Source organism: Protomyctophum bolini (assembly GCF_963924005.1).
Source record: "Protomyctophum bolini genome assembly, chromosome: 16".
In the NCBI taxonomy this organism is placed as follows: domain Eukaryota; kingdom Metazoa; phylum Chordata; class Actinopteri; order Myctophiformes; family Myctophidae; genus Protomyctophum; species Protomyctophum bolini.
Genome location: NC_137877.1, coordinates 27,712,046 through 27,784,134, shown reverse-complemented (window position 1 = coordinate 27,784,134; position 72,089 = coordinate 27,712,046). Strand labels below are relative to the sequence as shown.

Sequence of the window (72,089 nt, the reverse complement as noted above, 5' to 3'; positions counted from 1 at the left end):
TGTTTAAATAAACATTAAATCAACATAAGTCTATGTTCATAATGGCTGTGGTTAAACAGTAGAGCATTCCAGGGAGCAAGAGTGTGGCTACGCTTCCCTCCAACTACTGTCTCAAACAGACCAGCAGACTATCAATCCTGTTGAAACACACACACACAGGCACGTCCCACGGTGGTAAAGTCATTGGAAATGCACAGATCTCTCTCTTTGGCTCAAGGTTGCTATGGTTACCATCAAGGTGGATGCATGTGAAATATTAAGTAACCGTGGATGGCTATACCTCCACTTGCCCTGACCCCAGGTCAGTGGCCAAGCTCCTGATTGATGCTGCTGGGTGATATGACTTCAAACAGTGCCATCCCTCCATCCGTCTTCAACCGCTTATCCGTAGTCGGATCGTGGGGGCAACAGCTCCACCAGAGAGCTACATTAGTAACTTCATTCTGGTGGATCCCGAGGCGTTCCTGGCAGATTTTGGAGATATAAACCCTCCAACTCATCCTTGGTCTTCCCGTTGGTCTCCTTCCAGTGGGACGTGCTTTGAGGACCTCCCTAGGGAGACACTCGAGAGGCATCTTAACTAACCAGTTGCCCGAACCACCTAAGGCAAAGAAGCAGCGTGTCTACTACGAGTCTCTCTCGTGTGACTGAACTTCTCACCCAGTCTCTAAAGGTGTGTCTCAGAGCGGCGTGATTACATACAAAATCAATGCAAAAACTGCGCAAACGGGCACGGCGCCACCTGCCGCGGTACAAACAAGACGAACTGAGGCGAATTTATACATTCAGGTCTGAACGCAGCCACCCGTCTGAGAAAACTTTTTTTTATGATATTTTCAAACTTTTGCCTCCATTATGATTAATTACTAAAGATTGTAAAAAGCAGATCTACAACACGTCACGATGCAATGCATCCCTCCCTGCATCTATGAGAAAGGTTGGATTGTGAGTTTTCATTGAATCTGTTGCTACTGTACTTGCACAGGCATCATCAAGCAATATTTGCGTTCAATGAAACTCTTATTGAACATCAAGACAGGAAGTAGAGGGATTTTTAAAGCGAGCCATGACGAGACTCTCCAAATAGACACTCCTGAACTGCAGTAGCTTAACATTCTGTCAAAGCAACACCGACTATTGAGACATGTTATTTTTGTTGGCTTCAATTTCTTACATAGAGAGAGGAAGAACAAAGACCCTGTGTTTTTGTGCCTCATATATTTGTGAGTCACAATGCATCACCACCAGGTCATTTCTTAGGGGTCATAGGCAAAACATTTTAATGAGATCATGTTTCAGGGCAAGACTAGATTAAACCTAACATGTTTTTTTCTGAAAACAATTATAGATGGTCCAGGTCTGGTCAAGGTCCTACAGACTTGTCTTTGTTTATGTGTTTGACGAATAGAGTCGAATGCCCTCACACGACGCTATCATTTGCCAAAAAGAACCAACCTTCAAGTTAACAAGTTGTTAGCTTGCAGATCAGTGCTTTTTGGCAAGCGACACTGTTGTACTATAGAGTATAAATTAGGCTTTACCCACCATATACAACAGGGAGAGGATGTGTGTGGTAAGCCAAGAGTATTTCCTGTGTGTGGCTTTTGCACCACGGTAATAGTTCATCGGTTGTCTGTGTTGTGAGCATAATTGTGTATGTTTATACTGTGTGTGTGTGTGTGTGTGTGTGTGTGTGTGTGTGTGTGTGTGTGTGTGTGCGTGTGTGCACGTGTGCCTGCAAACACATTCATGCATGTCTGTATACACGGGTAGGCGTGTTTAAGAGTTAATGTGGATGTGCATACATGTATGCGTGTGTGCGTCCGTCCTTGCGCACGTGACTGTGCTGCATGCGTGTGTTTCTTTTATGGCAGTTCCTGGGTTTCTCTGCCTTTCATTTAGAGTTTTGCTGTTTCTCTCCCATTGTAAAAATCTACACAGTAAATGGATACACATGTCACCATGACCTATGAGACACATAGAGAGAGAGACACAAAGAGAAGAGCGAGACAATATAGAAACATTAGAAAGAGAGATGCACAGCATGAAGATATGCAGCCTATAGGCTAGACATGACATTCTCTCTGTCTCTGTTCCTGTCTTGCTCCAGTATTTATACAGTATATATCCTTCCTTCTCTGTCTTCCCAGATGCAAGACATTATTGTAATTTTAATGTTATGAAAAGAAAGGATGTTCTATCCCACCTGGATGTAATCCAGGTGGGATAGAACACACACGTACAGTTGTACGCACACGCACACGCACACGCACACGCCCACACACACACACACACACACACACACACACACACACACACACACACACACACACACACACACACACACGATATGACTACTACTCATTGTACTCAATGACAATATTGTGAGTGTGCGTACTGGATGCAAGCATGTGTTTATACAGTATGCATGTTGTCAGTAAATGCATGCATGTGTGTGCACGTGCACACGATGAACACACACAGATTATGTCTTCATTCCTCTCCTCTTATCCCCTCTTTCCCATCTCTGAATTTTTAAGCCCCCAGCCTGTCTTTCTCTGGAATCTACTTTTCTCTTTCACTGGAGCCTGTCTTTCTCTGGAATCTACTTTTCTCTTTCACTGGAGCCTGTCTTTCTCTGGAATCTACTTTTCTCTTTCACTGGAGCCTGTCTTTCTCTGGAATCTACTTTTCTCTTTCACTGGAGCCTGCATGTCTTTCTCTGAATCTACCTTTCTCTTTCACTGGAGCCTGTCTTTCTCTAGAATCTACTTTTCTCTTTCACTGGAGCCTGTCTTGCTCTGGAATCTACTTTTCTCTTTCACTGGAGCCTGTCTTTCTCTGGAATCTACTTTTCTCTTTCACTGGAGCCTGTCTTTCTCTGGAATCTACTTTTCTCTTTCACTGGAGCCTGTCTTTCTCTGGAATCTACTTTTCTCTTTCACTGGAGCCTGTCTTTCTCTGGAATCTACCTTTCTCATTCACTGGAGCCTGTCTTTCACTGGAATATCTGTCTTTATCTGGAGATACTCTTGCCTTTGTCTTTCTCTGGAATATCTGCCTTTTTTCCCTCTGGACTCTCTGCCTCTCTCTGTTGCTCTCTCTCTGAGATGCTGGCCAAATGCTGGATTAATTCAAGCTACGGTAGTTGTGGGCTGCCACTGCGGAAATTCCTGTCAAGTTTAATGACACAAAACACCAAATCACTCACACCAGGATGCCACAAAATTACTCCCAAAGTCCTTACAGGCTACACACTGCGTCTAAGCTGTTTTACGCAGGATATGTATAGAAATGTATCCACACCACATTTCCACACTTGCCCCGATGAACCGATGCCAACTTCTCTCTCTCTCTCTCTCTCTCTCTCTCTCTCACTCATTTTCTCATGCTCTCTACTTGGACTTCTAATTGTTGCTCTCTCTCTCACACTCTCTCCGTTGATCTCCATCTCTTCCTCTCTCCTTTCATTGAAGGATTGGTTGCCTCTAAATCAAATGCTCCAGTGGGTATTAATGAGTATGAATTGAGTTGTAATGAGCCATGACGTATAGCATGTGTGTGTAATACTGTGTATGTGTACCAATAACTTGACATCTCACTCAAATTGCTGTTAAATAGAAATAGATTGTAAAGGACTAAATATTTCTTTCTGTTCAGTTTTAATTATTTCTCTGCCGCTAGCTGTTAGCATAAATGTAGTTAGCCTCTGCCATTATTAGCGTTCACTTTTATGGTTCACCCCCATACACTCACTCCATACACACACACATTGCTGTCATTAGCATTAGGGCGCACTGTTTTTTGGTCAGTCTGTCATCGGACATATTAATTATATTAATTAAGTCTATTCCAAAGTCTCAACATCTCACCTTTGTGTCTGATATTTACGGGCATCCATCCCATATCGCCGCTAATAGCCAAGATAGGCGTGAGCTTATGAACTCTATTTTGAATTGTGTTACAACTTTCATTGTTCGGAAAACCCCATACACCGGAGGCATAATCCGAAACAGGGCATACACAAGACAGATATAATTGTGTATATGTATAATATCCTAAATCCTTACAGGCTTTCACCTTATTCAGTACTGACCCCAGGGCTCTACCAGCTGAATCAGAAAGAACCTGAGTGCCTTCCTTGAAGTTCATATGCTCATCTAAAGTGAGGCCAAGATATTTATGTCTTCGTGTACACACACACACACACACACACAAAATGGCTCCGAATCCCGTGCGCTGAGAGCAGTCTTCCTGGGACAAAGAGTAAAATTGATGTAAATGTTGCATAGCTTAGAGGCTCATATGCAATGATATGCAATGTCAGTGGGATTGTGATGGTGGTTATACGGAATAATTAGAATATCGTTAACGAAGAACGATGCACAACATCTTGTAAAGATTGATGTCATGTCGTGCTTGACAACAGGTGTGGTGAGGTGTGGCACAACTATGCAATTAACATGTCTGCCTTGGAGAACTGAAATGACAAAAATGTCATTATGTCCCACCCTTAGTCCCGACTCTCATTGGTTGCTGTTGCTCGGCAATTCCTCTCTCTCCATACACTTCCATTTGAAAAATGAAAAAATACAATTCTTATTTTAGTTTTTTGTATAACCTCACTGCATTTTGCAGTTAGAATGTCATGAAAGTAGAGACAATGTAAATGTTGAAAATAGAAGAAATGGCAGAATATCAGTCTCTTGTGTAAATAGCAACCCAACCCAAACACCCAAACACAGTGAAATTTAAGGACTGGAATTTCCGTACACGCCTAGAAAAACCCCAAAATCTGCACAGTGAAATCCTCCCCATAAACTGTGACGGAGGGGCGCCGCCTCTACAGAACTTGAGCCACGAGAGACACCACTGATAGCACAGAATCGTAAATAATGTCAAACCCAAACTCATCAAAACACGGTGAAATAGCACAGATTGGCACTGTACATACAATACTAGTGAAAGCCACGACTCTGCCGCGGTCAAAACTGTAGTAGTGAAATATGTACAGATTTGGGGGTTTTCTAGGCGTGTACTATGTATGGAATTGACACCGTGTTTGCGTGAGATCGGGCTCTAAATAGAGACAACACTTAGCAGCAGGTATATATAGCAGAAGATAAAGAAACACAGTCTCTTGTGCATGTGATTGACATCACTTAGGAGCCGGCATCAAACGTGTAAGTGTATAAATAAGTGATAGTGCCAGTGCAGCAGAGTGTCTCTGTGCTTAATGAGGAATAGAAGTCTTTATGATCTCTGACCCTTCAATGTTTACACTGTCTGATTAACTGCTGCTCCGGATTGTACTGTGCAATAGCCTATTAACACTAAAGTGTTTGTTGTTTATATACAAGGAAGCAGTTTAAAAATAGTAGGCCTAATTATTAATGTCTGTAACAGACTGTGTTTGTAGTTGTGGGAAAGGGATTGAATGTCGGTCTCCACTGTATTTCTCTTCACTATGTTTACAGCATTCACATTTAATGAATATGTCTCTTGTCTTGTCGCTGTGCTGTTAGTGTTAGGTTCTGTGTTAATGAAGCAGTCTTCCTGTGTTGCTGCCCTGTTGATGAGCTGAGTTATAGGTTAAGAGCTTTTACTGTGCTTTTACTAGGGTGTTTGAATATGTGCACGTGCGTGCATGCACGTATGTGTGAGTGTGTGCGTGTGAGTGTATGCTGTGCATGCGTATGCGTGTGTTTATACTTGTTTTTGTCAGACTGGAGCCAGAGAAGGACATCCCAGGGTGACAGACTCCTCATTAACCTTCCCTACATCGTTGTACTTCTGTCTCCTCCTTCTCCTCCTCCTCCTCCTCCTCCTACTTCATACACACAGAGAAATAAAGGTGCCAACTTGAACTGAAACTGGTTCTTCAGAGCAATACCATAGAAGATTTTGTTTTGTTCCAGATAGAGCCTTTCAGACCAAGGTTCTTTAAAGAACCATCTATTTTAAACCCTGTGTACTATACTGTACATAGAACTGGTTTCTCCAAGGGCTCTATACTTGGTCCACTCCTCTTGTCCCTCTTCTACACCAAATGGCCTCATCAAAAGTAGGCGACTTACAAGCTCAGCACATTGTGAGCCTGTAGATCAGCTATTTGTGGATGTTGAGAGATGCCGTGAAAACTGGGCACTATTTCTGGTACCTCAAAGAACATAGACAAAAAATGGTTCTCTAGTTTAGATCCATAAGAAGAACACGAATAACCATTCACTAAATAAAAGCATTCTTTAGTGGTGAGGGTTCTTCGCCGAACCATGCAGCCTTTAAAAGAACCAATGAAGAGCCATTATTTTTCTGTGTGCAGTCCTGCATCCCGTCTCTCCTCCTCTCCTCCGTCTCTCGTCCCAGAGCCCCACATGGATAAATGGATGAGTTTTGAAGCAGTGTAGACAGGATGCCATGCCAATAGTTCTATGCCCAGGAGTATTTTTCATTATATTTTATTCATAAACCCCACTGTTATCCCCATACATTTCCTCCATTAGCCAGCCTCCTCCCCCGCTGAGAGAGATCTCTCATCCAAAGTACACAGGGAAATCTCCACTGTTACTTTAGCTCTGAGAATTGTGCAAATGTAACTAAATAGAACCGTAATGGTCCATTTGGTTACATTTGCACACTCCCAGAGCTACAAATGTGTGTGTGCAAAGGGGAGTGGCCTAAAATGTGATGTAATTTGCATCACTGTGAAATGTTGTGCAATAACATGGCATTTTGATATCGGGATCGCTACTGTATGGATGCAACATGGTTAATGGAACTGCACCTACAGACACCAGTGTTGTTTTCCAGGTGCTACACATTTCAGAGACGAGCGTCTCAAGCAGCTCAGCCACCACAACAACTCAGGAGTTATTTATTCCTGTCAGCCTGGAGTATGTTTGAAGTGTTTGAAGTGAACTGCTAGTCCAAATACTTCTTCTTTTTTTCACACATAGCACTCAGAAACGGCAAGGATGCACCTCTGAGAGACGGCAGGAATGTCTGTGAGAAGATGACAGTCTCTCTAATGCACACAGGAAGATAAATACAGTATATTCTTGTCGCTGCTATATGCCTTGTACAGTATTTCCATATTCCATCTTTCTATATTTTTTCATAAATGAATGTCCTATTTTATAGCACAAATGTACAGATGTAAAAAAAGTGCAATATGAAAAGTGAGCTTACCATAATTACAGTGATCCTTAATCATATTCAATGGCTTTTAGATAGAGCACTGCAGAGGAGAGGTGTGTGTGGCTGTGACCAGCTGATGCTCATCAACGCTCATTAATGCATCAAGGAAGGCAATTATGTTTCTGCACTGTCAAATAGGTCTACATCTATATTAAGATAGCATCTTAAATAACATTTGGGAAATTGTAGTAGTGCGTTGTGTCAAGTGTACATATGAGGTTAATATAGCTCGGGGGGCAGTCCGGCCCCCAGCCCCTTGGGTTCTGATAATGTGGCCCTCTGAACAATTTAATTGAATAGCCCTGTACTATACTGTATAGTATGTTTGGAAAAACTGTTTGATCAAAAACCGATGTATGTCGAAAAACTTCATACTAGTACATAGTTAAGTATGTCGTCGAAAATCTTTTTTCTCCCTCGAAAACCATGAAAAACAACATACATTCATCGAACTTCTGGTGCAATGTTTGCCACCCATGAGCATCATGGCGCATCCCTGGCGTCCAGCCACGTCCCTTCCTTTCATTTGTTGCTAGCAGAAAAGCATAATGTCTCTTTCAGGCTAGAGTAATAGTAGTCATGGCCGTGGTCCTGCCGGTATGGATTTGTTTATGGTTATGTCTGAGTCATATTGAAATGGCAGTGGTCCACCTAACCGATACAGTCTATACACACATACACACACGTGCACGCTTGCGCGCACATACACACACTACACACACTACACACACACACACACACACACACACACACACACACACACACACACACACACACACACACACACACACACACACACACACAATATATTGTATTGTATATAGCTGATCTTTTTAATTTTTCAGGATTGGGTCATAAAAGGTTTTAGGATCAGATTTTATGTTGCATTGATTCAATTCTTAGATGGCTTGTCATCTTTGCAGAGGAAAGCTTCATAGATTATCTTGTAAAAACTGCATATATCAAGCTTAGCATGGATTTGTATTTTGTATTCAGACTTTTCGGTTCACAGAAAGACTTGGTTTGAATAGATATGTCACTCAAGTTATGAATGATTTAAGAGGTTGCTGTGAAGCGAGGCAAATGTGCAGTGCAAGCGTGAATGTGCATTACATGTATTGAAAAACTGTAAAAAGTTATATTTCATTAAAGCCGGCTGAACCACTTCAATGACGTATCAACGTTTTAACCACATTGCGAATTCCGGGCATGTCATGTGTAGGCTAAAGTGGCGAAAATAGCCTAAAAGCTCACAACTTGAGCTTGTATACTGGCTCGCCGAGTCGTTCGGCAAAGAGATGTGGCTCAATAGCATTGAATAGGTAATGACGAGGTAATGTTATACTTAACTCTGCGAGTCTGCATCATGACTGAGTAAGATGCAGTAGTGTTGAAAGGTCAGTCATTATTTATACACCTTCATAAAAAGTCTTAAATTGACCCGTCTCCGAGCTGCTCCAGTGTGTTCTCTACGTTTATTCTGTGTTGTCCTGCTCCTACGATGCACAGAGCTGCCTCGTTTGGCTGAGGCACGGCAGCACTCTCTCTCTCTTCAGAAGCACAGCATCGTAAGAAGGGTTACAAGTGTAAAAGGCCTCAACCGGTTTCCAATGTGCTCTCGCTCCATCAGTTTCAAAGTACAAAACGTCCCCTACAGCAGTGAGTGTCAGCAATGTTGTCACAGCAGAGAGAAGAAAGTCAGTCTGTCTTTTATCTCTCTCTCTCTCTCTCTCTCTCTCTCTCTCTCTCTCTCTGTTTTTCTCTCGCTTCCTCTCTCTCCCCTTCTGTGTCTAACTCTAACATGTTCCTTTTTTCTTTCCTTATTTTTTATTTATTTTTTCATCCTTTCTTATAAATGTTGCTCTCTCTCTCTCTCTCTCTCTCTCTCTCTGTCTTCCTGTAGTTGTCAGAAGGGAATGACGACCATCTGCACACCCCCCACCCCTGACATCTGGAGACGGGCTGACTCACAACCAACGCACACGCACGCACGCACACACACACACACACACACACACACACACACACACACACACACACACACACACACACACACACACACACACACACACACACACACACACACACACTTCTTTTGACAATGACTGCTATTACCATAGTGAAAGCTACAGTATGGACCAAGTGAGAGAGGAAAAGAATGAACTAGAAAAAGTGCTCCTCTGAGCACAGGTCAGGAACGTTTGTTAGATGTCAAAGTTAGCCAATCAGGATAGAATATGAAAAAGGCATTTCTTCCTAATTTCGTGCGAGGTTCTGCCCTGGCATACAGAGGTTCTGCTCTGGCATACAGAGGTTCTGCTCTGGCATACAGAGGTTCTGCTCTGGCATACAGGGGTTTTGCTCTGGCATACAGGGGTTTTGCTCTGGCATACAGGGGTTTTGCTCTGGCATACAGAGGTTCTGCTCTGGCATACAGAGGTTCTGCTTTGGCATACAGAGGTTCTGCTCTGGCATACAGAGGTTCTGCTCTGGCATACAGAGGTTCTGCTCTGGCATACAGGGGTTCTGCTCTGGCATACAGGGGTTCTGCTCTGGCATACAGAGGTTTTGCTCTGGCATACAGGGGTTCTGCTCTGGCATACAGGGGTTCTGCTCTGGCATACAGGGGTTCTGCTCTGGCATACAGGGGTTTTGCTCTGGCATACAGGGGTTTTGCTCTGGCATACAGAGGTTCTGCTCTGGCATACAGAGGTTCTGCTCTGGCATACAGGGGTTTTGCTCTGGCATACAGGGGTTTTGCTCTGGCATACAGAGGTTCTGCTCTGGCATACAGGGGTTCTGCTCTGCCATACAGGGGTTTTGCTCTGGCATACAGGGGTTCTGCTCTGGCATACAGGGGTTCTGCTCTGGCATACAGGGGTTCTGCTCTGCCATACAGGGGTTCTGCTCTGGCATACAGAGGTTCTGCTCTGGCATACAGAGGTTCTGCTCTGGCATACAGAGGTTCTGCTCTGGCATACAGAGGTTCTGCTCTGGCATACAGAGGTTCTGCTCTGGCATACAGGGGTTCTGCTCTGGCATACAGGGGTTTTGCTCTGGCATACAGGGGTTCTGCTCTGGCATACAGAGGTTTTGCTCTGGCATACAGAGGTTCTGCTCTGGCATACAGAGGTTCTGCTCTGGCATACAGGGGTTTTGCTGCGATCAAGCCGCCGGTGCCGGAAATTATCTCATTACGGACGGCCACTGGGAAGGACGGACGTGAATGAGAGGATATAGTCAATGGACTAATGGCAGTAACACATCATGCTACTGTCATTGTGGTCAGAGGGTCTTCTTGGCACAAAGAATGATGGACAGTTTTTCTGCTGCTGTGAAGTAAGTGCGACTTGGCAGATACTGTGACTTACAGTATCTTAATCTGATCATGACATGAGAATTCTATGTTGACCAAAAACTAAACTAAAATTAAGCCATACTTGCCTGGTTTTAGCTTTCTGCCAGAAACTTCCCTTTAGGCAAAGGAAGTGCAGTAGCAGACCTTTGTTTGTGTCATTTATAAGAGGCTGGAAAGCAAGCCACGTAGGTTTACACAATGGTAGTAAGGTAAAGCAAGCCACGTAGGTTTACACAATGGTAGTAAGGTAAAGCAAGCCACGTAGGTTTACACAATGGTAGTAAGGTTTACTGTTGCTGCCACGAGTGCAACAGTTTCTTCACAGTCCAGTATAGGCTCAGAAGAACTACAATGCATGCAAAGTGGAGCCCGGATGTTCGGCTGACAAAGCATTAACTTTAGTTACAATTACGTAGGTGCCGTTTAGTATAGGAACTACAGTAGGTAGTTGCAGTTTATCAAGGAAATCACTATAAGGCAAGAAGGGCTTGCTGCCCTGAAGAAGGCCAGTGTTGGCCCGAAACAGGTTGCTTTTATTGCAATGAACAGGCAATACAATAAAGGCTTTATATATTGTTGCTACCAGAAGACCTGCCTTTTTCCTTTGGTCAGGTTTATCACTACATTGACGGATTATGTAGAAAATTGTTTTTCCGACTCTCTGTTCAGGCCAGGTTCAGACCATCAGCAAGAGTTAGCTTTGCAATCGACTTGTAAAGTGAAAATAATTAGGAGTTCCAACTATCTTTGCCAGCACATTAAAAGCCATCTGCTTTGAGGTCATTACTTCCTTTTTACATTTGAGAGCTGTCTGATTAGAAGTGATGTAATGGTTTAGAACCGTAGCTTTTAGTCCACTCATTTGCCTGCAAGCTGCAAGTGAATGAACTCAGGGTTCTACTTCTATTTCCACATTAAGCATAGCTCTCTTTTCACACAGTGTTCTACTTTATTCTACACAAGCACTTTTACACTGACATGGACTGGATTGTGCAGTGTATATAGATAGAAATGACTGCGGTAAAATAAAATAAAAACTCTGTTATCTCATTATTCACATTGTTGATATTCTATGCTTCAATCACAGACTCAACACTCCCGAGGCTTATCGAGGTATGTGGTGAAATATAATACTGTAGCTCATCAGAGCAGCACGAAGTTCAGAAATAATGGCAGAAGAAAAGGAGAATATATTGTGTAGGGAATATTGTCTGGCTTCTAAAACAACCCAGCCCCTGCACCACAATACGACATCTATTCCCAGACTGACTCAGGCTCTTGAAATCATGCATAGAGGGTCACTTTCACTTAGTTATCATGTGGAGCCACAGCAGAAGTTTAGTAGGCCTTTTGGGTCTTGGCTGATGGGTCAAGAAACATTGGAATAATACACCAAGGAGTGGTCCATTATTAAAATAAAGCATATTTTAGTCATTCGCTGCCTTAAAGCCAAGTTCAGCCAAAGATTCATTGACAGATTTAACTATTTTCAGCTTGATTCACATTTGTGTACGACAGTGTTGTGTGACGAAAATCTACTAGCTGGTAACAGGTACCGTCGCCCATACTTCGCCCATATTCTTTATTTTGTTTGACTGAGAATAAGGTTAGAAATTACTTCAGGGTTGGGCATAGTTTTACTGGGGTTACTTTTTGGAATAGGGTTAGGTTTTGGCACCGTTTCATTGAGGTTAAGATTAGGAATAAAGTTTAAGCATAATTTACTTGGGTTACTTTAGGAATACCGGACGGAGCAGTTTCGCCAGGCTGTACGCCCATGCAGCGTGAGTTGTTAAAAGGGCGACTTCGTTGGTATTCTACTAGCTCACATCAAGTGATGGATGCAACACGTTGCAAGATTTCTAAATGTCAGTGGGTCAGTGAGGGTCATACAAACGTAAAAAGTAATTTAATGTGTGATCCGATGCCCATTAAAGAGATGGAGTAGGCTATGGCGGAGCCTTTGATGCTAGGACACGTTTAAATGAATCTGGGAGAAATCGGCCCAACAACTTCTAGTAGTGTGAGCCTGTCTTGTCGTCTCTGTGTGACACACAGAGTCGGTAAAGCGATAGACTGTGCCGGACGTCCGGTAAAAACGTTCTAGATTTTTTTCCCCTTCACTGTCCACCAGCTCACTGATGATGCCTGGTATGCCAGATGGCCAGTATACACCACTGATTCTCCAGGATGTTTAGAAACAGTGCCATATTGTACAGTAGAAGAATGGTCATCTGGGACACACGTGTCACAGGTTTCAATCAAGCTGGCATGGACTATTACAGCTTCCTCCCAGTGTGACTCCCTTTCTAGTCTCAAACGCATGACTCGTGTTCTATGATAAATGGCCACACTAGTGGCTGCAGCTCATTTAGAATAACGACTCTTAAAATAGAGACCTCCACCCAAGTGAGTTTGAACAACTTCCTCAACTCCTGCTTGGAGCTAATTTAAAGGAGATGAAGAATAGTACTAAATGCAGTTACATGGATTGCGTTACTACTGTAAGTGACTCTTTCTTTATTATTATTTTAAAAAAAATTAAGCCAAATGCCAAAAGAGTTGGCATTTGGGGTAATCTGGCACTTTTAATCAGAACATCAGTCTCTGTCGTTGCCTCAAAGGAGCATGTCAATTAATAATGGATTTACTGTGGCAATCACTAAATAAAGATTAATTTTTGTTCTGGGTTTTAGTTGGTCAGGTGTTGCATACTGTATGTAAGTGTAGCCGGATTGGCGGATTCCTAAATCTAAATATTTGTTTCAGGGTAGTTCAAGTGTTCCACTTGAGATAATGACAGTGTCTATCCAATGACCTAAAGCACAGCGTTAGATCTGTGTCTATGTAGAGTGCCTGCTTGCAGGCAAACTGCTCACACTCCAACTCTGGCATGATCGGTTGTTTTCATAAAACCATCTTTGACGCAGACAAACGCGCCAACTGCTCATTTACTACCCAGACGAGGACCAATCTGGAATCTCTTTCATCTTCCAGAGGAAATTCTCTGTCAGTTGGAGGGACTAATTAGAACAAGATTATAGACACAGAGCTGTTCACAGCAATGCCACTGTACTCATTAGCAATTCTTTTACATCATCTCCCATAGGACGACAGTGTTTGAGTTCCTTTAATAATTAAAACATGTACAGTACATACGGTATGTACATATTGAGTGTATTTATTTTGGTTAAAATTACCCCTGTGTGTATATTTTGTGCTTTGTGCATATTTTGTGGTTTGTGTGTGTGTGTGTGTGTGTGTGTGTGTGTGTGTGTGTGCGCGTGTGATCAGTTCTTGTTGTAGCTTAGTGTAGCGCACACATGCATAGGCTTGATACTTATTCAGTAAATTAGTTGGAATGGAAATGCGTTAAAACTTTCTTGGGCAGATTAATCATTTGAGTACTTGAAAATACCTTAAGATTTGACTAATTAAATATCTGCTATGTAAAAACAACACATCTCAGCTTGAAACATTTTAGGGGTCCACGTCCACTGTAGGTTTCTGTATTATGTGGGTTCAGGCACATCTACTGTACATGGGTACGTACGTATAAGCTACTACATTGACTTTGACATTGATTGAACCTATAAGTGCTCCCGATGTGCAGGTTGCTCCCTTGCATGGCTTCCTGTGTTTGTTTACATGGTTGTCATGATGGATAAAGGATACAGCATAAAATTCAAGCAGCGCAGCCAGGTGCTCTTAGCCTGATTAGGCAGCGGTCTGTTATAGAGCAGAGCTAGCGGTCATTATTCAGAAACAACACAATGTAATTTAAATGAATGGGCACGATTCAACCCATTTCTTCTGTAATGTAATCCTGGGCACTACACTTCCTCTGCCAACCTCTGGAGAGCAACGGACTGAAAATGCTTGCTTCTATGCATGAGTCCAAGCCACTTCTTTTCACCTGACGGGGGAACGTAGCGGTTGGACGTAGCGTGTTGATTAAGGAACACGTTATTCCGACCAGTTCCTTTCCCCTCCATCAGGTTGGCCAGGGGGAGGCAGTTTAGAGACCAAGATTACTGCTGTGCTACCCTAGGGGACACGGGGAGGACATGCAAACTCCACACAGAAAGGCCCTTTTGCCAACCCCACCTAGGAAATGGGCTTTTGATGTCTTGACTTATCCAGGTTTCTTTATACATCCATGAGCCACATGGATATATCCAAAATAGTTATCTCCTCACCTCCTCTACGAGAGCATTTAATCGCCTCAATGCCAATGTATCATGATCTGAGAGTGGATATGTTGGGCTTTAATAAAGTGAAGTAGTGAACAGCTAGTGAGGAACCAGAAATGGAACCAATTTGTGAGCTTGTAGATCTGCAGATCTTGTATATGTGCTATTTTTGATGAGGGAAAAGAGGAGCGGATTAGGTGGACCCCTGGGGGATACTCATTGATGAAGGTGATTAGATTAGAGAAATATTAGGGTCATTTAGGTTCTTTCTGGAACCAAAATGGTGTGTAGGAGGATGGTAAGTTTTCCTATGCAGTAGCCTAATGAGTTCTTGTCTGTGCTCTTACAATACAAGTTCGTTTTTTGGGTATCACCCTCACTAATAAACAGACTGTCCAAATAGTACATTTTATGGGCGTCGATATAGCAATGAAGAAGTTTAGGTGTTGAATAGAATGCCTTTTTCACAAGCATTCAAACTCTCGAACATTGCTGGATAGAAAACCAATATAAACGGTTGGCATATGCAGTGGAGACTCACACTGTGTGTGCACAGCCTAGATGGTCCCAGGCCTAGCTAATCAATAATTAATTCCTGCATACACCACTGTGTGTGGAGCGTTGTCCCGGCATTTGTAGCGAAGGTACTTCCAGCCTCCCTGTGTTAGCTGATCTGAGTTTGTGCCGCAAAGGGAGGGTTTGTAGGGTTCAATCAGATAGACATCAAGATATGGGGGTGCCATACCTTTGGTTGCTTTGAAGGCTAGCATCAGAGTTTTGTACTCTGTGCAGGTGGCGACCGGGAGCAAATGAAGGGAGCAGAGAGGGGGGAGACCAGGGGTTGAAGACCAGGCGAGCTGCAACATTTTGTTTGAAAATAGAGGACCCATATGTAAACAATTCTTAGATTGTGTATTGACCTGTACTTTCCTTGAACTGTATCCATTCAACAAACTGTCAATCAATTCAATCATGTACTGTCACAACATTGTCGTGAACAGATTTAGCCGTTGTGTTTTTGGTGATGATGATGAAGATACATATTGGACATTTTGTTTTACAACAATTTGATATGAAACAACTACATTAGGTAAAATGTTTATATTTTAAGACAGATTTTGTCCCAATTATATTAGGCCATCTCCACACAAACAAGGGTACATTTTCTGTGCTATGTATTTTCTCTGGGAACCTTTCTCTGAATTCCCAGATATTTACATTTTTGCCTCTAAATATAAAAAAATAAATTATACGTAGTGTGCATTCAACTTAAGGTTACAAATGCTACGAGAAATGAGCCCCAGGGTAGTGAGCCCTATAGCTCGAGCAAAGCTAAAAAAAAATACCCTTTTTAATAGGCTTGTGTGTTTGTTTGAGCTAGTTACGTGTAGAACTGTGGCTAATTCTCACTTCAGTGTGAATGGACTTTATGGACCTGGACACTAAACTATGCCAATTGGAGTAATTGACTGTCTAAATAGCTGCAGCTGAGCTGGAGATGCTGCAAGATTTTTTTTAAAGAGATACCGGTACCAGAGGACGTTCTTTGGTAGCATGGGGGAGCTTTCCTAAACTTTTTTTTTCAAGCCAACTTGAGCTATTATAGTCTCATGTGGGGGCTCATTAAAACAGACTCATTTTGTGAAGACCCAAAAGACATTTATTATTTATTTATTAGACTGGTATAGATTTAGATCTACAACCACTTTAAACCTTAGCATCCCTAGTCCGGGGCGAACATTCGTAGAAAATGGCTGAGTACAAGCAAAAATGTACAAGCACAAATGACAAGCTCATAAATCAGCATTTTTTTTGCCAATTTAATTTAGTGTGGGCGGAAAAGGACGGGGCCCAGCTAGTACAGAATAGACCCCTGGATGACTCCCTGGATGATGTTTGTTGAAGGGAAGTTCTACATTCACGACATTCTTTGTCTTTATTCAACTTCACACACCATAATACACCTTCGTCCAACTCAGGCAAAAAGCCACATATGGGAAAGTAATTAAGCTCCCAATCGCACACGTTATCCAGGTAATTAATTCATGTACAGTACACTCTGTTGAAAAAGCAGGGATTCTAGAAACCGGTAATGTAGAGCTTGAGGCGGTTTGAGAGAGAGAGTGGGGGGGGGGGGGGGGGGAGTAAGGAAGAACGGAAGAAGACGTTCCAGCTGAGCATTTTGTCATTGCCATTTTGTGTGCGCTATACTGTGTGTGTGTGTGTGTGTGTGTGTGTGTGTGTGTGTGTGTGTGTGTGTGTGCGTGTGCGTGTGCGTACGTGTTCCATGCTGATTTAAAGCCCCTCTTAAGGAGCGCATGACTAAAGGACCGCAGGCCACCAGACGTCAGGCCTCCACCCACTCCCCCTATTCCCCTCTTGCTCGCACTCCTAAGAACCCTATCCTTGACTTTTTCATCCAAACTCCACCCCTGATGTTGAGCCGTACTGTCTCTGCTTCTCATCACCTCTCTTCCTCTTCTCTTCCTCCCAGACCGGGACTACATAGTGTTTGTCCTCAATTCTTCTCTCTCTCTAAGGCCCTTTGTCCTTAGCCTGGCTAATAAGCCAGACCGAATCAGCTGTCGGCGGATTACGGTCTGGAGAGGCTCAATTGTACGCCCATTTCCTACACCAGAGAACTGGTGTGGCCAATCGGGACACGGTATGCAATATGGGCTCTGACCAATTGCGTCAAAGAGAAAATGTTTAAACCCGCCCCCCGGGAAACAAGATCCATACACAGCATCTCCAGACTCAAATACCACACGACAGTGTGATTTGAGTCTGGCTTATTAGCCAGGCTACTTTGTCCTCCCCATGTAGGCCTACTGTATATAGTTATATTATACTGTATGAGGTTTAAGAAGTAATTTATTTAGTTTGATTGATTGATTGAAAATTTTGTTTCACCGTATGCAGAGTGGGTATACATTTCAAACGAAAGCACAAGTCAATACAAAACTAACTGTGGACGACACTATGATTAAGCATTACACTTGTTTACAACAGGGTCCACCTGTCCATATACTTTATTTTGAAACACTTGATCCTCCTATATACAGGTTTAATGTTTGTCTTTAGTCTTTTGCAAACGCCATTGACAATGAAGGGAAAATGTACATCATAATGTGCCTCATTACGTCATATTGTCTCTTTATTGTTAATGGCCAGGGGTGGACTGGCCACAGGACGTAACAGGCATATGCCTGGTGGGCCAACCCATGGTGGGCCGGTCTGGGCCAAATGTAAAATTAGTTGTCTGTTGGTTGTGTATCATTTATGTTGTACTGTAAATGTGGTGGTGTTAAGGGCTTGTATTGTAAGTATTTGTATGGGCCTCCACCCAAAAGGTCAGTAGAGTATCTCCAAGCTGGTTGTGGTCTGGGCCAAATTCTGTGAAAATGTCCGGGCTGAATTTTTGTCTCAATCCAGCCCTGTTAATGGCGTTTAATGTTTGTGTTGGCACCGTTTGTTTTACATCCCCATTACATCACCTAATCAACATGAGTTAGACTTTAATATATTAGCGACCCTCACTTCACACGGGTGTATTTTCACTTAAAATGCCTAAAATAGGGATTCCAGGACACATTTTTGGCATGTTATGTTATTTGACAAATATTGTGAAGAGAGCATGAAACTGAGGGCAGAGAGAGGAGACATATGATATGAGACAAGCTGGGAGTCGGAGGGGGAACGGTGGCACAGTTGGCAGCACTGTCGCCACACAGCTAGAAGTTCCCGGGCTCGATTCCCGCTGGGGGCGTGTTCTCTCCTCCGCATCATCAGTGCCAATACTCTAGGTGGGGTTGGCGAAAGGGCCTTTCTGGTCTGCAGTTTGCATGTTCTCCCCGACATGTAGGTACCCTCACAAAACATATGCAGTCAATCCTGGTCTCTATACTGCCTCCACTAGCAGTGGCGCCTGATGGCGAGGAAAGGAACTGGTTGGAATAACGTGTTCCTTCCACGTGCTACGTCCTACCGGGGAAAGTCAGGTGAGAAGAATTCAGCGGCCTGCTCACTCCTCATGCATTGAAGGAAACATGAGCTCGGGGCTCTCCCTAGGTTGGCAGAGGGAGTGTAGCGCCCAGGATTACAGTTTAGGCAATTGGCACTGGGTGAAAAAGATTTTTGGTAGTCGGTGCTCTAACTGGCTCAGACACCAGACAAATATACTGTATATACTGTACAAAAGCCTTATTATTCTCAGGTTCTCCATTCCAATTTCACCCCTTCTTTCTCCCCCCTCCAACACACGCACGCACGCACGCACACACACACACACACACACACACACACACACACACACACACACACACACACACACACACACACACACACACACACACAGCCTTCTCACAGAGACACACATCATTCATTTTGACCTCTCTGTTCCTCCAACCCACAGACCACAGCCTAGCCAGAGCTCTGGGGGTCATGACCACTACCATAAAGACTCTTTAGTCCCATATATAACGTTTTATCGACATTTTCTTTTCCTTATCTGCGGCACTACTGTGAGAGAATCCATCTTTCATGATGTGTGGCCCTTGTGGTAATCAAACCCTTAAAGGGCCACTTCACCCCTTTTGCAACCAGATCTTATTTTAATGATGTTTGGGAAACAAGAAACACTTTCCTGCGGTTTTTACGTGGGTAATAGGTGTTTTTAGATATTTTAGTATTTCAAAGTGTCCATGGGCTCCATGATGTCATGGAGCCTACTAAGATTGAATGTTTCTCAAACGGTAGCATCAAATAGACACATCGTCGCAACACAACATTCTCAAACGGATCATTTTGACAACACGTAAGGAGAGAGTTATTTTTCCTTTTGGGTGATTCCTCCTTTGGGTGGAGGCATTATTGTATCTGTAATTCACCGTTGCCTTGAGTTAAGCCCGACGGCTACATCTGTAGGTAATAGACGGTTCGCTGTGATTTACCTCTCTCTCCCCACCCACTCTCCTATGCCTCTCTTGCCCTCATCCTCCATTAAGCACCCAGTGACTTCTTGTCCTCGGGCCACAGGCTGCATGCGGGCCCCCAGGTTACGACCGCTGCTCCCTAGCCTAGCATGTGAGATTGGTTAGCGCTCTGACTAAACTCTGTATATCATTCCTGTGTACAAACGTTGGATTTGTATGCGACCCACATCTGCTATTTTCACCGCCTCTTTCTTTTACACTGATCCTTCTGTCTGTCAGGCCCTCAGGCCAGGTCTTGACCGCCCAGCGCTGCATGCACGGCCTGATGCACACTTATTACATCTGGACACCCTCCTCGGCCTCTGCACAGTTTTCCCTACCGGGTTCGTAGCAGATATAGGCCAAGCTCAGCAGCTGCTACACTTTGGTTGTTTCATTCTTTTTAATGGTCATATAATGAGTCATTGGGGCGTTTCTTTCTTTGAAGTTGTTTTTCTCGGGCTGTTTCTCTGCAACAATAGGTTATGCTTCATGATACATTGTCCAGTATACTACTTATCGGGACAATGTAATCCCATTCCCCCGAGTATGTAACTAATAGCAAAATGGCCACCGTTTGAACATGCTCTATGGATAGTCCCAGTGGGACTATTAGCTATATCGCTAGAGAGCTAGACAGATAGATAGACCTTTATTGATCCCATGAGGGAATTGCAGTTGTCATGACAGTAATGCCAGGGCCGGATCCAGAATCTATGGGCCCCTGGTTCTGAGACTGCCTCAGGGCCTCCCCGACACATTGTCCTATGTACAATATGTCCTACGTACTTCCAGTTCCAATATGGCTCCAGACAGAGGCTGTGTGTGCACATGGCTCAACAACACTGTAGTAAAATGTTAATACATATTTTGTATGGATCAGCCAGAGAGAGAGAGAGTGTGTATGTGTGCGTGCGTGCGTGCGTGCGTGCGTGCGTTGAAAAGCAGTAGGTCCTTATGCGTGCCTGGCTATATGTGTGTCATGCTAATCTTCTTTTCAGGCTTCCAGTCCAGTGGTCTGAGTTTACGGATGAAGTCAGACAGCCGTCACTCTAGCTGGCACGCATATGGGTGCATGTGTTTGGTCCGATACTACTAACAGTCCTACAGTCATTAATCTGACACCCTATCCAAAACCCAACCCTAAACCTAACCTCACAGGAAGCCACGGCTTAGTTTTAACCTGCCACAGGTTAGTTTAACAGGTGACACATTGTCGGACTAATGTCTGTCGGACTGTTCGTATGTATAACTAACCAACGTATGCACCCCCATGCATATATAGCCTACAGTCGCGACTCGCAACTGACTGATGTACGGCATGTCTGTCTGTCTGTCTGTCTGTCTGTCTGTTCAGAATATTAATGTATTGCAGTCACAGACACTACAGTAAGCTGTGCACATCTCTGATGAGACTGTAACCTCACCATGTCCATAATGAATTCCTTTGAGTAATGACCTCCTTATCTGTTCCTCGTCTGCCTGCCAGCACATCGTCCTACACCCATCTCTGTCTGTCTGTCTCTCTCTTTCTCTCTCTCTCTCTCTCTCTCTCTCTCTCTTTCTCTCTCTCTCTCTTTCTCTCTGTCCCACTAAAGCCTCATTAGCACTAGCATGCAGCGTTCCGGATGAAGGAGATCCATATGTGTCCATAACCACACAACTCTGTCCCTTGCACTTCCATGCTGTTGTTAGCAGGCTGCCAACACGTGCACGGCCTGGGTGCATGGGACGTATGTGTGTGCATTGTATTATAAACCAAACCAAGGCATAGCAGGCAATATTGTCATTCAGAATCATGTCATTCACCTCAATGAATACACGTTTGATATGTCCCGGCATGCTGGCATCATAATAATACGCACTCCCACAATTGTTATGGTCACAATGATTTCTCCCCAGTGTTCTCTGTCTGTCTGTCTCAAGCCACAGACCGTGACAGCAGATGTAACAGATCCTTGTATGGCTGCAGTACAGTATGAAAGCTGCATGCACACTGTGCCTGCCCACCACCTTCTCCACTACTCAACCCACACTGTGTCTGCTTCACAGGCCTCCAGCAATGACTTCACATCTCTGCAGACCTCGTTTTCTGAGGTTGACGCAGCATTGAGCGAAACTGTTGCTCATGCTATACCTTGAATTATAAAGGTCCTTGTTTGCAATATCTTGGGGCTGGAGCTGTTTCAACATGTTTAAAAATGTAGTTGGAATAAATAATGACAATGGAGATGGGGCAATCTCCACTAATGGCTAGAAGTCCAATTTAGACTGGCATGGTACTTTAAGAATTCTTTCAGACCCAATGGGATGTTATTGACCACATAGCGCCTCTCACTGCCAGCCTCCATCTGGGCAGAGTAAAAGGTTTAAGAAAATAATCGACTCAATATGCTTTTTAAAAGGTTTTTTGGGGAAACCTATTTTTCCTCCTCTCACTATTCAGCCCTCTGCGCATGTGTGCCCCTTAGGCCCAACCCCCTATAGGCTGCCAAACACCAGCCCAGCCTTGACCCCATGTGTGTCTTGGAAATGTTGGATCAATAATAGAGCAGGCACAGGCCATAGCACTGGTGCCCCCACTTAGCCACCCCCCCCCCCCCCCCAAAGCACAGAGCAGTGTACCCCAACCTCCCAGTCAGATCCCCCAAAAGGTTAGCTGTCATCAATGCCATAGTAAAAGACCTAATATTTTGGAACTTCTGCAAGCCTCTATACAGTAAAATACTTGGTGTAAATGTAACTCAGAAGAGTTAAATGAACCCTATACAGTTCCATTTGTACACTCGGTTTGTACATCACAGTACTACATTCTGTTGCTGACTGTACTAATACTAAAATGTTGTTTTTTGACTGGAATTATTGCCAGGCAATATTCGCTTACTGAACATTCTGTCAGGAGACATTGGTCACTATAAGGTGACTTGCTGATTAAATTTGCAGGTCTTTTCTTTTTCCTTCTGGATATATGACTCTGGCTTCCATTGCAGAGTCAGCTAATGGGGAAGCTATAAAAATCTAAATGTTGTTCACTGTAACTGCCTGGACCCAGCTTGTAGCCTGGCCCTCTAGAGCTGTAATGGATAGAAAGTTGACTTCCTGCTGGATTAGGGCAAATCGCTATACTATGATGGATTAGAGCAAATCGGTACTAAACACACAAGATGGTTGCCATAATGTTACTGTGCATTGTGTGTGCAGTGCATAAGCGACACTTATCACAATTTGCACTGGAAAGTACTTACTTACTGGATTATACAGCCAATCATTTATTTCACATCACTTACAGTGTAATGTGAAGGAATCCTTTCTTTCTTCGCTTCGACTCTTGTGCATTAAAGCAATGCTAATATCTTTTATGATATCCATTTTATGGCAGGCACGTTGAGTGGAGCAGCTAAATGGTCGACAAAGAATGCTGATCTGAACAGAAATATTGATTCTGTTCACTCTAGGTCTGTGCTGGTTGCCCTGCACTGGACAGCTTTAGGTAGGTCTGTGCTGTTTGCCCTGCACTGGACAGCTTTAGGCAGACGTTTACTAGCACTGAGCTGAGGTCACATGAAAAGCCAAGGGTCTTGGTTCTTCTAAGGATAGCATTTAATGCTTTGCCCTCTTCGATCCCTGTTTTCACTTTTAGGGGTGACTTTGAGAGAAAGAAAGGGAGAGAGAGAAAAAGGGATATGAGAGAGGCTCTTTGCTAGTAGTGGAGCTGTGTTATGGATTTTTTGGTTTGTTTTTCGGTGGGTTTTGTTTGTTTTCATGTTTGGAGGAGTTTTGTGCCCTCTGCAAACACTGCTTTAAATAGCCTGGGCTCACTGTAACAGATTTGTATTGTTGTGATGTTGTGATCTTGTCTTGTCTATAGGCTACCCTGCTTTTGAGTGTTACCTGTTTTGAGTGTTTAATTGTGTACAGACTGTGAAAACACATTTCCTCTGTGGAGGACAATAAAGAATGAATCTGAATCTGGATTTCATTTTTGTCTTTGAACTCACAAGGAGACATAAAGCCTAGCATTTCAACGACAAGCTATGAGTTCAAATTTAGCATACCAATGTATACCAATACCAGAGCACACTGCAGAGTTCTAGGAGGGGTTGAGAACAAAGATTTGAGCTCTTTGTACTTTGTAAAGTGAGACCCCCCCTCCCATCACTTTAACTATCAATGTGTGTTTTTTATTATCTCAAAAAGCTGCAAGGGTAACAACAAAAAGCCAGATTATTGTAAATTGATATCTAATATATTATGGTTGGCCGATTCATTGTTTCCTCATATGTTAATTGTAGCCGAAACTCAGCTAGTTTCAGCTAGTTAAACCAGCAAAAAGAGAGGAAAATGAATTGTCTTAAATACACTGAACACCTGGAATAACATCAAAGTCCATTTTATACTTAAAAAACATTTTTCACCTTTGGCTCCTATATGGAAGAACCCAGTAGTCAGGGTTTGGCATGATAAGGGACTGGACCAGCTTGCTAAACTATATAACGGAGGCACAATGGAGTCATTTGAGAATCTAAGGATTAAATATTCATTACAACAGTCACATTTCTTTAGATTTTTACAAATCCGTCATTATGTAACAAAGAACATGCAAGCCCCAAGGACATCCTTCCTAGAAAATATTCTTACACAATCTGTGCCAGAAAGATTTATTTCCTATCTGTATGAATGTTTTGATGTAAATTCAAACCACTCCACTGATCATATTCGAAGGCAGTGGCAGATTGACTTGGAATGACAGATAGAAGACATTACTTGGACAACAATTATAGGAAATACACTTACTATTTTAAGTTGCAATAATGATAGAGAAAGACAATTCAAAATTTTACACAGACTCCATTATACACCCCTACTGAGAAGCAAGCTTGGTCTCAGCTCTCCTAACTGTAATAAATGTGACACAGAAGTTGGTACATATGCACATATGCTTTGGAAATGTACAAAGATACAGGTGTTTTGGAATGAGGTGAAGAATGAGCTGGACACCTTGATTGGATATAATTTAAACTTGTCACCTCTCCAGTGTGTACTAGCAGCTAAGAAGGTATCCAGTGCAAGAACCAGACACAACGCCAAATTGGTTGGAATACTTTATACGTAGCGAGAAAGACTATACTCAAGCTTTGGATTCATAGAGACGTTCCTACACTGGATGATTGGTACAAGGAGGTAATGACTGTGGTTCATCTGGAGAAACGGACTTATCTCCTCCGCGATAACATGGAAGGGTTCACGAAGTTATGGGAACCAGTCTTAGATACAGTGGACCCTTCTAGACTGCGCTTCAATGTACGTTATTGAACGGTAGTGAATAACAAAGACTCTGGTGACCTGTAATGTACAATCATGTCAAGACTGTGGTGTACTCGTGTTGTCTTTTTTTTTTTTGTCTGTGCATTGTAATGTCCGTATTGTGGTTTCCCTATATGTTCCTTGTTTTTGGGTTTTACTTTTGTGTACTTTTACCTTTTATTTTGTAGTATCTAGTGTCTCTTGGTTTCCTGTGTTGCCCATGTGTACCTGCCTTGTTATATACTGTATAGGACGACCGTCGAGCCGATTCTACTCTATGGCTCAGAGACATGGACACTTTCAAAGAAATGAGAGAAACAGCTGGATGGCACTTACTTCTAATGAGAGCACAAAATCTCTCTTGGAAGAGCCACCCATCGACTTCTCTAATATACGGCAACCTTCCCCGTCTTTCTCCACTAGTCCGATCCAGAAGAACATAGTTTGCCTGCCACTGCTACAGAGCTGATCATGAGGTTATATCTTCCCTTCAGACCAGAGGTAGAAAACTGTCGTATCCCGGATATCATCGCTAGGGACAGTTAGTCAGTTGGTCAACCAGTCCGTTGCCCAGTCAGTCAGACAGTTATCCAGCCAATAGACTGCAGAACATTCCAATAGAATGAAGGGTGTGTCGTACTGTAACAGAGAAGGTTGGGATTGGGCCTAATGCTTTCTGCAGCCACCTCCGAGCTACAGAGGATGGATGTTAGCGTGAGAACACTGAGGCGATGTAGACCAGTCTCTCCTACAGAGATGGATAGAGACGGGGTCGGGGCCATTGACTGGAAATAGGAGGAACAGAAGCTGGGAGAAAGAAAGGCCCGCTAGACATAGAGATGTTAAAGGAAAGAGAAAATATGGCATCCTCGTACTATGCACGCACGTCGCACGCACTTACACACAAGCTATCTCTCTCTCTCAAACACCACACATACACCACACGCTGGTTTAGCAAATGTTTGTGGACTTTTGATTTACATTCATTACATCTCTTACACTAACATAACAGTAAGAGATACAAGCATAACCATTATTAAAATCCAGACAAATATATTTGGGGTGGGAGTCCCTAACTAGATAATACATCGTCAGTCAACAGGCCTACAATTTGCCCCAAAATGTGGTTTATCAGGAATAGACTCCATGCACACACAGCCCCCCTTTCTCTCTCTCTCTCTCTCTCTCTCTCTCTCTCTCTGTCATTCACAGAAATGCACAGCAGGTTTTCAGGGAGGGGCGGGTCTACTGTCTGTGATTACAGGAGACAACAGCTGAGGAACATCATTCTATTTCTGTTCTCTCCTCTTTTTAGTCTTTCACTCCTGCAGGAGGTGTCAGTCAAAGGGGTCAGTGAGACAACCCTAAAGTCCAAGACAAGAGAACACTCCCTGATTTAGATCCGCTGTAACCCAGATTACAGGGAGAACCAAGGTGGGAATGGAATTTCACTGCACCTACTTGTCCATGTTCACTTTTTACCCCTTGAGCAAAACTGTACTTGTTAGTGAGGAATGAGAAGGGATATGAGAGAGGGATATGAGAGAGTGATATGCAGCTATGGGGATCTCTATAGCCCCACTAACCTCTCTACCCTGCTCCCAATATACCAGACCCACCACAGGCAATGACATCAATGGCCTATTGCCTATTAATAAATAGGCATGCCATGGGATATAGGCTACACACATGCCCTTTAAACCATAACATAAATATCAAACAAGTCAGTAATATTTTTTATTGGAACACTGCAAATTGTAACAAGAAATTCTGACCACGGTATACTCTCACTTTCTGGCTAACCACACAAAGCATCTTTCTGGGGCACCTTTCGTTTTCTAAAATGCCCCTCCTTGGACAGACCCCTTGCTCGCTTGAGCGTCACTCTCAAAAGTTCACTTCAGTCCAGTCCCCTAAAGTCAAATACACACTCTCTCACACACACACACACACACACACACACACACACACACACACACACACACACACACACACACACACACATCACACACACACACACACACACACACACACACACACACACACACACACACACTTTGCTCTCACTCAAACAGTCACGCTGCGCCAGACGAGTCTCCAAATAGTCCGCCTGCCGCGACCAGTGCGCTACTTTTTTTGCACTTCAGGACTGGAGGGGAGCTGAGCAAACAACAGACCTGTTGGATTGTTTCTCTGGAATACTGCTGCATTTCGTTTGGATTTTCCGAAAATAGCTTCATTTTATTCGTGGTTAGGCTATAAAATTAAGTAGCGTGTGTGTTTTGTTTTTTTTTCCCCTTTCAAGTTTCTATCTTCTCTTATTTTGTGATTTGAAGTTGTAACTTTCTTGGAAACTTTTTTTCTCTGCAGCTGCGCATCTTATCTGTGGGAAATAACTGCTCAATTATGTAATTGCCAGTCTGTTGGATTTAAATTAGCATTTTGGGAGAATGAATAATCCGGAAAAGTAATTCACTTTTCCAGATCAAAGGATTTCAAGGTAGGCTATACGCTGTTATTTTCAACCGTGGTAATCTATTCATCTACAATGCTTCCTAGTTCCTACTGTGCATAATTCACTTTTTAACTTTTTCATATTTAAATTGTATGTCTCTATACAGTTTCAGTTTCACACTGCGCTATGGTTTGGATATTACAATTGGCTAATTGAGTCGCGCGTCAGGGCGTGCGTCTTTGCGCGCGTCCATTCAAAAACTATAATCGCGCGCGTGCCTGCGTGCGTGTGTGTGTGTGTGTGTGTGTGTGTGTGTGTGTGTGTGTGTGTGAGATAATGTGCTAGTCTTTGTTGTGTGTTGAATAATAAGGAAAGCTATAGGCATTAACGGTCGTAGGCTACAGTATGTTACTGTAGTCTACATATAGGCCTACTGTGATCGATGTAGCCTAGTTGGTTGTTAAATCTGTTATAGCTCCTCATGTGTCTTAAACAGACTGGCCAGTATGAATTTGCCTCTCATGAATGTTATCTGTTCTTCCCAGTTTTTATTGAATTAACGTGTTAACTTGGTTGAGCTTTTTTCTTCTTCTTCTTAAAACCACGTTGTTGTTTAATGTTGACCCGTTAAATTAAACTGATTTGGTTTCATGTGATTCAGATAATCTGCATGCTTCAGTTGTTCTATAAGCCCGAGGTATACGTTAGGGTTAGTGGATATCCTGTGTGTGTGTGTGTGTGTGTGTGTGTGTGTGTGTGTGTGTGTGCGTGTGTGCGCGCGCGCGCGCGCGAGTTTAAGTGTGCGCACGTGTGCATGTCAGTCCAGCTGAGACCCTCAACTCAGCTGTGAGCAGGATTGTATGAGTGTATTTGGTTTTACAGTGAGTTTACATGCACATGCACTATCTGTACAGATGTCTGATGACTTGTACATGTGTGTCTTCTCCTATATGTCAGGCCTTACTCCTTCATGGATTGTCGGTGTGCCCTATATGTTTGCATATGCCCTAGCATCCATGGATTAGAGCACTGAGATATCGAAAATCAAATCTCACAATATTTGTGACAAAATCATCAATATTGTGACTATAAAATAAATATAATTGCTTTGATTGAAATTCAAACCCTAAAACAGGGCTTAAATGTGATTAAAACCTGCAGGAAGAAACCATTCTTGTGCCATATCATGATAATGTGATCAAAATCCTAGACAATATATGTCTCATGTAGCGATATTGTGATAAACAATATTCCACCATATGCCTTTTCAAATATATTATATATCGTAATACAGTGAATGCACAATCTATGATTTGCAATTCTATCTTAATTTCTATAGAACTGACTGTTTCGTATGATGATATATTTTTCCATACCCCTACTCTCATATCACAATATCAATATAATGACTTCAGAAGTCATACAATTAATTTTGTTTACATTTCATTGGGTCAGGATAATGGACCGTTATCCTGACCCAATTTGCCATTTGCCTTTCAATGAAAACCAAACATGGAATCAGATTTTACTCCATCTCTTCTGTTTGGAAACCGAGAGAAAGAGAGAGAGAGAAAAAGAGAGGGAATTTAGATCATACTGTATCTATAAATAGATAGGAGTATTTGTGGTGGTTCCGTCAGTAGTAAACACGAGAGCTCATTAACCCTGCTAATTGAGTAAAGATTCCTGGGCTGGGCTGTGGTGCTGCTGGCAACCAAAATGATCTGTTAATTGGTTATGAACGTTTCTTCTCATTCACAGTGATTACCCCATTGACTCCACTAATCTTCTGAAGTGAAGATGTGTCAGAGAGTGAGTGTGCCAGTGACGGCGCTGACGGTGCTGATGCTGGCCCTCATGGTCCACGTGGGCCGGGCCTGTCCCAGATCCTGTAACTGCTACCAGGCCAGCGAGGTCCACTGCACCTTCCGTTCTCTGCTTTCCATACCACCTGGCCTGCCCACGCACACCCTACGCATTAATCTAGGGTAAGGACACATGCACACACTCACACATACTCGGATATACATGCAAAGATGCAAAAAGCCACGCACGCACGCAAAACGTTGTTTAATGCAATCAGATAGGGCTTTTCTGTTTGGATGCATGGGCTGTCAAGGCCAGAAAGTAGTTTTTTGACACTCAACAGGCGTTTCTGCATAACTTCCGGGCATCACACGCTCTATACACGTCTATACAGTATGGACCATATCACCTCAGAGCTTACATTGGTCATGGTTGTGCTGGTTGTTGTAATATTTTCATATTTCCATGCGTCATTGCTTGTTGTTGTTGTTGATGATGATGGTGGTATTTTCTCTGCTCTGGTAGGTTCAACAGCATCAGCAGGATCCCTGACAACTCATTGACTGGCCTGAAGAAGGCAGAACTTCTGATGCTCCATGGCAACGACATTCACCACATTCCAGATGGAGTATTTCGAGACATGAAATCACTACAGGTAAACAGGAACCAACAGTAGTAACCAGATTGACCAGATTTCTTCCAGATATGTAGTGGAATGTGTGGTGTGAGCAGAATCAGAATTTTATTTGTCACATCACATGTTTACATGCGACATTCGTGTGTGAACAGTGTCTCTGTGAGGAGGGCAGAGAAATTATTTGCAGCACAGGGTCATATAGGCGGGAATCAAACCCATGCCATTGGGGTTATGTAGGCAGCAGAGTGAACCAACATTGGTTAAGCCCGATTTTGCTGGTACAGTGATCATCCAGGGAGAGCTTTTATTAGGAAATAAATGTAGGAATTTGTAAGTGACTGCATGGTAGCCAAGCTGTACATCTTAGCAAAACGTCCAAAATGCATGATGAACGTTAATGGGGTCATGCATTTTTTATTTGGGCTGATCCGTTTCACCGCACTAATTACTACGAATTTGACACAGAGATACAGTTTTTTAGCAGGTCATAGAAGATGGAGACTGAAGAAGTCAAATTAGGGACAAGACTCCTCCGATATTACTTTCATCGCCCTCCATATCCTCAGGCAACAGAAGACGATTGGAACATTGTGAATATATAGCGTTATGGGTTTCTGCTCTCTTTCAAGTGTGCGCTTTACTGGAGCAAACTCAACTCCCTAAACATGAACATATGCATAGAGTATGCTTAGCTCTCTCACAGAATCATGTGTGAGTGTGATGTGAAGACATAGCATATTTATTCAGTGCTTGACAAAGAACAAATAGCAGTTCTAACAGCTTGAGTAATGTAGTGTTTACACTATATTGTACAGAACAAAATACTTCAAAATGTTGCTGAATGTTACCACATGTTGCCACTTTGATACATGCACCTGTATCAGGGGTATGTTATTATAGACTTATGTTCAGTGGGTGCACACATCTGGGATACGTTGAATTCACTAATCCATTTGACCTTAGATATCGATAAATAACTGAATATGATACAAAGTAATGTTTTATTTTTGTCTGTCTAATATTCCATCTTTCAGTGTACAGAACAAATGCATCATTTCAAGGTTTCAAGGAGTTTTATTGTCATTTAGAGTACAGAACAAAATGTATTTACCCAGGTCCTGGTCATTTATGTAGAGTGTATGCAATGTTTTTCTCCATGTTGCTGGCAGTGAAATAACTGTATAAAGCGGTAAGCCACTAACCTCAGGGCAGAGATATCAGACGTATGACTCCCGGCAGCTATTGTTCCCCTATCGCCTCCAAGGCAGACGCTGCTATATTTTGTCGTGATAATAGGACCCATATTTCCACGTGTTGACTTACCCCCACATCCAATATCTGTCAGCAGCCGCGGCAACTTATCCTGCTACTGTAAGTAGTCTCTCTGGGGAGTAAACGATCTCATAAATCACACAGAGAGAGAGAAGGTGTGTACACACTGTACAGTATGCATCTCCTTCAACTTCTGGTGGGTTCACCACACGTCACAATAGTAACTTATAATGGACTCACACACATCACAAGAGCAGCAGTAGTAGTAATAAGTAAGTCTGGTGGGCTCGCACCCGTCACAAGAATCGCAGAATTGAGTCTGAGGTTGCAGGATAAAGCCCCATTTAGATTTGGTTGTACAGTATGACTGCATCCTGCATCAAAAATAGCTAATCTACAAGTTCACAACGTGCCGCAGAGCGGTTTGTAAGCTTGTATAAGTAAAGGATAACGGAGACATTTGCATTTCCTACTTATATACCAGAGTGAAGAAAACATTTCTTTGGTACAGTATCTCCATAGGGTTCTCTCTCAGTCTTGCCCTGATTCATTCACAGTGATGGAGATACGTGCTGCGGGCCCATTTGGGCAATTTAAGCACAGGGTTCTGGTGGGTGCTTGTGGCTGTTTTCACTTCAATTGTGTATAAAATATGTAGGAGGTGTTTTTCAATCAGTTGCGGTTAAATGGAGGACATCATCTCTTCATGCAGACACTTACCTTTCCCATGGTCCACAGTGTGTGTGAGTGTGAGTGAGTGAGTGTGTGTGTGTGTGTGTGTGTGTGTGTGTGTGTGAGAGTGTGAGTGAGTGAGTGAGTGTGTGTGTGCGTGCGTGCGTGCGTACGGACATTTTTAGTGTGCGGATTGTTTAGTGTTTGAATTGATACTCACATATACTGTAACTATAACAAGCTGAAAGCAGTTCTCAATGGAATTCTCTCTCTCTCTCTCTCTCTCTCTCTCTCTCTCTCTCTCTCTCTCTCTCTCTCTCTCTCTCTCTCTCTCTCTCCATGCCCCAAAGCAGAGCTTCATACTGTACCAAACAAAACGCTTTTCCTTTGTGTTGTTCATTTTTATCTCCCCGTCCCACTATAGTCCAGACTGGAGAACATCTCCTTCTCATCACTGTTCTAACCTTTCAACCCCCCACCCTCCCATCCTCTCCTCAGATATTGAAGCTGAGCTACAACAAGCTGAGGGAGATCTCCTCCGCCCAGGCCTTCTCCGGCCTGACCTCCCTGCTCCGGCTGCACCTGGACCACAACCTCCTGCAGCACCTCCACCCGCAGGCCCTGCTGCAGATGCCCAGCCTGCGGCTACTCCGCCTGCAGGGGAACCGCCTCCATCAGCTGCACCCGCACGGCCTGTGCACCCTGTCGCTGCTCAACACGTACTTCTACTCCACACTCAGGTGAGCTTTAACACTTTTGATGCTGTGTTTCAGAATAAAGGCGCTAGAGTGCCAAGCAGATGGGGCAGATGTTACTCTGTAATGGAACCCCCATGTTCCATTACTACCATGCACTGTCAAGTCTGATCTCTCTTTAGAAGCGTTATTATTCCAAAACGAGATGCTTGTTTAAGTCAGAAATTAGGACAGAACATCTGTGTTCTGATCAAAACCATGGACAGCGATTCTGAGATAATTTGTCGGCCCGTAAAGAAGGAAGTGAAGGGCTGCACGCATGCACAAAAAATGCCTGGAGCTCTGACCAAGGCGTTGCCGTGCAAAGGGAGCTTCCAAAAAATGGATTACAACGATCCCATTTTATAGCATTATAAAGGACCAACAGACTGGTATATACAAGGCACACGCCTCAGTCCCGTGAGCATTTTGACATCTCCGTGGCAAGTGCTGTATATCATTCTATGGCCGTTGCATCATTCCATTCTAGCCTAATGGGGTGGCAAGCAGGTAAGGTTTCCATCAGTGGTTGGAGATAATGGTAAACATCCTTAACCTCTCGTGTCGGCTGCACCGTCAGCAGTCCCTGTGCCCTTCCCCTGCTCTAAATGTACAGTACTTCACTAATCTGTGTTGATGGAAATATACAGGATATATTATACATAAATGAATGAGAATGGAACCGGACAACGATGATGACGATTATAATGATTTTGATCCCAATGAAGATGATGTTCACTATACTGATGATGGTTGATGATGAATGTTTCTCCCTGCACTGCCTACATCCCCCATCCATCATGTCCCTTTTTACTCCAATTTCTCTTCACCTCCATACTCCTCTCTCCTTTTCTGTACTGTTTTCTCTCCAGGCACCTCGATCTGTCCAACAACAGTCTAACCACTCTGCCCAGAGAGACCTTGGAGTCGGCGCCCCTGCTGGAGACGCTGGTACTGCAGGCTAACCCGTGGAGCTGTGACTGCAGGATGAACTGGTTTTCAGGCTGGGCTCTCGCTCACCCGGGTTAGTCTACTTTGCCTTTGCGTTCAGCTACCTTCGGACTTTGACTTTAAATCTCATCTAATGTCTGTGGCCGTGTTATGTCCGTCCCACTGCAGTAAGTGTTTGCTTTAATACAACTGTGGACAAAAATATTGTGAGAATGTTAAAATTTAAAAATATATATAATTCAAAGGAAACTCGCAGATTGACAAAATGTTGTGAGCTTGCATCAGCTATTTTCAGGTGGTGGTTAATGATGACAGTAATGGTACAGTAGTGTTTGTATTGTGTGATCCTACATTGATGTAGAATCACATGTTACAATCAGGGTGTTGGGTATTTTATCTTCCTCTCAACAACACAGTCATTATAGATCTTTCATGTTATTCAGTGGATGGCCTCTGGGATGCATTTATCTAATTTGATGGCCCTGACTTAACAAGTTCACATGGCACATTATTATTTGCAACAGACCATGTCCAACTGTCCTCACAATACTACTGCACCCTAATATATTGGTGTTGGGATGCAAAGCATCTGTTTTTTTATATATCTATACCTTTGAGAAAACATGCTGACAAGGTTCAAGGTTCAAGGTTTCTTTATTTTGTCTCCCAAGGGAGAAATTTGTCTTGGACCCCAAGGACCCGCCCTGAAGCATACAGATACAATACAATACAATACAAAACAATACACAATACAAGACAACAAAGGCACACAGTGACCCGTACAACATTAAAAAACCACACACCAACATACCTAGTGCAGAAGAGGGTCGAAGGTTATGAGGTGAATTAACATCACCTCATAACCTTCGACCCCTACCCTGTCTGCCCTCTGCAAGGACTCTGTTAAGGAGTGTGATTGACAGAGGGACAAAGGAATGCTTGTACCTATTGTATTTGCACGCATGGACCTCATACGTACCTCCTACCTGATGGCATTAGCCGATACTCAGAGTATAGTACATGGGAGGGGTCAGACACAACTTTCTTACGTCCACTGTGTGCAGATAGATGCAATGTAGGCTAATATGTGTTGCGCAATGACGAGGTGCTTGATTTGTGAGCTGCTTTATTTTATGTGTTGCACTATGGCCCCGGAGGGTGGGATATTCCATTCTTGCTGTTTGCGTAACATGTGGAGAAGAGATAATGAAAGAATAATGACAATAAACTTCAACTTAGATATAAGCAAGCATTTGTGTAGGGAACAGTTAATCGGATTAATGAATTACATTTATTATCCAAAATAATTAATAATACAATGGGTTTTTTTCTTCAAAACATATTGTGGTGCGTTCTGAACTTGTAGATATTTTCACTATTCACCACTTTGTGCCACTGTATGACTGTATGTCGAAGTATAAGATAGGACGTAAGTGGTCAACCAGATTTAACTGACTATAAAATTCAACATTTATTTGATTATTTTGCAATGACAAATTATAAAGAAAATATGTAAAAATATTTCAATATTATTCAATAAATCAATGGAATAACTGCTAAGAAAAGAATCAACAGTTGCAGCCGTATAAAAACTGCTACTATGCGTCATTTACATGTGAAGTAGAGTCAGTTTAACTGCTTGAGCATGACAGCTGAAATATAGTTTAAATAATTGCTATGAAGTGACGTTTAGTGAACTCTCTCTCTCTCTCTGTCACTGTCTGGCTCTTTCTCACGTCTTAGGATTGATGAAATGTCCCAGAGGTCCTCAATGTCCAGTCTGTGAATTGCCCATTCCCCTCCGAGGTCGGGGCTTGCTCCAGCAGACTGACCTTCCCTGTGCCGCACCTGTCATCTCCTCCCCAGGAAGAGATCCCCCTGCTGAGGTGGACCATGGCAGCGTCCAACCCATTGAATCCTTCATAGAGCCCTTAGGCACCGCCTCTCTGGGCATGTCCGATCTACAGGGGAACAGCGTTGATCTGAGCTGCGACGTCACTCACTCTGCCAACACTCCGGACATCACACCTCTCCCCGATCTCTCCCTCTCATCCTCTTCTCCGCTGTCCCTCTCACTCTCCCTGTCCCTGGAGTGTCCCGTGGAGAGAGGGAGTTACGAGAGACTTTGGAGGATTTTGGCGTACTATAGCGAGACCGCGGTTCGCCTGGAGAGAGAGATAATGCTGAGTAAAGCCCCAGACTTGGCCTACCGTTACACACAGGCTGGGGAGAGAGAAGGCTACTACCATACTGGAGTCCGAGCTTCCATCAAAGCCAAGCCCCAGTGGTTGCTACAGCCGTTTATTAGCATTCAACTTAACAGAGCGCAGTCCAGTGGGCACAGGCTTCAGCTCATATTGACCACAAGAGCAACTGTTCGTCCCGACCCTGTTCCATCCTCGTGGTCTTCCCCAGCTCTGCGTCCTTGGGTGCTGATCCCTACTAATGGCACCGTCACAGCACTAGCAGCAGTAGTGGGCAGCAGGGTGGAACTGACCTGCCCTGTTCTTAGCTCTGGCAAACCTACCACCATGGAGTGGAATCTCCCAGACGGATCACAACTCTTCTCCCCCTCTAGCAGTGCGGATGGTAGGGCCCACGCCTCAGCTTCCGGTCTACTCATACAGAAAACGGAACGCTCCGATTCTGGGTTATACTATTGCGTGGCCCGGGCGGGGAGAGATGTGGACGTTCTGCCAGTGCGTCTCGCAGTGGAACACTCCTCTGTAGCGATTCCAGGGGAGCAAGTGGGGACTTCCTTAACAGGGATGGTTGGCGAGGCTATCATACTGCCCTGCGTGGCCTCTGGTTCCCCTATGCCTGATATTAGTTGGGTGTTACCAGATGGGAATATAGTAAGGCAGGACTCAGGCAGGTCTAACAGGCTCACTATCCAATCAAATGGGAGCTTGTCCATGCCACACTCTTCTATGAATGATGCCGGCCAATACCGCTGCACGGTGGTGAACCAGTATGGTGCTGACTCTCTTTCTACACAGCTGAACCTAAACCCCCGACCACCCCGGCCACTCATGACCTCGTTACCCCGGGGGCCCCAGTCGGCTGCCGGTCGGTCAACTCGGATACGAGCCCCGTTGCTACAGAGTAATATGGTAGAGGATGGCTCAGGAGACGAGGTGGAAGAGGAGGATAGAAATGCTTTAGTCGATAGGAGGCGTACAAGACCACACCAGCCGCCCCTAAACCGACGTTATCCAGCTGGACACCCTCGCAGACGGGTACCCGTGAGAGCGGGCGTCCCGAGGAGGGGAAGTGGAGGGGCATCATCCTCTGTTGAACCGAGAAGGAACCACTTAGATAACAGACGCAGAATTAGTTCTACTAAACAGAAGATAGACCCCCGGAAATGGGCTGACTTATTGGCCAAGATACGCGACAGGACCGTGCTTAACAGCACCAGCCAGTCAAACAGTGTGGAAGAGCCTACGGACAGAGGAAGGGATGGGGATGAGATTAGTCGTGATCGAGTAAGAGGGGAGGGAGAGACAGATGTGGAAAAGGAAGCTGAAGGGTCATCTATTGATGATGCCAGTCTACAAGAGGAAGGCCTGCACCCTGTTCACACAGAGATGCCGACACACAGACAGACAAAAATAAACACCCAAACAGAGACAGAGACAAATGTGGACGAGACAAACACACAAGCAGTGTTACAGATAGACCCAGTGACATCCAGAACCAATGAAATTGTCCCTGAACCAGTAGAAGAGGAGCAGAGGGAATCGACCCCTAAGCCCTTTGAACCCAGGCCTCAGAACCCACGGCTTCTGCCTAACTCTGTTCCCAACTCACGGCCCCAGAGTCCCTGGAATGCTCGCCGGCGAATCGGACAGAGGAAACGAATACCCAACCGTCCCAGGGGGCGACCTGTGACACGACCCCGACCTCTGCCAGACACCACGACACCGAGGTCACACTCTGTGGCCTCTGACACCACCGTGGCCCATGTGGCTACTCCGTCTCTGTCTCCTACATCCAGTTCTTCAACCATGACGTTGGCAAAGAAGGATCAAATGAAGGAATCAAATGAGTTAGAATTGAATTCTGCATCTCCTGTCATTTCAGACTCTCTCCCTCTTTCTCCTACAGAAACCCCCTTCCCATTTATTTCCCCATCAACTCCCCCTGTGCTCTACTCTTCGCAGACCACCTCTCCCCCAATGACACAGAGACAAGAAGACATGATGACTCATTCGGTCAACATCCCGGATAGCATAGCACCTGGAATACCTGCGACCGACTGGAATTTGTTAGAAGAATCATATGTGTCCCTCTCTCCCTCCTCCTCTGATTTGTCCACAGTGCCCAGCACAGCTACCACCACTGTAGAAATCACTACAACTCCATCAGTCACCTCCATTCCAGTTACGAGCATCCAAGTAACTAGTACTGCTAGAAGCACTACTATTTCCACAACAAGTAAACGTAAAAATCCAATCGCTACTGCTATCACCACCACCACTAGTACTGCTACTACTAGAAAAACTACAAATCCCATTGATACTGCTGACACTACAACCACCACCACTACTACAAGACATGCAACTTCAAGCATTAGCAACAGAATGACATATCCCACTATGACTGCAACCACAATCACTCCAACTCTTCCCTCTACGACTAGTGCCACAACTACACTTCCTACTACTACTCCGCCTCCTACTACTGCTGCTGCTACTACTACTACTTTGCCTACTCTCCCTACTACCACTACAACGACTCCTTTGATGACCACGACTACTCCAACCACCACTAGAACAACAAGCCCTATTACCTCTACTGGTCCCACTACTAGGACAACTACTCCTATTATCTCTACAAGTATTACTCCTGTCACTACTACAACGACTCCTTTGATGACCATGACTACTCCAACCACCACTAGAACAACAAACCCTATTACTTCTACTGGTCCCACTACTAGGACAACTACTCCTATTATCTCTACAAATATTACCCCTGTCACTACTACAACCACTACTCCTACTACTACCAGTACTCCAACCACCACTAGAACAACAAACCCTATTACTTCTACTGGTCCCACTACTAGGACAACTACTCCTATTATTTCTACAAGTACTACTCCTGTCACCACTACAACCACTACTCCTACTACTACCAGTACTCCGGTTGCAACCACCAAATCCACGACTACCGGAGAACCCTCCAGGCAGAGGCCGAGCTTAGAGCAGGTTGACCCCAGAGGGGTGCCGGTTTCTGGGGTGCCAGAGCAGAGCAGACCTCCCCCCAGCTGGAAGAACCCAGGAGCTAATTCCATTCCAGATTCCCACGGCAGCAGACCGCGCACTCCCCATGCTCCGCCCCTCCCTGCCTCACCCGGGGTGAGTTTGAATCTCTTCATAGGACACATAGCCTAGTGGGCATGTGTTATCTAAAAAACGACGGGAATCAGAACAGAATCAGATTGTTCCACTTTTTATTTGAAATATTTGTTCAGTTCTTTCATTTGTCCCTTGGTCTCTCGCTCATTCATTCATTCATTAATTAATTCATTCATGTAGTGAATTAATATACATCTAATTTGTAGATATAGTATATAGTATACTGTATACAGTAGTATATTGTTAGTTAGCAAGTGGAACATAATCACTTAAGACCTATTTATTTGTTTTGAAAAAGCCAATCTACAAGCTCACAACATGTGAACATTTCGAAAATGTTTGTGCCAGAGTGACATTCCCACAATTGGGACAGCAGATTAACAGTGGTTAATTCAGCATGTCGTTTTTTCCAAATGAGCTCTTTCTAAATTAACACCAGCACACAAGACAAACACAGTACAGACCCAGAGGGGAAGAATAAAATAGTGGAAATTGGTTACACAGCACTGTAGATGTGAAAATAGACAATTCTGTCTGTTCAAATTGACCCACGCTTAATCTCCCGGAGATCATGTTTATAGCAATTTTTCAATTTAATGGATTTTCCAGAGTAGTGCTTGAAAGATCTAAGAAGGAGATTAAAACATGTGCCCCTATAATCAACGGCATTATGTACTGTAGAGTTTAAGCCTGTGGGGTTTGAGATAATCAATGATCAATCCATTCCTAGATCTCTGCTGCAAGGCCTGCCCAGACCAAACCACAGGCCCCACAGGTGAATATGGTTTCAAAATGGTTCTGAATTTTCTCAGCTGGCAATTACGATTAATGTGTTTTTTTTATGTGTCCTTTGGTTGTCATTGGTAATTTTGCTAGTTAGTATTTCCATCCTGTTTATCTGTGTGTTGGCCACAGGTCCCAGTTTTGAGATCCAGGCCCAGGATTGCTGATCCCCATATCAGGACAGTGTCTGTCCCAGCGGAGACCACTGCTAGTCTGGCCTGTGAGGCTATCGGAGAGCCTAAACCCACCATCACGTGGACTAAAGTCTCCACAGGTACACACAGCCAGGAACATACATGCATGCATGTGCACACATTTCAAACAAATTTACAAAAATGCTCGTGAATGTTAGTCAGCCTTAGGAGTAATTTCATTTTCATTTCAATGAGTTCAGAAAATGTGTCTTTTGACATTCAAATAGGCCTACTAAAAAGCTTTTCGCATGAACAGTTTACTTGTCAAAATATGATTAACAATAAATATTCAACACATCATTCCAAAAGCAATCAGTCATTTTTATGCCATAAAATTGAAAATTAATTCTCGTCAGTTTTGCCTGAACAATCACGCACAGCGCACACTTTTGTCACTTTTACGGTGACAAAAAAAGTAACACCCACTTACACCCACCATTTCATACTGGCATGCAAACAATGGGCTTTTCTATACAGTGGTGGAAACTAGTCATGGAAGATTTTGTTCACTTGGAACTGACTTCACTACACATATGTCACTGTCCCTCCCTGCCACTCCTTTCCTGTTTCTTCGTTACTCTGCCTTTCTTTATTATTTTTTTCTTTTTCTCCCTCTTTTCTCCCACCACTCCCACTCTCTTGATTGCTTCCTTCATCGTCCTATCTCTCTTTATTTTTCTTCCTCTTAGGAGCGGTGATGTCAGTACACTCCACGACCCAGCGTTTTGAGGTTTTGCCAAATGGAACCTTTGTCATCTACAATGTACAGATGCAAGACAGGGGGACGTATATCTGCAGCGCACAAAGCTCACTGGGTCGTGACAGGTAATACCATGAATATTAGACATTCTAATTATAATACAGTATTATTTGTTACTTGTCTCCATTAACTGTTTTATGTCCTGTTTTCCCATCACAGGATGCTCACCACTTTGGAGGTATGGTCCCGCCCCCCACGGATGCAGCTGGCCAATTACAGGGAAGCTACTATCCATCAGGGCGGAGAGTTGCATTTGGACTGCCAGGCAGATTCTGTGCCAACTCCTCTCCTCTCCTGGGTTCTTCCTGACCGCTCTGTAAAGACCTCTGAGGACTCCTCCCATGGTCGCATGACCATGCATGCAAATGGAACGCTCCGTATCTCTGCAGTGGTACTTAGTGACCGGGGTGTGTATCGCTGTGTAGCTTCCAACTTGGCTGGTGCGGCCAGCTCCTCCGTGCGCGTACATGTGTCTTACTCTTCAATGCCCCCAGTGATACATCAACCCAGAGAGGACCGCTTGGTTTTGACTCTGGGAATGCCCGTTTATGTCCAATGCTCCGCCCGCGGTGCCCCACCTCCGATCCTACGCTGGCGAATCCCGGACGGGACGCTGGTGCGCACGTCTCAGTTTCTCCATGGAAACCTCTTTGTCTTGCCCAATGGCACACTGCACATTCGCAAACTGGGACCAAAGGACTCTGGGAGTTACGAGTGCACAGCGACCAATGCTGTGGGAGCTGATAAGAGGACGGTGAGGGTGGAGCTTGTGGGATGGAGGGACGGACAAGGAGGAAGAGGAGGAGTGGAAATTGCAGGGCGGGACACATCTACACTCCAACCTCAACGACCTCCTTCAGATGGAGGCTCCTCTCTCCCTGCATCGCCGTCCCATCCTGTCAACACCGGCAGACTCTCCCCTCCATCTCCATTCGACCGATCCGGGACCTCTACACCCTCCCCCAACTCCCCTGGCTCCCCTCGTCCCCGCACCCCCTACACTAATAATCCATCTCCCAAAAGCGATGCGACAGGCAACATCTCCCCGGTACGGGTACACTCCTCCTCGCCGCTTCCGTCTGCTCCGCTCTCCCCAGCAGTCTTTGTTAATAACACCAAAGTGTCACCCTCCACTGTAAACCATGCAGGAGCCCCACCCCCCGCTGTCCCTGTCAGCTCCCTCAGTAAGGCTCGCATCACCTCTACCTCACCCTCTGTCCCTGTCAGCTCCCTCAGTAAGGCTCGCATCACCTCTACCTCACCCTCTGTCCCTGTCAGCTCCCTCAGTAAGGCTCGCATTACCTCTACCTCACCCGCTGTCACTACAGTTCACTACGGGGGTTTCCTGCAACTTCACTGCTCCGTATCTGGCAGCCCACTTCCCACCGTCATCTGGAGGACACCCAACAGGAAACTTATTGACATGCACTTCAGGTACGTGTGCGTGCGTGCGTGCGTGCGTTTGTGCGTTTCCAATGTACGATTTAAGCCTTTACACATACGTTGGTAGCAGCTGATATGCCATTGATATTCTTCTGATCGTGTGTCTGTCTGTGTGTCTGTATTCTAGTTTTGACCGACGACTTAAGGTACATCCCAACGGCAGCCTCTCAGTTCAGACCGTGACGGAGAAGGATGCTGGAGATTACCTCTGCATTGCACGCAACAAGGTGGCCGATGACTACCGCCTCCTCCGAGTCTCCGTGGCAACCAAGCCCGCCAAGATCGAACCCAGGCAACCGTCCAATCAGATGGTGGAATTTGGCAGACCGCTGAAGGTAGGATTCCTTTAAGTGATCTTCATTTACAGATGAATGAATCGAGGCCATTTATCACTTCATGTATGGTGGTGGCTGGATGGCCTAGTGGTTACAACATCTATCCCGCAGGTTTTAAAAGTACAGATCGCCAGGGGGTAAAAGGTTGGAGGGGGGCATTAATAATTAATTAATCAATTAAAACTAACGAACTGATTAATTAATTAATTACAATGAATTCGTTAATTAATTGATTGATTAATTAATTAAAAATATAAATAGGGAAAGAAAGAAAGACAGACAGACAGACAGACAATTAAAATTCAATTCATAAGATGATTGTGCCAGTTTCACCCTGGTGTCCCTACAAATAATATTTTTTGCAGATTGACAAGCTTGTACAGTAGATTAGTTTTAAAGCCATTTCTCATTTGGGGACAGGGCTATGGGTATTTGGCAGTGACGTGCACAGATAGACACTAGGGGGTGCTAGAGCACCACCTGCCCTTTCCCTCTGGACAGCAATGTCCCCTTTTGAAAAAAAAGAAAAAAAGTACAGTGTACAGTATGTGGACCATGGTGACATTGATCAATTATTGATTTAAAAAAAAAAGCTTCTAATAAATTATTTATGCCCCAAAATCTATAAATCTCACACTATTAAGGCAACCGGCCGGTTCCACGCGCTGCACAAGGTGCCCTTTTTTCACTTGAGCACCTGCCCCTCTAAATGTCTGTGCACGCCACTGGTATTTGGGTGTCCTTGGCAGTGAAAGGTTTGGGAACCGGTCTATAGTATATCATGAAATTGAAAGGTCACAGGTTGGAGATTGCAAAGGTCAGCAAGTTTTAGTCCACATGTATGAAGGGTCCTTGAGAAACGAACCTGCAGCTTACTCACTGTGTAACACATTAAGCGTATCTAAACTTTGACTTCACTTTTGTCTAACATAAGGTACACATCATATGGACATTTAAAGCAGCAGTGAAAATATCCTGCTGCTGTCTCTAGGTGGATTGCTTGGCATCGGGACTACCTGACCCAGCTGTCCGCTGGAGCCTCCCAGATGGAACCATGGTGAACAGCGTGTTACAGGGGGAAGAGAGGGGAGGACGCACACGGCGGCTAACAGTGTTTGACAATGGAACGTTGCTAGTGCCAGTGGTGGGGATGGGAGAGGAAGGGGAGTATACATGTTATGCTGAGAACCAAGGAGGGCAAGATACCATGAAGGTAAGACAATCAATTCCCCATAGAGAGCATTCGTTTAATTTACATTTCTTTCATCCATGCACACATTTTAATATGCATTATTTATTCATTTATGTTTAATCCCTTCAAGATTAAAGTCAAGGTCATGATGAACTCTGCGCCAACCTTCACTGATGTGCTAGGCTATGATGTCATCAAAGTGCGACAGGGAGTGACTGCCGCCATTCGCTGCGAGGCCAAGGGTCATCCTTCCCCCACCGTCACATGGCTCTCGCCAAACAATCGTGTAATCCCTCAGAGCTTGGGTTCCCGTTACTTCTCAGAGCGGGTTGTGGTGGTTTCGGATGGAACTCTGGAAGTACGCCTAGCCCAAAGGAGTGACAACGGGAACTATACATGCCGAGCAAGCAACGTGGCTGGGGTGAGGAGCAGGATGGTGGGCCTGGAAGTGGAACTCCCTAACTATGGGATGAGTAGCAGGGTGAGCGGTACACTTACTGTAGGAGTTCATGGGAGAGGTATAAACAGTGGGCCCGGTGGTGATGGAAGCAGCAGCAGTAGTAGTAGTAGCAGCAGCACTATAAATGGGAGCAGGCATAACTCTCTTGTCAATGTTAATACAGGCCTGAATGGGGATTCTTATAATGGATTTAATAATGGAGGCACAAGCAGGTTTGGTAGTAATGGCGCTCATGGCAGCAGCAGTAGCAGCAGTAGTGGTAGTGAAGTCAACAGGCCTATCAATGGAGTCACAACACGGCTTGGTAGCAGTGTATTCAGTGTTGGAGTGAGCGGGGCTAACAATATAGCTATTAGACCAGGTCTTATGGGAATAAATAGCAATGGACCTGGGATTACAACTAATGGTAATAGTAATAGTGCTAACAGTGCTAATAGTCCAACCGGTATTGGAGCAGTTAGCGGTGGGCTGGACAGGACAAATATCAATGACGTTAATGGGAAGGCTAGTAATGGTGCCAGTGTTAGTACAGCCAATGGAAGACCAAATAGTGCTACTAGCAATACTGGTGTTATAAATACGAGTGGGCCCAGTAATGGAGCTGGAACCAGCATAGTAAGTAATAATGGTTTGAGTAGGACTAGTATAGGAGAGACTGGCAGCACGAGTGGTACAAATAACATTAACGGCAGGGTCAGCATTAGCACTAGCAATAGTGGTACAAGTGCTATTAGTAACTCCACAAACACTGTGGTGAATGCAGTAACATCAGTAAAACGACGAGCAGTTAGGGGACAAACTGTGATGTTACCATGTCCTTCTCATGGTTCCCCTCCACCCCGCTTGTCCTGGCTTCTTCCAGGAGGTAACGGCATTTTGCCAGCTCCGTACTATGGCAGCCGGATCACTGTGCACCGGAATGGCTCCTTGGAGCTACGGGGTGTGCGTATGACTGACACTGGGACCCTGGTTTGTGTGGTGAGAGGAGAGAGAGGAGAGTCAAGGATACAAGTGGAGCTGGTGGTCTCTGAGACACAGGCTGAACAGACACCACCACACAGGACACCGGCAGTAGAGAGACCTGCCCCAAGAGGTTCAGGTGTGTATGACGCTTCTAACTACGCAGGTCTACCAGCCATCCCACTTTCAGGTCACTCTGGAGGCCCACCTCGAGTTGTTCTTGTGACAGCTCGTCCTTTTAGGCCAGTAACAGAAAGACCTCCACAGAGAGGCCCATTCATACCGGCTGCACCTCGCTCACTTTCAGGTCACTCTGGAGGCCCACCTCGAGTTGTTCTTGTGACAGCTCGTCCTTTTAGGCCAGTAACAGAAAGACCTACACAGAGAGGCCCATTCATACCGGCTGCACCTCGCTCACTTTCAGGTCACTCTGGAGGCCCACCTCGAGTTGTTCTTGTGACAGCTCGTCCTTTTAGGCCAGTAACAGAAAGACCTACACAGAGAGGCCCATTCATACCGGCTGCACCTCGCTCAGAAGTTTCATTGTACCGTTCTGGTGGCACCATCTCAGAACAAGTGAAAAAAAGACCGGTGCTGAGCACAAGAACGGGTTCTCTAGTCAGCATCGTTAATGGGGAGACCCTTCGCTTGATCTGTTCTGGTACTCGGGTCCTTGGTAATGCCCAAGGGTCTCTGTCCTGGACATTGCCCAGCGGTGAGGTATTGTCTCGGGGCGAGAGCAGTGGTGCAGGGCGGTATTTGGTCCATGCAGATGGAACACTAACGGTCCAGCAGGCATCTGTTTTCGACCGTGGATCCTACTCCTGTCGAACCACAAACCACGATTCGTCCTCGGCTGCACTCCTCATGGTCCCTGTGATCGTCATCGCCTACCCTCCTCGCATCACAATAAGCCCCTCCCCTGTAACTTACACACGCCCTGGAGTTGCCGTGGAGCTGTCCTGCCAAGCCATAGCAACACCCAGAGCGACCATCACTTGGGAGACACCTGACAGGTCGCAGCTGAGGGCAACGGGACAGGCGCGCAACTACGGCAACCGTTACCTCAGCGCCCAGGGTTCACTGATAGTTCAGAACCCATCGAGTAGGGACACAGGATTCTACAGGTGTACCGCCAAGAATGTCATAGGAGTTGACACCAAAGTTACATACTTGCATGTTATGTAATGGAGGCGATTCACACCCAGAGATGTGTGCAGCCAGAGAACACACACAGAATGCACACACATGCAAAAACTGAGAGAAATCCATACCCTCCACTATGTGCTGTAGTGCACACAGAAACAAGCGTGCAAGTGTGCATACCCACGCATTTACACTGTGAATACACCCACCCAGGTGTTCGCATAGAGCCACAGAGGTAGAGACCTCGTGAAAGGCTCTTGAATAGTGGTGACAGACTTCCTGTTTCCGGATAGTACAGTATACTGTATGTCCCTCGTGCCCAAAGGAACTGCAATGCTCAGTGCAGAAGACACTGTTAAACTGAAGAAAAGACTGAAGTACATAATATAATATATGTTTTATATCTTTATTTTTTATGTGTGCCTTTGATGTTATTGCTCTGTTTTGTATGAGTCACAAGAACCTGATTGTCTGTATTTGTCTCTATAATGAAGCATATCAGATTTTCTTTGATATAACTTGAGTTTGTTGCCTTATCTCAGCTGTTATATATGGACAGTAATTATGAAGTTCTGACTAGGGTAGTCAACGTTCACAGCATAGTGGTTAGGTAGCAAGAGACCTTGCAGGACTGGTACTTTTGGTTAAGACAGTAAAATTCATAATACACTGAGCAATTGAAATGCCCATAATTGTATTTCAGGGAATATTTCAAACCAATTAATAAGAACAACTTCTTTATATGAAAAATAAGAAAAATCCATGGACCCTATTTTGTGTAAACCAGCATATAAGCAGACAACAGCATGGTGGGTATGACAAACACTGATCACAGGCCGCTCGCGAGATCTGATAAAAAAATGACGTTCACACAAATGGTGTATATACTGTATATACCATTTCATACCATTATAAGGCTTGGAATGACATTATTATCTCCTTGAAGATCTTAGACTCTGGTGTACTAGTAATTTCCACAGTGTCATGGAAGAAAAGTCTCAGAAACCAAATTTCTCCCAAGAGCAAAATGTGATCCTTTTGTGGGACGTGCAATGTCGTCTCCAACTTCTATCTACGACATCTCAAACAGACCACCCAGAGCAGATGATGTACGATTATTATCTTGGGAGGAAATAATAAATGCAGATAATACATCTGACACAATCAACAAATAAACGTCTGCCATGCACAGACCTAGGCAAACGTCTACTCAGGGTCCACTTTTGGTCCGCTATTTATCTCTGCAGCAAAGTGGTGCTTGAGCAGATTTCTGCCCAGGATGTTCATGCAGTAGTCATGTATATACTACCTGTCCATGTGACCAATCCATGAGTAATGTCTATAGAATGGGGCTTGGTACCCCTCTGAGAGTTGGCTTTGAGTGCTATGAGCATGACGAGCAATATCTCTCTGCCCTTGGTTTCCTCTGTTTCTGTGTAAAACTAAAAACCATGAAAATGACAAAAATAAATCTTAAAATGCTGAATGCGTAAAAGAAAATCACACTTGTGTGAACTGAGTGGTGCAACTCCCCTCTCCCCCCCCCCCTCCTCTCCTCTCTCTCTCTCTCTCTCATTAGCAGGCAACAGTGCAGCACTAATACTATCTCTCTCTCTCTCTCTCTCTCTCTCTCTCTCTCTCTCTCTCTGTTTCTGGCACAACAAACTGGTACTCATAGTCATACTGGTGCTCATTAACCAACACATAGGTGAACACGGACATTGCTGTTCCTTGGAGTGGTTGCACCACTCAAAAAACATGCTATATGTGTTCCAGCTTGATGGACTCATACCAAAGTGAAACAGACAAGCATAGCATACAAAGCAGGTTTGTGTGAGACGTATATCTGGGTGTGCCTCTAACAACTAAAGTGAGCAGAAAATAGCAATCGATGAGCGAATGCCTCGTAGTAGACCTGATCCAAGCAGGCAGGCAGTGGACAGTGCAAGTCCTGTTCCTTATTGACCCCCAAATGCTGTGCGATGCTGACTTGCAAACGACTGGACCCCTCCCACTCTGTCATATGGCGAGTCCTCAAAATACCAAACACAGCGAGCAGGACATTCGCCGTATTTCATGCCAATCCACCTGCCCCAAAATAGGGCCCTAACTCCCTACATATAGCACCATTTCAAACCATTTGGGCACTTTCATTTCAACATGTTTCTCAAATCTTTCCATTTCAAGGTACACCAAATTGATACAAAATAGTAAACACTGTATACGACTTAAAATAAAGCTGAGTAGTGAAATATAAATTACTTTAAACTGAAAGCTCTGATTAGCTGATTAGTACCTCAGCCCACGTCACGAGTCACTTACTGAAGGCAGTGGCAGTTCTGTGATTGGTTGTGACTGGGATGCAACATCTGCTTCATTTATTTGCCAGCAAGTGAACACGCATGCTCACACATTTACTGTGCAGTGCCATTTTCATCTTAATTTAATTAATTTATACCTTTACGACAGGACCATAACACTGATCCAAGTTAGATGTATTATTCTCATTGGATCAGCGTTTACCATAATATACTGACTGTGATGTCCTAATAATCCTATTTAAAAAGAATGGGTGAACTCTTTTCAACAGGCTATAAAAATGTCCAGATAGATAAACTAAATCCCTGCATATATTACTTTGCATATAGACCTTTAGATGAACCTGATAATGGAAGGCATTGAAGTACTTTTTAATAGATTCTTTTGTCTGATTAGCATTAGGCCACCGTCCCCGGACCCCTAACTGATACGATTATTTGTACTTTGTATCTCTGGTTCCCCAATATCTCATATGTTCAGAGGGAGGATATTGGGACAACTTTCGTTTTTTTCAACCAACGTTCATGTTTTAGGTTGTCGTTAGAGAAAGTAAAAGATGAGTGTTAATTTCTCGTTTGCTGCTTTCTTTCGTTTTAGGGATTTTAGCTGTTTTTGATAGGGGGGCGGGGGCATTCGAGCATGGGGCTAAATATGTATTTCTTTTACAAACTTTTATAGCGATTTCTTTTTTTATTATGACCGCAAGAAATTACATCTGGCCACAAAAAATCACAGGATCTACTGAATGTGAAGGCAGCCTACTGGGGGGAAAGCCACACTGTGTGTCATAGACTCAATTTGTCAGTTTGACACATTCAGTAGATCCTGTGATCTTTTGTGGCCAGTCTAGCGGTCTAGTAGGACTATAGTAAATAATAATAAAATAAATCGCTATACAATTTTGTAAAGAAATACATATTTAGCTCCATGCTCGAATGCCCCCGCCTCCCTGGCAAAAACAGATACAATCCTACTGTAATCCTAACCATCAATCACTTAGCTGGGGACCACCTAGAATCCACTGTACCCCTGGGGGTTCACGGAACTAGTGATGTAGCACCAGCTAAAATAGCACAGCCGCAGGTGCTTAATATCAGTTACACCAGGAAACCCCATTTAATCTTTCCATGACCTACTTTTCGGATTTGAACCGAGACTTTGACATCAGCTGTCCCACCATGTTCTATCCAACTCATATTCTCACAGCCTCAGAACCAGAACCATGGACCTTCAAGTTCAAGTGCATTGTTTATATCACTGTGCGCAGGGGCAGTACTTGATACACTCCAATGCTGTATCATAAACGCAATGCGGGCCAAGTCTTTGAAACAAGATTTTTTACTTTGATAGCGAAGTCTGGGTAAATAACGCTTGTCATTCCAATGCCTATGTCCAAAGTCATTTAATACGCTAGGAGCACATGCACAGTATAAACCTCAGTGTTGATTTAACTGAGAGTGCAAAACTGGACCCACATGGGCAATTGAGGTTCCTTTTGGGTCCATTCGTGCACTTCCAGAGTTAATGAACACTAAGGGTTTTAACTGTGTGCACAAAGACTGTTTGTGTAACTACCCTTTGATTTCAGTTTCTTGTTTTTGTCTCATCCTTAAATTATTTGCCTTGTAAAGACTCTGTCGTAAGACTCTGATGTTTAATGCTTCTTTGTCAGGAAGGGAGAGATTATTGGGACTTAGTGTAGAGTATCTCATTTGAATGTTTGCTTTAATTTGATCAACTTCATTTTATAAATAAAAGCTAAAAAAGAATGACGAGCATTAATCTGTTAAAATGCTGATGTGGTGTAAATGTTTTGTTTAGAAACGTGGGGGCATGTACGTGGTGTGTGTGTGTGTGTGTGTGTGTGTGTGTGTGTGTGTGCACGCACGCGTGCGGCACTTTAAGAATGTGCGTGGGCTAGGGCTTTCACTTCTAGTGATTTTTACTAGTTGACTAGTTGCCTAGTTTACTCGTCGTAGTATTACATACAAAATTCAACTATTATGTAAAAAACTAGAATTTTGCGCCCGCTTCGCGAACACTCAAATCCAGAGTTACTTCGCCACGCACTCCGCGGCAGAAGTGCCGTGTTTGCATGAATGAAACTGTATGTAATCGCGCCTGTGTGTGTGTGTGTGTGTGTGGGACACGTGTGTGTGGGGGGGTGGCTTACAGGCGTGCGTGTGCGTGTGTGTGTGCATGCAATGAGAAGCCAATGTGAAGTAGCGAACAGTGTATTTGTTTTACTTCGGCAAAAAACAACTATTGACAAACAACAATGTTGATGTAAGTAACACGATCGCTGAGAGAGATATAGTTTATATACAGACATTTAGAAGGAAAAAGTTAAAGCGTGAGCCTCCAATTCCTCTTCCTTGTTTCTGTTCTCCTGCGTGAGATCAGATTGTTCTCCTGCGGGTCTCGGAGAGAGAGGGATGAAATTGCAGGCTCGCAAGGGGAGGGGCTGAGAGCTCTGACGACATGTTCACATCTTTTGGCGCTTTTCTTTGGCTAGTGGCGGACATGTTCACATCTTTTGGCGCTTTTCATTGGCTAGCAACTTCACAATTGTAATAATAGATAAAAGGGGTTGTTTTTTTGTTTTGTTTTTTTTAAACTGTACATTGGTGACCATAACTATAATCTGGCTGATCTTGAGGCCTACAAAAACGGGGGAACAAAAAAAAAAAAAACCAAAAAAACACATGACCCTAGCGTGGGCATGTGTGTGCGTGCACAAGTCATTGATAAAAGCAGAGAGGCGATGCACGAGTGTGGGAGGGAACTAGAGAGTTCATTATGAGCACAGAAAACCTTGCACAGTCTCAGCTGTCAAACAAAAAAAATGTAGCATTAGAACGGACACATGTTGATGACATCACATCTTCCTCCCTGGGAGACATAATAAAAGTGCAGCAGGCAGTGCCAGTGTATAGCCCATACTGTAGGTGTAGGTGTACTGTGTACCGTGTAGCCACACTATTCCCAGCAGTGGTGGAAGAAGTAGGCATACTCTGATTTATTCTCTTTAGTAAATGTACCAGGGCTGCCAAGTTTCAGGAAAAGGCAAGAGTGAGACTTCAGTGTCCTGCTGCGTTCAGCGTGTTGGGCGGCGGCTGATTTCTTTAACATAGATTTAGAGAAATACAGACCCTAGAAAAAAATCCTAAAATATATGAACATATATTTGTATATGCCACATCAACATATTTGTGGATATAGGTTATATAGAAAATGATAGCTATAGCATACGCTGAATGATAACCAACCTTTTGAATAATAGCATTTAACAAAATGAGTGAAAGAGTTGCACTAGGTGAAGAGATGGCCAGTCTCCTATTGGTCATATGGTGCAGCTTCATGTGTTAATTTCCACTACTGGTAGCCAGTAGCTACACTATTCTCAGAGCTCTCGAGTGCTTATTTCTGCAAGTGCGTTGTACATAAGACTGAACACAAGACTATCATGAGTCCTATGGGCTGGGAGAAGCCCTCAGGCTGATCCAGCCTTTTTCCACAATCCACCAGTTTGCCCTCGGCTAAATCCTGCAATTCTATTTTTAATGATACAAAGCTGACGCTAACCTTGCTCCAGAGAAGGAAGGATTGTCTTGCTTTGGGCTAAAATCATACTTGGCTTTATTTAGAATGAGTCAGTGTGAAGTAAAAAAAACCTCCACAATTCAACTGGCTGTAGGCTAATATTGCACAACTTACTTTGCAGAGCCGAGGACATGAACGTGGAACTGCACCAAGAGTGATAGAAATGGAGATTAATTAAGCCTGATTCATACTTTGTGCCACGAATGAAATAGCTGATCTACAAGCTCACAGTGTGTCGCGATGTGACGTGTTGTGAGCAGAGCTGAACGCAACAACGTCGTACAAATATAAAGAGCAATGTTTGGATTAGTGAGTTGTTAAGATAGAACTGAAATGCATTCAAGGCAACCAAAATGCAATAGCCCACCAAAAAGTGTACTTTCATTCAATATGGATATTTTGGCACTTGCCAGACGTATTATGTGAGGCTCTCTTCTTTCTCACTTCTTGGTCTTGGTCAAATGTAGTCATATATTCCACACACTGCCTCATAGCAACACCATAAACATTAGTTCACATTTCAACTATCTACTGTAGGCTACACACAATTGACCTAGATTTAGCCATCAGTGGTGTCAGAATACCATCTTATGGGATGCAGCAGTATAACACCCATTTTTACTCAATGGGGGAACCCCAGCCATTACCAAAGGAGTAGTGTGTGACAGTACTGTATTATTTGGTCTAAAGAGCACTGTTATAAGAACTCACCAACACATCTGATCATATGTAGCTATGTATGTACTGTACATCCGATGATATACATTACAGGCAATATCTAACATACAGTATAGTAAAGGTGCATACGTTTCGTAATGCAGACCAGACACTAAGGGCCCTATTTTGTGTGTCTGAAGTACCAGGTCTTATAACTTAACTAAAGACCTGGATGTGTGGCCAATGCCGTTTAGCCAAGCTTTATTTATCTGTTATTGCAGTGCATACTGACACCATTTCGTGGCCAGTTACAGGTGTGATGTGTGCTGGCCTCAAAGTGGCCCTATCAAGCTATGCTGCCTCCACTTGGCCGGACAAGGCGGACATGGACACTAACGCAGCCATGATGAATTGAATACACAGGACTTGAATGTCATTTGGGTTATCCTTTTAGCATTTATTTTGTATAAATCTGTGCCACCGTTCCCTTTTCTTTGCAAACTGTTCATAAAGTATTCAATCAATACAAAAACATCTTTATAGAGATGCTAATTTCCTTTTCTGTGCCATTATGGCGCTTCACTGACCAGCCAACTGCCTGACCTGAATCCCATAAATAGAGAATCTATGTTGTATTGTCAATACCAGACCCAACAATACAGATGAGCTTAAGGCCACTATCAAAACAAACCTGGGGTTCCATAACATGTCAACAGTGCCACAGGCCACTATAAATTAACATACTTTTCAGATGGTCTGGTGGAGTGTCAGTGTCACAGTCACAGACTTTTGTCATTCATTGTACAGTCTAGGTCTTGTATTTCTATGTATTGTTCCCTGGTCTAGTTTTCATGGTTCTATGTTTGTTTGCTCCAGCTGTGTCTCATTTTGTAATCAACCCTCATGTGTCTTGTTCCCCAGTCAGTCCTTGTTGAGTCATTGTTTCCTGTCACCTGTTTGAGTCTGTTTTAAGTTGTTCATGTTCACCGGTTCACATACGTGGATGTACTCAAGAGCGATGCAGGAGTGCAAAGTACCAACGAACTGGCCGGATGTATGGAGAATCGGGATGACTGGAAACGACGATGGAGGGCTCGTCTGAGGACGACCTAGAGAGAGCCTGGCTGTCCTGCGTTTGGGTCCTTACCTCACCTACACGTGACAGAGTGAGTCTGAGTGGTCTTATGTAATATAAAAACTTTTTGACCTTTTTGAATCTGTCTTGAGAGATTGATTATAGCCAGTATCTTAACTTGCATTTTTAGTTTTGCCTGTGCCTTTCCTTTTTGCTGTCGTTGCTTGCTATATGATGCCTGCATTTCCCTCTCTGGATCAATAATGGTTGAAATTAGGAATGATGGTCCTTTTTTTCAGGGAACAATTTTATCCATGGTTTAATATTTATTTTGCATTCATGAATTAAGTAGGGTGATGAACTAACATGCACCATTATTGATTCAGCCACTGCATGGTCTCCAGTCCAAACATCTTACCTCTTAGCCAAAGGGGAATCCCACCTGCCCAAGGGAAATATTAGGCTTCTGGTCCTCAGGGGCTGGCCCCAGAGAAAACGGAAAACGAATCCATATTGGGTAAGCCCCAATATGGATTCACACCCTGGCCTCCCGCGTGGGAAGTCAACATCTACCACTGACACAAAGGGTAGATATTACTTCAGGGCCTCATGGACATTCATGAGAAATGCATGCAGCACATTTTAATGAGCCGACCATGGAAGATGAACCATAGAGACAGGGAAAACAAAGGCAACAGCTCACTAAGGCATGTGTGGGAAGCAGTTTACTGTTGCAATTCTTTGGAGCGCGTCGTCTCCAAAAGTCATAACATAGGCTCTAGTCAGCTGTTGAAGATATAGATGTCATTGACATGACTTAATGGGAACGCAGATGGGGACTTAATAGATGGGAGCTCACACTCACATGCATACAGTTACAAGCGCACAAGGACACACATAAACATAATAAGGCATGTGTGATATGTGAGCTAGCTCAAGACAAGTGGTACTGCAGTGCACTGCAGTGCATGCGTGCACCACATGCACACACACACACACACACACACACACACACACACACACACACACACACACACACACACACACACACACACACACACACACACACAGAGTATGTTCTAATATATATACGCTGTACTGTAATCCCCCCTTCCCCCTATCAGTAGTAGTATACAGTATATTATACTAAACATTATGCATACCGTTACCGAAACCTATTTCACTTTATAGCAGTGAAAGGAACGTGAGTCAACACATTTTACAATCGTCATCAGCTAACACCATGGATAGAGCAAAGTTATTTTCTACCCCCCAGCTTTTCAGTCCTGATTAAGTGTCCCCCCCCCCCCCCTAAATGCAACACTGTTAATCATATTATCAGAATAACCATTGACAGTGGCATTCCCTTCCACAGATAAATTACAGTACAGTAGAGAGAGACAGCAGTGCTTAGATAAAGATTACGAATTGGGATACATGTCGTCAAACATACCACATGAATACAACACTTTCAGAAATATACCTGCACATAATGGAGTGAGACCTACACTCTCTCTCTCTCTCTCTCTCTCTCTCTCTCGTAATAAGGTGGTCTATTTAAGATGTCACATTCACTTGCCAACTCTCTCACTCCACCTATGCCTAGGCGCCTCTAATGCTCAGATTGCAACCACTGCTGCTAGCCTGCTACAATTACTGTACATTTCTGCATCCACCTGCACCAGGGACACTCCTGATTGTCCCTGAGGAAGCCCCCTGCCCTCTCACTTGCTCTCATTTGCTAAGCTTTAAGTTACATATTGTATTGAGTGACAATCTTGTGAGCCTATAGACACACATTCATTCTCCATGATTCCGTTTCAAGTGGTTTGTGATTGAACTAAATACCACATATACTACAATATACACAGCTTGAGCCAGCACAAAATTAGACCTTTTGCCTAGGGGCCTCCATGCACATCATTAAGTCCACCCCTGCATACAGTAAGTCCATGAGTCAGCCGTATCTCCTGAGAAAGGAGACTCCCTAACATGATGACCTCATAAACAGCTGATGGATACATCAAAACTCTTTCAATACCACTGGTTCTCAAAGTGTAGTCCAGGGACTCCCATGGGTCCTTGATGAGGTTCCAGTGAGGCCCCAGAAAAAATAAGGAACAGTTTAAAAACTATATACCGGCATTTTGTTATTTTTCAGTGATACTGACATGATACTGACATAATGACCATAATACTGTCATAATAATACTGACATGATGCTGTCCGTTACTGTCATGATACTGACATAAAACTGACCTTGATACTGACATGTAATGGACCATGATACTGCTGATTACAGTTTAAAACTTAAGCCTTATTTTATTTGTCAGCTGATTCAGCGCATTGTCAATTTGTTCTGTTTTGAAAAATATTTAAAACAAATCTTAAACAAATCTTCTTTCATGGTGGACTGCTGCCACAAAATCTAGTCCATAGCCAAAACGTTTGACATCACTGTTCTATACATTTTATACCATTTCAAAATTGTATTTATTTATTAACGGTTTTGCAGAATTACACTCAGAAATAAACTCAAAACGAAAAAAAACTTAACTGTGTGGGAGACACCATACAATAGGGCCCACCATTTTCAATTCATCAAAACATTTAGAGACGTATGAATATAGTCAAAACAGGAAATCATCATAGAGGAGGTAAAAAGGGAAAAGAAACAAACATACAGTGAGGGGGAAAAGGGGTGGGTGGGGATTCAGATTTGACGGGGGCCAGTTTCGAATTGCAGCCGTCCGTAGGTGCCCTTTGAGAGCAGTTTTGAAGGAGTCAACCAATCTTAATGACTGTTGGTAGGGCGTTCCACATTTTGGTGGCATGATAGGAGTGAAATGAATTTAGCCCCTTGTTTGTGCCGAATCTGGGTTGCACATGGTTTGTTGAACTCCCTCTGGTGTTGTGGGTGTGGACTTCGTTGACATTAAGGAAGTATTTAGACGGGTAGGGTATGTTGGTGCTGTAGCGAATCCAGGTAGGATTGCATCCAGCTCACTGATGTGCTATCAAAACCAATTTCTTTTAGCTTGTTAACCAGTATGGAGAGGTTCACGGTGTCAAAAGCCTTTTGGAGGTCCAGCATGTCCATGCCTCGAGTATTTGCCAGCATCCACCTCATGTTTGATGTGGTCGCTCAAATATATATTTCTTTGTGGCAAGATACTTTTTAACCTGTTCATAGACTATTTTTTCCATCACTTTCGAGATGGACCTATAAGAATAGAAATAGGGCGGTAGTTGCCCGGGTCTAATTTGCTCCCTTTCTAGTTCAGAAGGGAGGCTATGCACTGTATGCAGTGGTGCTTCATATGTTCTTATTTAATAAAAACGATAAGGGCACATTGACTTCTATAGGAAATAGTATGAGACTATTAGATTGTCAGCGAGAGCTATAGACCAGAGGAGAATAGGCAGGGAATGAGCTGCACATGGCAAATCAAGTACAAATCTACTTTTTAATCATTTTACATTACAGATTAATTTCAGTTCAGTTCCGCTGGGACTATAGCCAGTGGTGAGATGGAAATAGTGAAATGGAATTGAGCAGTGTTTGGACAGTTTTCACATCCATGGGCCAGAGTTAGCCATAATTTACATCTGTAGTCCCTGAGCAGGCTCTTAAAAATGGTAGTAACACTATACATACAAAAACACATACAGTACAATACAATACAACATTGCACAGGGGACAAAACAACCACAGAGTGAATTGAGACACCAGTTATAAATAGAGCTGATAATTACTCATGATTACATATTTTATTTGTTTTTAGCCACCTCTTCAGGTTGAATTTGAAGGTCAAATAGTTAGAGGTCTCTCTTACTTCTGTAAGGGAGACTGATCCAGTGATGGGAAGCTCTAACAGAGAAGACTGTTTTACCAAACACATTACGTCTGATTGGCACTTCACAGTCCCCTCTGGCAGTTGCCCTTATTGTTCGATCACCACTGTCCCTTCGATCTATGAACTGTTTCAGTGGTGGAGGTGCAAGTCTATTTAAGATCTTAAAAATGAGACAAGCATTTTCAAAATGTTTGAAGCTGTCAAAAGTAAATAAGTTGTACTATATATGGCAATGGTAGTAACGGTTGGGCTTGTGGTCAAGAGTTTTTAATGTCTGTTTGTAAAGTGATTCTAGCATAGCATGCATGAAGAGTTTAGCTGTGTCTGTTGTGAGATATGGTCTTATGTGTCTGAAGTTAGATAGATTCTGAAGGGTCTGCCGTCCACTAGGGGCAGTATATCTTTAGCTTTCCTGTTCTGTGAGTGAAGAAGAGAGCCATTTTGTTTGTTGTCAGTTTCATGTTCATTCAGAGATGCATGTTGTGCTGGTTGGAGGTTCTTCACCTAATACTTGTAAGTTTGTTTGTGTTATGCATATATATGGAACTATGATATAGTTTATGCCTCTTTCTTTTATTTACACTCTTGTGTGAGTAACTGTTTGCTTATACTTTTTCTTGTGATAATTAGCCTGCTTATTTTAGTTAATGTTTTCCTTGATTGTTTGTTTGTACTGCAGGGCTTCTTCATCTTTGTCATTAAAGAAACAATTTGACATTGAGGAGTGTATTTCTTCAGATTCAATTAGATTTTATTGTTTTTTATCTGTTTTTTTAAATCAAGTTTGAGTCTAGTGTGATTCCAAGATATTTAAATTTGGATACTACCTGAATGCTGTTACCCTTGATAAGAATGTCAATGGCTGGGTTTCCCAAACGAAATATGCATATAGTAAGTATGTGTGTGGTTCTTCTCAACAACACCCCCTTTCACTGTGAACATAGATATTCTGTGCAGATGTGCCACGCAATGGCACATCAATGTTATGGTAGGCCTGAGGCATATATCGGTAGGCCTGAGGTCTACCATACCAGCCTGACCGGTCAAAGAAAGAATGCTGAATTAACTAGCTTGTATTGGTAACTTTGACTGCACAATAGCCTCCCATTTAACCTCTTTGTCTAGGCCTATATTTATTAACCCACAATCGAATGTTATTCAATTTAATTCACTTGGTCAGTATAGTGTTTTCATATAGGCCTACATTTACCATGCCGACATCACTTCACCTCTGAAAGTTAGTGTGTGTGTGTGTGTGTGTGTGTGTGTGTGTGTGTGTGTGTGTCAGTGGCGTCTCTACAGGGGGGCATTGGGGGGCATTGCCCCCCCCAGATTGGACTTTGTGCCCCTCCAGTCTAGATGTTCAAATGAATTGAATAGTTAATAGAAATACAAGGTTATATATTATGCCGTGCAGAAGATATTTGTATTAGTTTGTTTGTTGTTGGTGCTGCTGCTGCATAATTGTAGCCATTTTCAACGCATCACTGTGTTAATAGGCGAGTATTTGTTATACATAAGGGGGGGGGGGGGGGGGGGGGGGGGGGGCGCTGGACGTAGTGCGTGGAAGGTTATTCCAAACAGTTCCTTTCCCCTACATCAGGCGCCCCGGCTGGCCAGGGGGAGGCAGTTTAGAGACCTGCATGTTTTTTGTGAGTGTACCTACCTACCCTAGGGGACACAGGGATAACATGAAAAATCACTTTGAGGGACCTTGACATGAGTTTGAGAACCACTGCTGTATATTGTTTCATGTGTACAGATCATTTATGGAATTGACCAAATTTATGAAATAATGGTAAACAAAATCTAAAAGTAATATACTACTACACATTCAAAAATCAAGAAGTAAACTGCGTAATGATCTTATAATCAAAAGCAAAAGCTGACCTCTGACCAGCCATGTAGTTCAGTGCTAGTGAGTTCATCTCGGTTCATGTCAACCTTCATTTACATTTCAGTGGTGACTCACATCAGGTTTTTGCAGTATAGTGGAAGATTTAAGGCCGATTTTTTCGCCGTTAACTTCAAGTCATGATGCAGAGAACCTTTTTGGCATGGAAGTACCTTAGGATCATAGGAAAAGATTTATCCAAAGACACAAGCTGCATTACCTTTCATTTCTGAATTGTACACCTTTTTCAAAATGGCCGCCACCATTTACAGCAATACACCATACCCCATATCTTTGCTTCTGTTAGAGCTATAATAATAATATTGGTGCCAAAGTATACATTTTTAGGGTCAAGGAATCCAATTAAATAGATTTCAAGACTAAAAAATCTAAAAGTTTTCTCGTTACCATGACAACGGGGGTAAAATATGCACATTTAATTCGAAAACATACGTTTTAACAGGGTAACTTTACCCCCCCTTATCCACTAAAACTTTCATTTAGTTTCCTCTTTGGCTTGGAAGTACCTTAGGGTCATAGGAAAAGATTTATCCAAAGACACAAGCTGCATCACCTTTCATTTCTGAATTATACACCTTTTTCAAAATGGCCGCCACCATTTACAGCAATACAGCATAGCCCGTACCTTTGCTTCTGTTAGAGCTATAATAATAATATTGGTGCCAAAGTATAAATTTTTAGGGTCAAGGAATCCAATTAAATAGATTTCAAGTCTAAAAAAATCTAAAAGTTTTCTCGTTACCATGACAACGGGGGTAAAATATGCACATTTCATTCGAAAACATACGTTTTAACAGGGTAACTTTACCCCCCCTTATCCACTAAAACTTTCATTTAGCTTCCTCTTTGGCTTGGAAGTACCTTAGGGTCATAGGAAAAGATTTATCCAAAGACACAAGCTGCATCACCTTTCATTTCTGAATTATACACCTTTTTCAAAATGGCCGCCACCATTTACAGCAATACAGCATAGCCCGTACCTTTGCTTCTGTTAGAGCTATAATAATAATATTGGTGCCAAAGTATAAATGTTTAGGGTCAAGGAATCCAATTAAATAGATTTCAAGACTAAAAAAATCTAAAAGTTTTCTCGTTACCATGACAACGGGGGTAAAATATGCACATTTCATTCGAAAACATACGTTTTAACAGGGTAACTTTACCCCCCCTTATCCACTAAAACTTTCATTTAGCTTCCTCTTTGGCTTGGAAGTACCTTAGGGTCATAGGAAAAGATTTATCCAAAGACACAAGCTGCATCACCTTTCATTTCTGAATTATACACCTTTTTCAAAATGGCCGCCACCATTTACAGCAATACAGCATAGCCCGTATCTTTGCTTCTGTTAGAGCTATAATAATAATATAAGGGTCAATACCATGACAATGGGGTTGCAAATCCTATTCACATAATGTATACGAGACAAGTATTTGCAGCGTATGCTCTGACATGCAGCATTTTCAAGGTGCCTTACATGGGGCCCTGTATGGGGCACCTGTTGTGGGGGATTCTGTAGTCTTACTGGGGGTCTTCAATGCACGTGGGCAATGAGACACTTGGGAGTGGCGTGTTTGGGAGGAACGATCTCCCTGATCTGAACCCGAGTGGTGGCTTGTTATTGGACTTCTGTGCCAATCATGGGCTGACCATAACAGTTATGGTCAGTATGTTATCCCAGGAGACTCGGGACAGCCAGTTAAGCAACTCCACAGTGGAAAAGCCTCAGAGGTTGGTGAGATCCGTCAAGAAATGCTGAAGGCTCTGGGTGTTGAGGGGATTGGTTGACACTTGACACATATTTTCAACATAGGGACAGATAGGGTGAGAAGTTCAGTCATGCTTATTATTTTGGAAAGGAGCCATCTTAGGTGGTTCGGGCATCTGGTTAGGATGCTTATCGGGCATCTCCCTTTAGGGAGGTCCTCGATGCACGTCCCACTGGGAGGAGACCCCTGGGAAGACCAAGGATGAGATGGAGGGATTACAACCATTAATTGGCCTTGGAACGCCTCTGAATCCCCCAGGAGGAAGTTACTAATGTTGCTCTGGAGAGGGAAGTCTGTAGCTCTGGTGGAGCTGTTGCCCCTATGACCTGAAAGGGAAGGATTTCGAGACGCAGTCGTGGAGGAGAGGGTACGCTTCGGGGAGCTAAGGGTTGCTTCACTGCTTTTTGCAGATTATGTTGTCGAGTGTGTGGTGGCCATGGGAAGAGATCAGCATCTCCAAATCTGAGGCCATGGTACTCAGCAGGGGCGGTATTGCAGTCGCTGTACCGCACTGTTGTGACAAAAAGAGAGTTGAGCCAGAAGGCAAAGCTCTCCGTCTACCGAGCAATCTTCGTTCCTACTCTCACCTATGGCCATGAAGTGTGGGTCATGACCGAAAAGAATATGGTCACGAATACAAGCGGCAGAAATGAGTTTTCTTCGACGGGTGGCTGGCATCTCCCTTAGAGATAGGGTGAGAAGTTCAGTCACACGAGAGAGACTCGGAGTAGAACCGCTGCTCCTTCGCCTTCGGAGTCAGCTGGGGTGGTTCGCGCATCTGGTTAGGATGCCTCTCGGGCGCCTCCCTAGGGAGGTCCTCGACACACGTCCCACTGGGAGGAGACCCCGGGGCAGACCAAGGCACAGTTGGAGGAAATACATCGACTCACAGGCCTTGGAACGTCTCAGAATCCCCCAGGAGGAAGTCACTAATGTTGCTCTGGAGAGGGAAGTCTGGAGCTCTCTGGTGGAGCTGTTGCCCCCGCGACCCGACTACGGATAAGCGGTTGAAGATGGATGGATGGATGGATGGTGACGGTAATGAGAAAAACATTGGGTTTTTTTTAGCGGCGCTCCTATATGCACAGCTTTGTGTGTACGTGTGTGCATGAGCACGGAATGTGCTCAGCTGATTGGCTGATGATGTATGATGATATGAGTGGAAATGAGCAAACTTTTATAACAGAAGCAAAAACATTAGATCTGCTGTATTATTGTAAATGGTGGCGGCCATTTTAAAAATGTGTATATTTCGTAAATGAAGGGTGATGCAACTCGTCTCTTTGGATAAATCTTTTCCAATTGCCCTAAGGCACTTCCATGCCAAAGGGAAAACTAAATAAAAGTTTTTGGGGTGAGGGGTGGAAAGTTACCCTGTTAAAACGTATTTTACGATTTAAATTCGCATATTTAACAGCTATTGTCATGGTAACGAGAAAACTATTGGGTTTTTTATTCTTGAAATCTATTTAATTGGATTCCTTGACCCTAAAAATGTATACTTTGGCACCAATATTATTATTATAGCTCTAACAGAAGCAAAGATACGGGCTATGCTGTATTGCTGTAAATGGTGGCGGCCATTTTTGAAAAAGGTGTATAATTCAGAAATGAAAGGTGATGCAGCTTGTGTCTTTGGATAAATCTTTTCCTATGACCCTAAGGTACTTCCAAGCCAAAGAGGAAACTAAATGAAAGTTTTAGTGGATAAGGGGGGGTAAAGTTACCCTGTTAAAACGTATGTTTTCGAATGAAATGTGCATATTTTTCCCCCGTTGTCATGGTAACGAGAAAACTTTTAGATTTTTTAGTCTTGAAATCTATTTAATTGGATTCCTTGACCCTAAAAATGTATACTTTGGCACCAATATTATTATTATAGCTCTAACAGAAGCAAAGATATGGGGTATGGTGTAATAGTGGGTTATTGTCGGCGGCCATTTTGAAAAACATGTATATTTCATAAATGAAGGGTGATGCAGCTTGTGTCTTTGGATAAATCTTTTAGTATGACCCTAAGGTAATTCCATACCAAAGGGTTTCTCTGCATCATGACTTGAAGTCAAACGTGTCTTAAATCTTCCACTAGTAGGGTGAATAAAATATCCCTCATGAATTCCTTCTGAGAGCAGACTTAGGGCGTGTTAAGGCGAAGTGTGTGTGTGTGTGTGTGTGTGTGTGTGTGTGTGTGTGTGTGTGTGTGTGTGTGTGTGTGTGTGTGTGTGTGTGTGTGTGTGTGTGTGTGTGTGTGTGTGTGTGTGATCATGCACTAAAATGTACTAAAATACAAGTAGTATCGTATATTGTTGTGTGGTGTTTCGGTTCGCTGGTTTTTTATGTTGTGATTCATGTCAAGGAGTCTCCTTTCTCAGGAGATAAGGACGGTTGACTCATGTCCGAACTGTCTGACACACACACACACACACACACACACACACACACAATATTTTGTACAGTAGCAACCTTGTTTTGTGAATGAAAGATGTGTTTTGCATATCCAGATACATTAAAAAAAATCACGTTTTCTCTGCTGATGTGACTTCCATAATAAGCCGTTTAGACAGTCTGATATAACCCCAATAGACAGAGCCCAGAGAGTCTGAATGAGAGTTAATGATGCAACTTCATCAACAGAAGGCTCTAGGTTGGGGTTCTGCATAAGCAATGCAATCATCATTGCTCTATTTTACAAGAAATCCCAAAGAGGGACCCAGATTTCTCTACTTTGTAATTAACACAAAAACAGACAAGTCAGCGAGGTTGGTGCAGTATAGCTGCTGGCTGGGGAAAAATAATTGTCACACAAAACCAACACAAAATCCATTGTAAAGATACTATCTGCTGTTGCATTGTTTTGGTATTTTCCAGTGTTAGACAACATACTCTCTGGACACTTTCGGCTCTATTTTCTTCCATGCTAAATACCTTATCCCTAAACTTGTTTTTTACTGTTTGGAAGAACATTTTTGAATACTTAAAATAGCCAATCTACAAGCTCACAACACGTCGATGTAGATTGGCTAGTTGAACTATTCAAAAATGTTTCATTTCAAAATGGTAAAAAACACAAAGAAGTTTAGGGTTAAGGTGTTTAGCATGGACAAAAATAGAGCCCTTTATTTCCATACCTCCATACTTTGGTGAAGTTGCATGAGTGCATCTTATATGGAGCTGTGACAAATCCTTCTAGAACTGTTATTTTTGGTGAGGGTCACCCGTGCAGTGCACAACTCAATATAACTCAGGCTTAAAGCTGCAATACGTTTTTTTTGTGTGAAAATATTATTTTGAACTAAATCTGTATGGTAGTGTCACTAGTGTGTGTTAATACAATCTAAATCAAATCTATGGTTGGAATTGGTCTCCCTGCTCTTCTATTGACACATTTTGTTCCTGTGGTCGAGTAGGACTACTGCTTGATGAGGCGTATTGTATGAATGTCAAATGGAAACAAATTGTCTTCCCATAATAGCTCATAACAGGCGCTTACAAAGGGGATCCAGGTCCCTCCATAACATCCACCATCCCATTGATGATGCGACCCCACCTTCACCACCACTTTCATTCCTACAGTAAATAACTCCCCCCCCCCCCAATTTAAGTTGACGATTGTCATTGAACAATTTGTATTTCTGTTCTGTTCGTAATCACTTGTATCAATTGCACAAGGCAGATATGACAAATAACTGTCACATTTAATCATTTCTAATATTTTGTGACATGTAGCCTAAGCTATTTTTGAAAAATGTATGGACATTTTTCAACATGGAACGATTGATGAATATGTAAAAGAATAGCTTCATTTGAAATAATTGCAATTAGGCGATTATGTAATAATTGTGACATGCATGACCAGGAAGACAGCCTGAATCTCCACGTGTGAACCATTCTCCCAGCTGAAACTCCTCGTTGTCGGGTGAAAAGAAGCGGCTGGCAACTCCATGTGTATTGGGGAGGCATGTGGTTGCCTACATCACCCTCCCCGAGACCAACAGAGGCGTTTGACAGCACGTCACAGTACATATGGGGATTTGGCATCAACTAAAATTGTGAGGAAAATTTGGGAAAAACAGCAAAGAACAATACCACCATACCATATATGCAAAACAAATGAATCGACTCCCGCACACCATCTTGAGATTAAAATGAATATATTTACACTTCCTCGGGTGGCATGATCTGTAAGTAGACAGTGCATGGGAGTCTGTTTGTACAATATACTTTTGGTGTCATCTTCTTTGCACCCGACTATAGGTGTGTGAATAATCTAGTTTCTTCTTCTGTCTGCCATGCTGTATTGCAATCATAAGAGCCGTGCTCGACACCCTATAGTGCTTGTGGATTGTTCATGCAAATAACAGCATTTTCCAGTATCTGCTCTTTGCTCTCTATGGCCAAATGAAAGTAAGTCGGATAGCTTGATTGGATTGGATATATCATTAACTGTGTAAACTTTGGATGAACCTAAGTTCTCCTTAATTGCTCCCACATCCCCAGTTTGGCTTCAAAGGTAACAACTTATTTCATGAGGTCAGTGTATTCATTCTGCAGTCTTATTGCACTGTATTCAAATTGTGCTGCTGTTACATCACCACTTAAGAATCCACTTTTCGTCAGTAACTGATCATAACCAAAGTCCAGGAAAAGCCTAGCTATTGACAGGCTTTTTACGTCTTTACTAATCATTATTCTAATGTTATTATCTATGCTGCTGCATTGTCCGAAGGAAGCCAAACAAAAATAAATTGTACTCTTATGTACCTGTAGGCTGCACGTTTAACCTTTTGATTTAATAAAATTGGCAGTATGTTCTAATATGTGAAATCCTGCAATACTGGGTGCAAACAACCACAGCGGCTAATGTGCAGGTGCAGTGTGGCAGCACTAAATGGAGTCATGTCACGATAAGTGTGCTAGAAAATGAAAAAGTAGCAAATCTTTTGGGAAATTCCAGTCCTTGAAATGCCTAGAACTCAAGTCACCTCCCAAATTAAACCAGCTGACAGAGGAAGACATGGGAATTGGGGATTTATGAAGAGAACATTCTCTGGGAATATTACAAAGTGTCCCAGTGATTTAGAACGGTAGTCCTTAAATGTGTTCCAGAATAAATACAGTGTTGCGATGGGACACAGTCTGATTAAACTATGCGATTCCTCTTGACATGTGGAATACCCCCCAGAAATGTGTCTGCAGATAACTTTTGGTCCAGTCCCACATTAATCTAGATGTTGTATTTTCAATCATCCACACACTGAAAATAAAATAAAATAAAAATATTAATTCACATACTGTACGTGTACACTGTCAAAGGCACACGCTCCAATACCCTGCGATGCTCTCAACTCTTTCAATTAGATTAGTCTATCATTGTAATGTTTTACACACGCATAGTTCCCTCTCTCTGTCTTAGTCTCTTTTATTCGTACTTATCTCCACACACACACACACACACACACACACACACACACACACACACAACTTTAAGTGGTGGAGATAATGAGACCATTTCTGTTCACAGGGAGGTGAACAACCACTTGGATGATCCTGGATTGCAGAAAGGAGGGAGGGGGATACAAAATGAAGGAGTGCATGGATAAGCAGATGGGTGAGAAGATAATTAGCAAGCAATACGATAGACATCCAGATGCAATTGTATTTGAGACAAACTATTGTCCTGGGAGGTGTGTGAAAGTAGTGAAAGAGTAGCGCCCAGCAGCCGGTGAAAACTAGAGTTCTCACCTGTCCATTTCTAGACGGGCCTGCCCCAAAGTTATTAGTGCAGCCGCGCCCGGCAGCCAGCGAAAACTACAGTTCTCAACAGGTCTATTCTTTAAAACTAGATATTTTTAGTTTTTACTGTTTCCATTTAAAAAAGATAAACCCCCAGGCTCTTCTAAGTAATATTTATATTTCAAGGTGTCCCTGTCATGTGTTTCTCTTTTGTTTCCTGGGCCCGGTGTCTAATAGCTCATTTGGTATCGGTGACACCTCTTGCTTCATGTCCCCTGTTGGCTTGGTGTGGAATGTGCTAATGTGTCCCCTACTCAAAGTCTGATTTCCATTGATTGTTGGCTGTGTTTAGCATCTATATGGCTGTGGAGTTTTAGTCATGTTGTTTTGGTACAAAATCAAAATAACTTGTCTAATATTTTGGCATGTTTAAACCTCCAGGAAAATCTGTGTTGTAGCCCTGCTGCCGTCTCAATGTTTGTGTAGAGGCTGTTATATCTATCGAAAACTGGTACTATTATTGCTTTGATTATGTCAACAAAATCGTAAGTGTCTTTTATAAAACTGGGGTGTCTCATTGACAGTGAGTTCAGGAAGTGTTCAATATACTCTGCTGTCTGATAGGTCTCACTGCCACAGTCAGACACAATTGGTCCCCCCGGTGGTATTTCATATGCGGTTGTCCATGAATCAGGGCTCTTGTGGATTTTTGGTAAAAGGTAAAATATCCTGGCTCGTGGAGTGTCCTGTCCAAGCAGATATTTTTGTTGTTTGGCATTTATGTGCTTCTTTTCCCTCCATATGTTTATGATGGCTTTGGCCTTTACAGCAGTGTGTGTTTGTAAATTGGTCCGTCTAATTGCCTATAATGAGCTGTCTCTCAGCTGAGCAGGGGGGGGGGGGGGGGGCTAAATACCGGGTAGTTAGCTGGTAATTGCATAGTAAAAACTTATAAATACCTGGTAATTGTCAGGAACATACTTGGTAATTACCTGGCAACCAGTGTGTCATTTACCATGGTAAGTTCCATGTAATTACCAGGAGATTACAGTACAGTAGTTTGTTGGTGTTACCAGGTAATTAAAAGGTAATACCAGTAAACCTATTGTTACCTGGTAATTACTGTACCGTAAAATGAAGGGTTACCGAAAATCTTTTACGTAGCTTTTTTACATCAATAGTGGGTAGAGCAGATCATACCAGTAAGACACCCTGAGGGACGAGAAGCTAGTGCTTTGGCATGGGGGGTCAGGTCAACATATGGAATGAATTATGTACTGGCCATATATGGAGCGTGTCTTGATTGTACAGGGTTTGATGAGGTCAGATCAACATAATGGAATGTCAGAACAGGTCAGCTTCATATATGGAGATCTTAGGGTGGCAGCGGGGGAAGTGTCTTGACTGTACGGGCTTTAATGAGGTCTGGCCATATGGAGCATGTCTTGAGTGTACAGGATTTGATGAGGTCAGATGAACATAATGGAATGTCAGAACAGGTCAGCTCCATATCTGGAGATCTAAGGGTTACTGTGGTCGCAATAATTAATTCATTTGGAGATTTAAATGTCAGAGGTCCATTGCCGAATGACTGAGCTTCAGTGATTCATAGTAATCTGCGACCTACAATCGCAATAATAACACAATTTTAAAACTTCTACTTCAAGAGGTAATATTAGAGTCTAATATTACCTCTTGAAGTAGAAGTTTTAAGTCTAATAATTAGACTCTGTATTCATTTAGAATGTTCTGGTGCGTACAGTAGTTTATCTCTTGCCTCATTTGGCAGCGATCTTTTTAATTACTGCAGCGCGGCTTGTGAATATACATGCAAATCTCGCATTGGTGGCACAGGCCCAATTGGGAACAGAAACGGCAAAGAAAATTGCATAAACTAGGTGGATAGCTGCGTCAGCCTGCGTGTCTAATTAACATCGAAATGAATGAAAGGCATTCCCATGAAATGTGACTTCGTCAAAGAGAAGACAAACAAAGTGAGGAGTCTTGGGACAAAAGAAGCAAATGGCCAAGTGGAGCGGAACAGATGTAATAGTAACAAATGACAACCAAACCCTGTTGATTTATGAACGCGTTTGGGTGTTTTGTTATAGAAGATACTGTTGACAAGGACACAACTCTCCACAGTCGGAACATTCTGGAAGCTATTATACCCCTGACATTGTGTATGTGTGTACCATTAAAACCTGATATAGAAAGAGGGGAGAATAAAGAGGGAGAAGATAAAGGAACAGATGTAGAGAGAGAGAGAGAGAGAGAGAGAGAGAGAGAGAGAGAGAGAGAGAGAGAGAGAGAGAGAGAGAGAGAGAAAACATATAGGGCTCCATCTTGCGGCAGGGGCCCTTTTTCCTTAATTTGGGGATTTAGTATTGTGTGAGAGGTGTGGCCCCGTAACATTTGTTATCTTGTGCTTGTCCCTAAAACACCACCATTACCCCTTACATTATGCATAGGTGTGGTTTGGGCGTTAAATGATTAAACCAATCACTCTGCCACCTGCCATTGCCTTTAAAAGATCCATTATCCATTTAACATTATGCCCAATGATTTACACTATGGCCCATGGCCATGGAAGAGCGACACACGTTGTTGCCTTGAAATATAATAATAAAATATACTTAATGCCTACTATACTCACCTTTTTCTAGAGTGAAGGTCCTCTTTAACAATAGAAAGCACAGGTTCGTGTGACCAAGGTTGAGCATGGAAATAAGACATATAGATTTTATTCTCTTTTCCTTTTGTACACAAAGTAGTTATTCTTTTAAAATACTCATATTAAAACTCAACATCATATAAACAACCAAGACATATACCATACATTTGGCTGGCGTACCGGAGGAGGAGCACAGCAGCAATAAGCATGGAAAAAGGGCATTTCTACATACTAATTCACCAGGCAGCCAGTATGCTGATTTAGGAAAGCCATGCCTTCAAACTCTTGTCCTCCTCAGATACGCCAACCTTACAGCAAGCTAGGGGATCCCCTGAATCAATGCAGCCCAGCCCTTTTAAACCCTGTCTGCCAATAAACCCCACCCATCATTTGAAACAAAGAGCACCTGGCTGATGCTGCCATAGTAACGGGTCTACCAGGTTACAATAAGATAGCGCATCAACACTCCTACACACTCCGACACACCTCCACTCGCAAATATAGGAGTCGGCAAAATTAATAGTGTGTTGTGTGGCTGCAAGATAACGTTTACGCATAGTGGATGCTCCTAAATGCGTGATTCAAGGAAAATATGTATTACTGCACATATACAATTATGTGCAAACGCACATCATGTGTGAATGCAAGCATGTCTTCATCCATGCTTGTGTGTATGCACTGCATCATGCATGCACATGTGTTTGTTTTATGTGTGCAAAGACATTGAAGAAATATTTGAAACAGAATATGAGAGGAAGAACAGAGGCTTTAGAGACGAGAGGGAATGGTGGCTGAGGAAAGGACACAGAGGAGGAAGAGGATGAGTGGGGAGAGAGATACGAGTGAAAGGCGAAGAGGGTGTGTGTGTGGAAACACATCTGTTTTCTGTCAGCGACAGGTTAAGCAGATAGCTGGACTTTACAGGGTTAGAGCTGGAGAGACAGCGAGAGAGAGACAAAGAGTCAGAATGATAGTGTGAGGGAAGGATTAGGGTGAAAGTGAGAGAACGAGAGAGAAAAGAGATGGAGAGAAAGGGAGACGGAGAGAAAGAGAATATGGAGAGAGAATTAATGCAGAGGCAAAGAGCCGACGCTAGATAGACCACACACACACACACACACACACACACACACACACACACACACACACACACACACACACACACACACACACACAGTTATAGAAGTGTATATTTTTTACGTCTCTAAATGTTCTGATGAATTGAAAATTGTGGACCCTGTTGTAAACAAGTGTAATGCTTAATCATGGTGTCGTCCACAGTAACTGTTTTTGTATGGACTTTCGCTTGAAATTAAATGTACCCATTCTGCATACTGTAATCAATCAATCCACACACACACACACACACACACACACACACACACACACACACACACACACACACACACACACACATTGTTTATACAGTATGTACTGTAAGCTCTTATGTCTGGTGCTGGTGGAGCACACCCTTCATGGGAGTATGGTGTGTGAGTGCGTCTGTGAACGCAGAGAGTCAGAGTCAGCAAAATATAAAGACATAGATAGACTTTGAGAATGGAAATGTGACAAGATGAAAGTCCGTTAAAACGCAGATGAAATAAAAGCACTGGGCTCATACAAGAGGGAGAGACATGCTGGTTTATATCAGAAAGCTCTAATAATGCATGGTGTCAGGCTGGCAGGAGGCTTACATTACACACTGCGGATGCTTCATTAGTGTCCCATTTATTTTGATTCGTGCAGAAACCTCCCGTGTCCTCCCAAGATGTGGAAACAAGCCAGACCTCTGGAAAACTGCACACAAAGGGAAGAACCCCCCCCAAAAAATATGCGGTGTCAACAGTAAAGTCAAACAACACTTCCATTATTTTGACCTTAGACCTTAAAGTTTGCCATTTTTTTGAAGATGTGAGGGTTTTCCGGGGATGCTAGCTGGTAAGCATTTGAGGATAATAGTTTTATTTATTTATTTTTTAAACACTTCTCTCACGGTCATTGTGGCTTTGATGAGAATGATCTGTACCTTTTAAACCAGGTCAAGTCCACAAATCGTTGCAGAACACAAAACTATACTCCCCCCATTATTGGGGAAGGGGGGGTCATGCACACCACAATGAGAGAGGAAGGGCTTTGGCAGAGACCCAGACAGTGCAATTACTCTCGACTGAAAGCAGGGATGGAGGTCTATCTAATGTAATCTCAATGTTAACCGGCTCCAAGTACGGGGGGGGGGGGGGGAGAGAGAGAGAGAGAGAGAGAGAGAGAGAGAGAGAGAGAGAGAGAGAGCCCAAGAGA

At 43.3% G+C, this 72,089-nt stretch overlaps 1 protein-coding gene across 1 annotated transcript; it reads left to right on the top strand.

Moving 5' to 3' along the window:
• Window positions 1–27,179: 27,179 nt before the first annotated feature.
• On the top strand, window positions 27,180–50,208 carry LOC308330818 (matrix-remodeling-associated protein 5-like). The gene is made up of 13 exons (XM_080785879.1): window positions 27,180–27,525; window positions 29,242–29,468; window positions 29,812–29,941; window positions 32,366–32,607; window positions 33,474–33,625; window positions 35,296–38,918; window positions 39,649–39,693; window positions 39,834–39,975; window positions 40,585–40,720; window positions 40,815–42,089; window positions 42,226–42,433; window positions 43,425–43,646; window positions 43,756–50,208. Exons 2-13 carry the CDS (start codon window positions 29,281–29,283, stop codon window positions 46,231–46,233), a joined length of 8,841 nt encoding a protein of 2,946 aa, XP_080642005.1. The 5' UTR covers window positions 27,180–27,525; window positions 29,242–29,280; the 3' UTR covers window positions 46,234–50,208.
• The last annotated feature ends 21,881 nt before the right edge of the window (window positions 50,209–72,089 follow it).

Coding starts and splice junctions, on each gene's coding strand:
- LOC308330818 (XM_080785879.1), top strand. CDS start 29,281: ATGTGTCAGAGAGTGAGTGTGCCAGTGACGGCGCTGACGGTGCTGATG. Junction 29,469..29,811: donor ACCCTACGCATTAATCTAGG/GTAAGGACACAT, acceptor CTGCTCTGGTAG/GTTCAACAGCATCAGCAGGA. Junction 29,942..32,365: donor GAGACATGAAATCACTACAG/GTAAACAGGAAC, acceptor TCCTCTCCTCAG/ATATTGAAGCTGAGCTACAA.